At 41.2% G+C, this 63,463-nt stretch overlaps 1 long non-coding RNA gene across 6 annotated transcripts; it reads left to right on the plus strand.

The window, feature by feature from the left end:
- The first annotated feature begins 9,397 nt into the window (after positions 1-9,397).
- On the plus strand, positions 9,398-39,809 carry LOC125752745 (uncharacterized). Of its 6 annotated transcripts, XR_007402906.1 has the most exons (8): positions 9,401-9,485; positions 9,574-9,614; positions 28,415-28,507; positions 32,647-32,670; positions 33,730-33,889; positions 34,505-34,638; positions 35,468-35,679; positions 39,177-39,809. It is a non-coding gene; the product is annotated as an uncharacterized LOC125752745 (long non-coding RNA). The 6 variants fall into 6 exon arrangements; XR_007402905.1 differs by having other exon boundaries at positions 9,398-9,614; positions 34,425-34,638; XR_007402907.1 differs by lacking the exon at positions 39,177-39,809 and adding an exon at positions 36,203-36,665 and having other exon boundaries at positions 9,398-9,614.
- Positions 39,810-63,463: the final 23,654 nt, after the last annotated feature.

Raw genomic sequence — 63,463 nt, forward strand, 5'->3', positions numbered from 1 at the left:
TTTGTCCCAGGCTTGTGTTGGCAATATGATGATTTTTCTGTTGTTCTACTCAGTCTAAGTCTTAGGGAAGGACCCATGTACTTCAGCCTTAGATATGTGCTCCTCTATGCATTCCTTGCCCCTCCTCCTTACAACAGCCAAATTCTGCTTTATATTTGTGATTGATCTTGAGCAGGAGTTTTCTTCCCCTTCCCCACTGGTAGGAAACCTCTGCTTGATATTATTTTGGGATCTTGGGCCCAAGATGGTTTTGTGCTTCTCCCTAAGGAGAGTCTTTTTTTTATACTCTACTTTCTTCCCACAATACATCTTTTCCTGGGCCTTGGGCAACAGTCTTTGCTGCCAGTCCCCCAAAAGCTTGAATGTTAACACACATGACAAGAATCTAGGGAAATGCATGGTGTCTTCTGCCTGAACCCCATGCCTGCCAATTACCTCCTATACATGTGTTGCACCCCTACTCTCTTTCATGAGCATTCAGTAAAGGTTTAAGGATAAGAGCTTGTGAAAAGTTTGAACTCCCCTTGGTGGAGCCCTCACTCTTCTGGACTGACACACAGCTCCCACTCAGCCTTTGTCAATTCCTTAGAATTGTAGCTATTCCTCCCCTCGTGTTCCCTGGCCTACTCCTTTTTCTCATGTACCCTCCTGTAAGTGAGAGAGTTTGTCTTCTGCCTCTCTCTCTGTCTCTCTCTCTCTCTTTTTTTTTTTAAGATTTTATTTATTTATTCATGAGAGACACAGAGAGAAGGCAGAAACATAAGCAAGGGGAGAAGCAGGCTCCCCGCAGTGAGTCCGATGTGGGACTTGATCCTGAGACCCCAGGATCACACCCTAAGCCGAAGGCAGTTGCTCAACCCATGAGCCACCCAGGCGTCCCATCTTCTGACCCTCTTTAGAAGGACTTGACTGTCTTTGGAACTCAGGTTGTTCATCGTTTTGTGACCCCAGCTCTCGGAGACGTTCACTGAAATTTCCAATGTAGTTTTTCATCTGAATTTTTCTTTTTGTTAGGATGGGAACAACATCTTTGCAAGCTTTCCACATCCTAAGGGGAAGTGAAACTCTGTGTGTAATTTTAAAGACTCTTGGTTGTCATGATGGTATGGAACTCTCATCAGCTCCATCTAAAGGTAAAAGATACACTTAGGTTGAGTTTAATTGTTAAGTAGTTAACACTCTTGATAATTTTAAAGTTTTAGGTGAGTTCTTGTTGGATCTGCTTAGATCAGCATGTTTTTTATTGAAGTATAGCTGATGAGGCATTCATGTCTATAGTGGGGAGAGTGTCAGCTGCCATTTTCTCGTTGTTTGCTGGTGCCTGCATTATTAGTATAAAGTTTAATTTATGGCATCTTTCAATGAATTATTTTTAAGCCATTTGTCTCTTTGTGTGGGTTAATTTTCTTAAAGCTAGATAATATAATTGCAAACTCTCTTAACCAAGCACATTCAAAGTGCAATACATCACAGTACAGTGAGAGTGATTAAGTGGCAGAAGTCTCCATTGTGGGCCCCTGCAGGTTTGAGCACTCCCACTCTGCCCTGAGGGTGCTTTTATACCATACATGACACACAACTTTATGACCTAAACAGAACTGAAGGAACCAGGATCAGTTCTTGGGTTTTTTTTTTTTTAAGATTTTATTTATTTATTCATGAGAGACACAGAGAGAGAGAGAGAGAGAGAGAGAGGCAGAGACACAGGCAGAGGGAGAAGCAGGCTCCCTGCAAGGAGCCTGATGTGGGACTTGATCCCGGTCTCCAGGATCACACCCTGGGCTGCAGGCGGCGCTAAACCGCTGCGCCACCGGGGCTGCCCTCAGTTTACGTATTGTTTGTTGGTAAGGCTTGATGTCTTTCTTTAGATAAAACATCTGCTAGAATATTAGAGATAAAAATTAGACATAATGGAAATTCTAGTATTTTCCACCCTAGACCTCAGTAGATCTTCTAGTATACTCCCTGGCTTGCGTACCTCTCGGAGACAGTGAACTAGACTATGAGTTCCTTGTGGGGGTAGAACTTCTAGCACACTGTTTGTTTTGTCCCACCCCCTGCACCCCACCGCCTGCTCTAGGCCTCCTGGTTTGTAGGTAGACAACACGCTTTCTTGCTGAATAAGCAAACGTGTGATTCCCGGTTTCAGGAAGCCTTGTTTCTCACCAAATGGGTTGAGTCAGTTATGACAGCCAGATGAAAAAAACAGAAACCTACCTAAGATCATATGTATTAAGTAAGGTGTACCACACTGATGATAACATTCACTTGGTTTTAGAGAAAAAGCGTTACATACAAACTGAAGCATGTGTGGGTCTTGGTGAGGACATGATCACAGGAGTAGGAGCTGCGGTCCCTGTGGGTCAACCACACCAGCAGAGACTGTGGGGAGGGCTGAGGTACTTCATCAGGCAGAGAAGACACACTCGCTGGCCCTAACCTGAGGGCAATCTCTGCCCTCTAGTGCCTTCTAGCTGGTTCAGCAGGATCTGGTGCACTTGGGCAGCCACAGAACCATAGGGGCCAAAGTAGGATGTCTGTCGCCATGGCCTCTTCTCTCTACAGCTTGCCCTTCTGCTTTAATGCTTTGTCGGGGAAATCCCCCTACTTCATTTTCCAGAAATGATCCACATTCCTTTTCACAACTGCACAGAGCTTCATCTTGTGAGATCCTGTATTACTCAATCACCGTCATATGTATGGGCTTTTAGGTTGTTTCAGTATCTTATGATTATTAGCAATACTTATGCCTATATCTTAAGTAATGTCAACTTTTGAAAATAAAATGACATTTTCCTTTCATAGTTTTCTGCGTAGATTTGTCAGTCTTTAAGGTCCAGAGGGGGAAAGTATTTGTTTTCCTTAAAAAAAAAAAAAAAAGATTTTCTTTACTTATTCATGAGAGACACAGAGAGAGAGGCAGAGACACAGGCAGAGGGAGAAGCAGGCTCCCCCTGGGGAGCCCGATATGGGACTCAATGCCATGATCCTGGGATCACGACCTGAGCTGAAGGCAGACGCTCAACCATTGAGCTACCCAGGCACCTCTCTTTTTCTTTTTTATAACATTTTAAAAATTTAAATTCAATTTGCCAACATATAGTATAACACCGAGTGCTCATCCCATCAAGTGCCCTCCTTAGTGCCCATCACCCAGTTTCCCCACCTTGCTACCTTTCTCCCCTTCTGCCAGAGAGGGAAAGAAAGTGCACAGAGACATCAGGGAACGCCATGTAGCTCCAACCTAGTGATGGAAAACCTACAATGGGGGGGGGGGGGGAGGGGAGGTAATGAAAGGAAGAGCAGATGCAGGGAATATATTCTTGAAGTCAGTGGTCCCTAAAGAAGAGTGTATGTACCTCAAGGAAGGTGAATATTAATCCTTTGGGTTCCAGGAAGAAAAGATTTGAACTGTGTTTAAATTTTAGCTAAAATGAAATAAATATTATATTTATTTATATTTATTAACTCTGTTAATACACAGAGTGACAACACTGACCTCGCTGTACCAGTGCCTTGTGATTGGTCACCAGCCACATGCGCAGCCATAGAAACCCCCTGTGTTATTTCACTCTCCGTGGGACTGCCAGGCATTGTAGCCTAAGTGCTGATAGGGTAGCACTGGCCAGTTTCAGTAGAGCCAGACTTTTCAACCATCAGAGAACCTCTAGGATACGTTCTTTTTTTTTTTTTTTTTTTTTAAGATTTTATTTATGTATTCATGAGAGCCACAGAGAGAGAGGCAGAGACATAGGCAGAGGGAGAAGCAGGCTCCCTGTGGGGAAGCCAATAAGGGACTTGATCCCAGGACCCCAGAGATCACACCCTGAGCCAAAGGCAGACGCTCAACCACTGAGCCACTCGGGTGCCCCGAGAAATACTTTTGAAAGATGGAAATGTGACTCTGACGCCAGAAAAAAATGTGTCACCTCTAAAGAAACCTCATACTTACACCCTTAAAAACAATTTAGAAACCAATTAAAATTAAATTTTTCCAAAACAAGGGCTTTCCATGAGTTTCAGACCCAGATGTGGTAAATATTAAAGTGCACTGCCTTCTCATTAATTTGTAAGAAATGCTTTGCAGCAGGGACAAAAGGAGCTTCACTCGCACAATTTGAATGAAAACCACAGTGTGCAGGCAATGATATACCTCTTTCATTTCAGTTGCACATGTTGTGAGATATCTTCTTCACTATGGCAGTCTTTCAAACCAAAAATCAGGATATACAAGCTTGGAGACAGGACTTTGAATTTCTGAAACACAGAATTCAGCCAAGAGTTTTAAAAATTAAGTGTATCCAATAACATTGCTGTATGTATCATTTGTTAACATCCGTCTTAGTGATGTTAAAAAGGGCTTTCATATTGTTAATAAACAAAACATTTTTTAAAATATGATTTATTATTCATATATTCCCTCTTGGTATTTTAGTGCTAGAAGTGATTTATAAATAAACCAAGAAACATATGCTGGGGGAGTGTGTTCAAGCAATATTTTTTTACCAATTGTGATATGTGATCAAATGTTTGAAGAGTGTGCCTTCTATCTTTTTTTAAGATTTTATTTACTTATTCATGAGAGACACAGAGAGAGAGCAGAGACAGAAGAAGCAGGCTCCATGCAAGGAGCCCGATATGGGACTCGATCCCAGGACTCCCGGATCACGCCCTGAGCCGAAAGCAGAAGCTCAACCTGAGCCACCCAGGTGTCCCTAGAGAGTGGGCGCCTTCTAAAGAATATATTTAGCAAATGACCTTTTCACCATTAATACGTGTCTACTAGAATTTTGTTTATTATTTCTTTTTATCTCCCAATTTTCAGTTATGGCTGATAATTGAGTAGAATCTTATCTCCTTCTAAAGGTAACCAATGACACTTTATTTGCACTGCCTAAATGGATAGATAGATAGATAGATAGATAGATAGATAGATATAAATAGATAACTAGGGCAGCCCTGGTGGCGCAGGGGTTTAGCACCGCCTGCAGCCCAGGGTTTGATCCTGGGGTCCCTGGATCAAGTCCCACATAGGGCTCCCTGGGTGGAGCCTGCTTCTCCCTCTGCCTATGCCTCTGCGCCCCCCTCCCCGTGTGTGTCTCTGTGAATAAATTAATAGAATCTTTAAAAAAAAAGATAACTAGATGGATCTAGATTTAGATGGATACATAGGTGTATATAAATATGCATACATGCACTCACATCTTTCCTTTTTTAAAGATTTATTTATTTATTTGAGAGAGAGAGAGAGAGAGAGCAGGGGAAGGGCAGAGGGAGAGGGAGAGAATCCTCAAGCAGACTCTGCACTGAATGCAGAGCCCCACTAGTGGCTGAGATCATGACCTGAGCAGAAAATCAAGAGTTGGGTCAGTTAACCACCCCTAATCTTTCCTTTTTTAGCCATTGAGAATGAGGAGCAGGTTGTGTCCCTCTATTCCTAAATACTTCAGTGTATATTTCCTAAGAATAAGGACATAACCACATTATAGTTATCCAAATCAGGAAATTAACAGTGATGTTGACAGAATTTAAAGATTTAACTTAATCAGATAATAAACATAAAACCAATGAAGTCAAGAATAAATCAAATGCCTGTCTGAGTTGTCTCATCTGTAATATGAAAACTAATACTTGCCTTACATGTCACAATAATGCTTCAAACATTAAGAAAATGTTGAAAGCACTTTGAAAAATTTTTTAAAAGTCACATGTTAAAGATTGTCATAATTACTTCAATTTTATTTGTATTTGTATATGTAGTTGTTCTTAAGTCTAACTACTGTAAGCACTGTTTTATTTATTTTTTTTTTTTAAGAATTTATTCATGAGACACACACAGAGAGAGAGACAGAGACAGAGACACAGGCAGAGGGAGAAGCAGGCTCCATGCAGGGAGCCTGACGTGGGACTCGATCCCGGGCCTCCAGGATCAGGACCTGGGCTGAAAGCGGTGCTAAACCGCTGAGCCACCCGGGCTGCCCTGTAAGCGCTGTTTTAACATGCTCAGTTACCTTTGTTAAAAAATAAAAATCCAGGGGTGCCTGCATGGCATCTGCCTTCAGCTCAGGACATGATCAGGGTCCTGGGATCGAGCCCCGCGTCAGGCTCCCTGCTCAGTGGGGAGTCTGATTCTTCCTCTCTTCCCTCCCCACCACTTGTGCTTACTCTCTCTCTCTCTCTCTCTCTTTCAAATAAATAAATAAAATCTTTTAAAAAAGAAAAAAATCCACTAGTTATGCTTACCATTAGACTGAGAGGGAGAGTCTTAACACAGGATAATACAGTCTACAGTTATACCAAGGAGCCCAATAGCAAAACAGCCAACATATCAAGAGGTGGGGAGGTGTGCGTGAGTCATGGCCATGGTGGGTCTATGCGGATCAAGAGCTGCACTGCCACCTTTCTGTGTTCATGGCAAGGAATTGGACTTGATACATAGCTGGTGCAATTTATTAGATTATTGGGGGTTGGGTGGGAGGGGGAGAAACACAGCCATGTCAACTCAATGGCACTGCTACCAAGACTCCCCAAGAGGCCCGGACCTCAAAAGTAAACAGGAGCAGAAATTTATATAAAGAACTACAGAAGGTTCTTTTTTTTTCAACTTGACTCTCTAGAGTCTGCTTACTTGGTATCTCTCTGTCTGCCTCTCTCAGATGTGCTATAAATGCCATGCTCTCCCTATAAAAGGTAGAAAGGCTTGGAGGAAGCCCTTAGAGGAGAGAACAAAGGGTTCCTAGACTGGATGGCAGAAATAACCCAGCATGTAGTAAGAAGAGGAAATTTTTAAGAAGGCAGAGGAGTATTCCAGCAGGTATATGGCTTGGAGGGAAAAGACAAAAAAATAGAAACTTTCCATCTTGAAGCTCTCTTTTCCCCGGCCCCAAAGACCTTCCTGCTCACGATGAATCTAGATTCTGAGTGAAAAGCAGCATTCTGTGTCCTTCAGATTAATCGAGAGAACATCCAGACACGGACAGGTTTGAGAAATCCTGATCTGGACCTCAGGCAAAGAAAGGGCTAAAAGGTGAATTACTCCTACCTGAGATTGATAGAGAAACCCACCCTGAACTCACAAGGTAAATCAGGTTTTCTCATTTCTTCTTCCAGTTGAAGTTTGCAATTTTGGAAGAGAAGGCAGGGGAGGAGAGATGGCCAGCTGACTAAATAGGTGGTATCAAAAACTAGGATTTGGTTTTCTAAATCATGGCTGGAGATGCCAGAATAATGAGCTCCTGGCAAGAAGAAGAAGGCATCTTTTAAAACCAGGATAACATATTTGGCAAGAAGTCCTATGCTCTGATAAAGAGGACTTCAAAAGGAAATCTAGGGAAGGGAGCAGATAAAACCGTAAAGATACTGTGCTGTACATCTTCCAATCACCCGTCCCCGATCCCCTCTCTGCCCTCTTCCCTGCTGCTCTGTCCCTGGGGATCTGACCATATAGGCTGCATCCTTGGCCCCCATGCCTTCTATTTGGCTTGAGACAATGAGAGCCACCCTTTAGGAACCATCTCTGGGTTCAAATAACCACACCTTCCACCTGCCAGTCATGCCTCCCTACCATTACCACAGCCAGAGTGCTGCAGTATCCTGCCTCAGCTTCCCAGTTTCCCCAAATCATGCTCTCTCCTTCATAAATAATATCTCTTAATCGCTTCTCACCTTGCCTTTTTTGAGTATGGCAGTTTCTCCTTCCATGACTGTGACAGACAGTTATATATGTGGAGGATGATGGGTGTGAGGTAGGAAAGGGGAGTGTATGAGAAGAAGTGTTCACTGAGTTTCTACCAAAAAAAGTCAAAAGGAACAGACACAGCAGCCATGACAGTTGTGGCAGGAGCAGTGGTAGCTGAGGCTTAAGAAGACTGCATGGCAAAGAATGTATTTACATAATAAAACGAAGCAGTCTTCAATTCAGATTCTTAAATGCAAGCCAGGCAGTGAGGCAGTAGTTCCAAGGAAACTAACTGATGGATCCCAGGAGTTGAGGATTGCACTACCTACCAGAAAGGTGCACACCTGTGCTAACATGAATTTATTTCAGAGGGACTCAATGCAGGTTGCAAATTGGTAAAGAGAAAGAAGGGAAGCATGGCAATATGGTATTATCTATAGCAGTGATTCTCAACTGGGGGCACTTCTACTCTCCAGAGAACATTTGGCAATGTGTGGGGACATTTTTTATTATCTCTGAAGCAGAGGGAATTGTGCTTCTGGTATCTTATGGGTAGAGGCCAGGGATGCTTATATACATACTAATGCCCAGGACATCTCCTAAGACAGAATTATCTGCCCCAATGCCTGGCTGACTGGGTAGAAGCTGGAAATGGTGTAGCTCCTCCAGTGGTATAGAAGTTCAGTATCTAGAATTAGCTAGACCTGGATTTGAACCCCAGCTTCATTTCCTATCTGCTAGTGATCTGGCCTCTCCAAACTTTGGTTCTTTATCTTTAAGATAGGGGAGGTAATAAGACCCCTCCCATAGAGTTCCTGTGAGGATGAAAAGAGGCGATGCATACAAATTGTTTAGCACAGTGTTTGACACGTAGTTCAAGTTCTCAACAAGTGTTAGCTCCTGTTAGGATAATTGCCCTCTTCCAGCACAGATTATAACTCCATTAAAACTAATTTATGAGGAAGAGGGAAGTTTCAGCAGAGCTGTTAGTTTTCATGATTAGGTGACTATAGGCATGTGTTCACTTTGTGAAAATTTATTGAGCTCTACACTTGGGATTGGAGGTGTTTTCTGTATCTATGCTATAATCCAATGAAAAGTTTGCTTAAAATAATTAATGAAAGTCTCATTCTGTCCTCCTCCAAAAAAAAAGAAAAAAAGAACCCAAAACAAAACATACCCCCCCCCCCCCCCCCCCCCCCCGCCCACTGAAACATCTAATAAATTCTTGAGACATTGGGTGACTCAGTGGTTGAGAATCTGCCTTCTCAACTGCTCAGGTTGTGATTCTGGGGTCCCACACTGAGTTCCCCGTAGGGAGCCTGCTTCTCCCTCTGCCTACGTCTCTGCCTCTCTCTCTCCGTCTCTCGTGAATAAATACATAAAATCTTTTAAAAAAAGAGAGAGAGAGAGAAAACCCAGTGCCACCAGTCTAGATTCATCCCTTGGTGCTCCCTCAAAGCTCCCCAGAGAGCCTCATGTTAGCGTTTTTTCCCCCAAGGGTAAAAAATGTTTCTCTAGTATTTCCTGGTAATCCTAAATGTAAGAGTACATTCCTTGGGCTCAAAGGGGTGACTTGGTTGTTGGTGAGACACCGAGAAGGCATTCTGCCTTGGAAAATGCAAACTTCCCAGGGACTCGGATTTCTATGGCAAAGTTCTAGCACAAAGTTCCAACGCATCACAATGAAAATATATAGTACTGAGGATTTTACCAGGTGATTGCCCATTTATTTGATCACATCTGTTAGCATTTTCTGGTGCCAGGGCATGATGAAGACCTATTTATTCATAAGACTGTTGCCAGGGTACCTAAGTGCTTTAATCAGTTCTTGAAATAGTTCTTTGCCTCACAACTGAAAAGCAAATATTTTCCTGTTTCTCTTTTACATACAGTCTCAAGCTGTTGCTGGAGGAGCACAGGGATGTTCGATAAGGTTAGAACATTCTCCTCCTGAAAACTCTTGTTTGCTAGGTTGGTGGGATTATGGGTGATGTTCTTTTATCCTTTCAAAGGTGTTCTTTAATGTCGACATAAAATTCTTTGAAAAATAAGCATTTTTAAAAAGGTTACAGAAAGGTCTTTTTCAGGAGGTAAAACATTTTGGAGAGTTCTCAGCGTGGGGACATGGGAATAACTAACAAATGGATTAGGAAATGCCAATTTGACAAACAATTGAAACCTAAAAGGAGACAGCCTGCTAGCTAACTTCTGTGAACGAACAACCAAGCATATAAAAGATAAAATGTACACATAATTAATTAAATACTGCATCTTTTTCATCCAGACATTGTGTCCAGCAGATAAGGCCTCAAAACTAAAATAAAATAAAAGGCTCAAGGGGTGTTTCAGAGCCATTGTTCCCGTTAACCTAATGTACCTGAAGAAAGTGTTAATATTCATTCCTCAGACTAGGCCATCAGATTTGACCTGATTGGTGTCTTGTTTCTGCAGGGCCCTCCCTGAGTGACCAGGGTAAACTGATAACCTGATCTCTGTTGAGGTGATTGAACTAGTAATGCCTCATCACTTACCCTTCCCAGATATCTTGTTCTGTTGATGATGTCTCGATGTTTGAATCCAAAGGAGTTTGTGAATTCAGGTCCCTGGGAATTTCAAGTAACTGGATCTGGCTGGCGAAGGAGACACTTGGACCCGTAGGTTACGTAGGTGATGGCAGCTCAAGGATTTCTTCCGCGTTAGTGTGGGGATGGGGGTTGGGGGGGGGTGGCCGTGGGGATGGGGCGCAGAATGGGGGACTTTGACAGCTCTGGAGTCTGTGGCCAACTAAAAATTAGTCCACACCTCCACCCCAGGGTAACCATGTAAAATTTCTGGAACCTCTGAATGTTACTCTAAATGGCAAAAGGTGTGCTTAAGTCATGGGTCTTGATTAAGTTAAGGAGCATCTCCTAGTACAGCCCCATGGGTCTTGCATGCGATCACGTGTAACCTTGTAAGAGTGAGACAGAGGGAGCTTTCACAGAGAAGGTGATGTGAAGACGGAGCAGAGGCAAGGAGCCAGATGTCAAGGAACATGGACAGCCACCAGAAACTGGAAAGGCAAGGAAGGGGCTCTCCCCTAGAGACAGAGAAAGGAGTGGGATCTGCTGACGTCTTGACTTCAGGCTTCTGAAGCCTTCGGGACTATGAGAGAATACATTCCTGTTAGCCACCAACTTGTAGTAGTTACCACAGGCACAGACACTAGGACAGGGTCTGATACTGTTCTGGGTTCGGATTCTGGGTTCAGAGTGTTAACTGTCATCTTAGACGTAGTTTGTTCTGAACCTCTGTTTGCTCATATATAAGATGAGAGCAAATGCATGAGGTATCTCGTACATAGTGGTTGGTACCCACTCATACTACATGAACGTTGATTTTTGTGGAAAAAAACAACTCTGTGGTTAAAGCTTATATCGATATGTCCACAGACTCTGAGGTTACAGGGACATTCTGTGAGCACGTATGAAGAAAGCACATGTGCTGGTGGGTGTGAGGGTGTGGGCACGGAAGTGGGTGGTGGGCCAGTTAGAAGCGGGGGGGAGGTGATGGAATCAGTGGGGAGAGAGATTGTGTGGGAGGTCAGCGAAGGGATCATAGGATTCCTGTATGATTATAAAGCAGATGGATGAAGGCCCTCAGAATTTAATGGAAAAATTCCCCGGTTTCTTCTTGAAGGGCTTAGCTTTTTATATCCACATCCATATTTTAAACCTCATAACTGAAATCTAAGTACACTCTTCATTTGTAGCTTGTCAGCTGAGGGGAAATTACAGAATGGGTCACAGCAGCGGGAAGATTATGGGTTGCATCTGATAAATGGCTATTTATATGTACTGAGCCGGCTCTGGGGTATTCTCAGGGTATAATTTCATAGCAGAGTTAACATCATCACATAAAATATGACAACAGGTTTTACACTGCCGATCTGAAATGAAATTGCAGCCTTCTATAATGAGCAAGTGAGGCCCAGAGGCAGAATGCATTGAGCTTCACCAAGACCTGTCACCTCCAGTCATAGGCCCTTTGAGTGGAGAGAGGACAAACAGGCAGAGGTGACAGGACATTCCTGGCTTTCTTGTGACACCCGGCAACCCACTTTGGGAGGAATGGTTTCCTTCCTCCACATCACCGGGACCATTCCCCTCATTCCATGGACAGGCTTCCTAAAGTGGACTGGGTGTAAATCATAACCCCATCCCTCCCATTGACTCACAGCATCATTTCAGGGATGACGCACCTTCATTTCTATTGATCTTCAATTGGCAAAGACTCTGAACTCCCCATCACTGCACGCCCTCAGCCCAGTGCTTAATGATTTATGAAAAATCCAAATGCCCCAGAGGTGGTCCACACTTGAAGGTACTACCAAAGTAAATATTTTAAGTGGATCCTTTTTGAAATGAAAATAATCACAGCAGTGTTCATCTCCCTGGTCAGCTGGGATTTTTGCTTCCACTAATTGTGGGAGGGAGGGGCTGTGTGCCTGTTGTCTGGGGAGCACACCTGTACTTTCTAAGCTAATTTTCCTCAGTGAATGAGTTGGTCTCATTTTAAGTGAAAGTAGAGCTTACTCTGTTTCTAGCCTGGAGCCACCTGGGTTTCCTTGTAGTAAACTCCATTGCTTCAGAGAGTTCTGCCCTGGAGTCTGGGCACCTTTGAGAGAAGAAATGTGTATCAGGGTATTACATTCAATAATGAAGTTATTACTCAATTTTTTTGTACTCATGCTCTTATTCTCTTATAGCTGGCCAGCGCCACCTATTTTTTCCCCCTCTGAGTCCTCTCAGACATGCAGAACCTTTATCATATTTACAGAATACATTTGAATATAAATTCCCATTCCCACCATTTCCACCCCAAATAAAAGGCCAGCTGGAACTGTATGCAGGGAGGGTTAAGCAACCACAGGATTAGCTGAAACTCTGCCTCTATTGCTCTGGGCAAGATGGTGCTTGGACCCCAGCTGTTCCCCGTCACAGCATCTGCTCCATGGTTTCAAGTTACTTGTCAGCACCAACCATGAGTGAAAGAAATTCTTAAATTTTCCAATCAAACACCATTTCTCTAAGTCCTAAGGCCTACTTCAGACTCCTATTAATATCATGAGTTACACCCTCCTTTCCCCTAGTCCATAGTAGACCTGCAGACACAGAAAGTCCTAGAATAGATGAAATTGATTAGAATTCTGGGATGAAAACCAGACTCCTAGAAATCTCAAAAGTGACATTTTCACATTATGCACATAATTCCCTTTCAAAAGATCAAATTGTCTTTTTATTGTTAGAGATTATGGTGTACAGTAGAAATTCCATAAAAGTTTTCTTTAGTTTTAAAAATCATAGAGTAGAATTCGCATTTTGGTGCAGAGTGTGTAAATTTTTACACATGCATAGATTCTTTTTTTTTTTTTTAAGATTTTATTTATTCATGAGAGACACAGAGAGGCAGAGGGAGAAGCAGGCTATCATAGGAGCCCTATGTGGGACTCGATCCCTGGACAGAGGATCACGCCCTGAGCCAAAGACAGACATTCGACCACCAAGCCACCCTGGCGTCCCTACACATGCATAGATTCTTATAACCAGCTTTATAGCCAGGGCATAGAACAAGTGGACTATCCCAAAGAGTTCTCTCCTGCTACCTCTTTTAGCTAGACTCCTCTTCCCACTCATAATCCCTGGAAATCACTGATCCATCCTCTGTTCCAACACTGTCTTTTCCAGAATGTCCTATAAATTGAATCTTAACGTAATGTTACGTTTTGATACTGAGATCTTTTACTTAGCATAATTCATTTGAGTTCACCTCTGTTACTGTGTATATTCATAGTTCATTTTTATTGCTGAGTAGTACTCTATTGTATGCATAGACTATTGTTTGTTTATCCAGTCACCCACTGAACCTTTTGGTTGTTTCTAGTTTTTTTGGTGATTATGAATAATGCTGCTATAAACATTTGTGTAGTGTTTTTGTGTGAACCTAAGTTTTCATTGCTCTAGGATAAATGCCTGGAAGTGAGATTACTCGGTCATATGATAAATACGTATTTAACTTGATAAGAAACTCCCAAACAATTTTCCAGAGTGGCTGTACCATCTTACATTACCACCAGCAATGTAGGAGAGTTCCTGTTGATTTGCATCCTCACTGACACTTAGAATTGTCATTTAATCAGCATATCACTAATAAATTATATTGAAGCATCTTTTCATCCATGTTATTAATCTTATTAGTCTGAAGCATCTTACTTGCTATCCATATATCTTCTTTGGTGAAGTGTATGTCAAGTTTTTGTCCATTTTTAAATATGGTCTTTGTTTCTGGTCATTGAATCTTGAGTTCTTTATATATTCTGGATACAAATCCTTTGTCTTATAGGCGATCACAAATATTTTCTTCCAGCTCATGACCTATCTTTTCATAGGATCTTAACAATGTCCTTTGTAAAGTAAAGGCTTCTTTATTATGATAAAGTCAGCTTTAACCATGTTTTCTGTGTGGATGATCCTTCTTTCTTGTTTCTAAGAACTCTAATTCAAAGTCAAAGTTTTTTCCAGTTTTTTTTCCCATGAGTTCAAGTTACTTTTATATTTAGTTCTAATTTAATTGCTTTGTTTAAAAATAATTTTTAAAAAGATTTTATTCATTTATTCATGAGAGACACAGAGAGAGAGCGAGCAAGAGAGGCAGGGACACAGGCAGAAGGAGAAGCAGGTTCCATGCAAGGAGCCCAATGTGGGACTCGATCCTGGGACTCCAGGATCACGCCCTAGGCTGAAGGCGGACACCAAACCGCTGAGCCACCCAGGGATCCCCTAAAAATAATTTTATACTCAGTTCTGTGATCCATTTTGAATTAAACTTCGTCTATGTCATAACGTAGAGTTCTTTTCCACTCTGTTGAGTCTTTCTAATGAATTTTTCAATTCTAAAACTTCCATTTGCTCCTTTTGATAGCTTTTGTTGCATCTATCTTTCCACTTACATAAAAAATACATACCTTCTGGAAGCATAATTTATAATAACTATTTTAGGGTCTTTGTCTAGAAATTCCAATATTTAAGTCTTCTCAGTGTTAGCTGTGATGACTGCCTTTCCCTTTAGGTCTCCTTAGTCTTCTGTATGTGAAATTATTTGGGGTTGCATCTTGGATATTTTGAATATTATGTCATGAAACAGAGTCCTTTTTAAATCTAGAAAGTTTAGACTTTTATTTCTTCCTTTTTTTTTTTTTCCCAGTGAGGCAGGCAACCTGGTTAGATTCAGACTGTACAACCTGCTGTAATTTCTATGGTCTGTGAGTCCAATGTCCATTTAGATTTGAAAGCATCCTAAGTGCTCTTCTTTCCGCTCTGCCTGTATACCACCAAGCTGCCAGTCTGAAACCTGGGCTGTGGTCTACCCTATGGTTCAGTATTCAAAGTCTCCACTGTGTTGATTCTAGGTCATTTTATATATGCTCAGCTCAAGTGTGAGCCAGGAATTTCACATTGCGATATTAAAGGAGCAATTTCTCTAGTTCCTGGCTCATGACTCCCCACCCCACACTGTAGACTCTCTTTCCCAGGGTTTCCCCTTCCTAGTGTTGTGGTTGGAAAGCTGGGGTTTTAGCTTGCCCATGGGGTCAGCTGTGGTGGTAAGAAGGAGCTCTGCCTCTTAGCTAGGACTTGGCTGGTGTGGGGTGGGTAGGGTCAACAGGGCTCTGTCCCTTAGTTACCATTTTAGCTACCAGGGGAAATGTGTGTGAAAGGGTAACCAGTATTTGCTGGTGTTTTCCTGGAGAAGGGCTGGCAAGGTCAAAAAGGTTTGGTTCCATCAGGTCCTCCTTTTTCATACGCTCTGGCTTTCCCTGGGGTTTTTTTGTCTGCATCCACTGGCAGTTCCAGGCTTTAGGCTGTTTTCATATCTGGGTCAGGATATAGAAGAAGCTAAAAGGGGACCCCTCCACAAAAACCCTAAAAATCCTCAGACCTCACTACCAGGTCATCATCATGAGTGCAGTGATTCTAACCCACTGTGCCTTTCTGATCCACCTGTCAGAGCCTTCTGATTCGTTTAGGGTCTTTAGCTGTAGTTAATAGGAGAGATGAGGTTGAGTGTACTTCCTTGATCTTGCTTCAAGCCAAAAAAGTGAATATAAATTTTTCTGAATGAATGGGGCGGGGGGAGAAAAAAATTGTATCTCATTTTAGGAACTGCCTCATTTCTATTTCCAGATTTATGTATACCTAAAAATGTTGGCCTTTCTTGCCTCTTTAGGAAGAAAAAAATTTCTTTATAATTTAGGCTCCAAAGAGATTAATTTCAGTTTTTATTTAAATAACTAATATGACACTGCCAGCATTGCCACCACACTTATCAGTTGGCTGATGTGGACTGTAATGATGGGTACATGCATGGCAGTTTTAGCTTGGCCTCAAACATTCCATGGCTGTGTACCTTCAGAGAAGTTCTGTAGTTACTCAGGGCTCCAACCATAAAACCAGCAACTAGGACTACAGGGGTTTCTGAGTTCTCCTCCAGCCTTCGCTTTCCATTGCCCCAACACTTGGTAAGCCTCGTGTTACCACATCCTCCTTCCTCCAGTCTGGGACACACTCTGCTCATTTCCTCCTATATATTAGTCACCCCAAGAGCTTCAAGGTTTGTCCTCTGCTCCAGCTCTCTGCATCTACCATCATGTGTCCAACATACAGTCCTTGATTCTCTCTTTTTTGAACCACAAGCTCTGACCCTTCTTCTGGGAGGAATCTTGGTTTAATTTTCCTCACAGACTTAGTAATGACAAAAGGGGGTTTGGCCTAAGCAATCTTGGGCAATGACACCCACAACTCATGGATTAAGACTGCCGTGAGGTTGACTGTCAAAGACCATGTTCTTGAAGCTCGCAGAACTGTGCAGAACACTTTAGTTGATTTCTCCTGACACACTTGTCAGAGAATAGTCTAGAGTCAATAGAGCCATCCATCAATAGGTTCCCTGGGGTTGCCAAGCCGTTCCTTGGCCAAATATCATTCTTCTTATTAGCCACCTGCCCAGTGGTCCTCAACTGTAGATTTTGACACACTGGTGTTATGGTTTTCCTGGCAGGTTACCTATTACTAACTATATTTCTAAAACTCATGTTTATGAAAGATTTCCTTTTTTACAGTAGTTTTCCCTTATTTGTGGTTTTGCCTTCCATGGTTTGTTACCCATGGCCAGAGGTGGTATAGATGATCTTCCTTCTGATATATTGTCAGAAGGTCAATAGTAGCCTATGTTGCCTGGGTGGCTCAGTCAGTTAAGCGTCTGCCTTCAGTTGGGGTCATGATCCTAGGGTCCTGGAATCTAGCCCTGTATCAACAGGGAGCCTGCTTCTCCCTTTCTCTCTCCCTTTCTTTCTGCCCCTGCTTGTGTTCTCTCTGTCAAATAAATAAATAAAATATTTTTAAAATACAGTAGCCTAATGTTATGTCCCAATGCCTACATCCTTCACCTCGCTTCATCTCATCACATCATCCTAAGAAGGATGAGTATAGGACAAGATATTTTGAGAGAAATTGAGGAAAACGACATTCATATACCTTTTATTAGTTATTGTTAATCCCTCAGTGTGTGTAATTTATACTGTTGATCATACATATGTATGATCATATGATCATATGATTTATACATATGATCATACATATGGATAAGAAAAGACCTAGTACATACAGAGTTTGGTACTCTGCACAGTTTCAAGCAGCCCCTAAGGGTCTTTAACATACCTCACAGATCAGGGAGGACTACTGCATTTTTTAAACTTGTATTTATGATCATGTATGGACCCAGATTGTCTATACTATCCTGAAAAGAGTATTTCACCAAATATTAGCCCCACAGGTTGGAAGTCAGATTTCTTTGAAAATATGATGCCTCCATAATCACGTAAGTTTTAGAAATATTGAGCTAAGTAATGTTGATCTTTCTGGTACGACTTGACCTTGTATATAGTTATGTTGTCTTATGACTCTCCAGAGGTGCTAGGTAGTATACAACTGCTTTGAAAATTTATTTGAATGCAATACTTTTTGAAAGATACACTTGAAAGATTTGTGTTCAGGGGAACTCTCTAGCAAATGGTGGTCTCCACTATCCATCCTTCACATTAGCAGGATACAGCAGGGAACCCTAACTCCAGAGTTAAGGTCATTGCTGCTTTTTCACGTAAGCTCTGCCTCTCTGGTCTCCCATCCAGAGAGTCACGTAAAGGGCCTTTTGTCAAAGGCTTTTTGTTGCAGTAGAAAGACCAAGTTCTTAATATAACCTACAGCACAGCTTTGTCTTATACCCCTCTCCCTCTCCACCCCCACACTCTGGCCAAATTTTTTAGTTTTAAAAACTTAAGCCCCCCAAAAAAATAAAAAATAAAAACTTAAACCCTTCTACTCCAGCTTCTTTGGCCCTATATTTCACTTTGCCTAAAACCACTTTTTACTCCTAAACTTGATTTGTTCAATCCCTAGTTATTCTTTAGATATCAGCTCCAACATTATTTCTAGAAAGGTACCTCTGAATGCCCTGCATGCCCCTCCCTGCCCTTTTACTCCCCCTCCTTAGATCGGGTCCTATTGTTACATGTTTTCATAAAATGATGACCTTTGCCTTCAAAGTACATATATCAACTTTAATTATAGACTCATTTATGTGTTCGTTTAATGACAGTCCTCTCCTCTACCCTTGCACTTGTCTGAAAGCTCCATGAAAACAAGGACCATGTTAATAGTCATCATATATGCAATGTTTGCTAGATGTGAACAAATGGTATCTGTTGGTTCCTGAGTGATTAATTCAAAGTCAATAGAAGAAACTTATAGGCTTTAAAGAAGTCCAATAACTCTGTTCAGGATGGCCACAGGTCTCACGATGAAGTAGACCGGAGCCCTGTATCATGTACTTGCCATTGATGATCTTGTGGGTTTTCTTTTTGATCCAAAGAAATTTATTCTTCTGTCTCCTTCAAACACTTTTGTTATGCCACAGGAGATCTTTCACTTGGCTCTGTTAATATTTAGTGGCAGCAAAGAGCATGGAGCAATTGATCCACGTATCAGAAGTGGTTGCCCAGGAAACCCTTCCTTCCAGGTCTCTGACATCAGAAAGTACACGATTGAGGGTGCCCAGAAAACCCACTTGGGGGCCTCAGCTAGTAACCTGGGAATTGGCCCAGGAAAAGTCACTTTAGGAGCATTCCCTAGAAGTCATTTTTCATTCTTTGGTCCATTGATCCCTAGCGAATGTCTCAGTTACCTATCACAGACTGACCGGGTACTTCTAGGTGTTAGTGATATGAGCATGGAAAAGACATGGTCCTTCAGAGGCAGGGCAGACTGGTAGAAGAGGGATATGTACATAGACTGAACTGCCTTTCTGGTTCTTCCTGGGTATCCTATTAATGTATTTCAGCTGGCTCTGCAAATCTTCCAGAATTATAATAACTAACCCATAGATAGCACCAGACACATCACAGTCAACTAGATTGTTCACAAGTATTCTGCTTTCCTTCCTGCAGGAATGTGGTAGGCTCACAATTCCTTGTCCAGTTGAAGCAGTCACCTGCTTCAGTCCATGAATTGTGTGACCTATCAGAGAAGAAATTTTAAGACTGGTGCACATCCTATCGTGTCTCTTTCCCTTGCCAAAGCAATTGACAGTTCTGATAGTGGAAGCTCTGTCTACTTAGATCTTGCAATGAGGAGATACAGAACAGACCCTGAGCAACAGAAACCACATGGGGCTTAGTGGGCATTTCTTGGTGTTGGGTAGAGAAAGCCTTCTTCATTATATAGGGCTTAAAGACACTCCATTCCAAAGCTTATGCATGATGTTGCTTCCCTTGCGATACTTGGCCTTTTATGCCTGGAGAACACAACTTTTTTATGTTAAGACAGTAATATTTGGGAGTTTCCAATTACTATACCATAACCTAGTGCATTCAGCCTTCTTTTAAGCATTTTGGGTATAATGGGTTATTTAATTTTTATAACCACACTACTGAGAAAGCACCATTCTCCCTATTCTAGAAATGTAGAAATCAAGGCCCGAAGAGATTGGGTGACAAATGGGGAATGTGGTAATGCTGGGATTCAAACCTAGGGAGTTTGCCTTAGAGTTTGTGTTCCTGATCATTGTGCATAGTGCCTCTTGATAACCCTGTGGCCTATTTCTTTGCTGCCTCCCTACTCCCTTGGGCCTGACCCAGAGGCTAGGTCTATACTCCTAAAATTCTAAACTCCAGGCTCTAGTTTGTCTGAGAAGGAGATCACTAACCAGTCCTTGGAGAAAGCCCATGTACAGCAATGCTATTACCATTTAACTACTTTCTCTGCTCCTGTTTGAGCACCTGGACTTTGAACACACCATCTAAGAGATCCTAAATTGGGACATCTGGATTCCAGATTACCATATTGGGGAGATCCTAACAAACCTGTAATTTAATCTGTGATATTAGGGAATGTCTCAGTCACTAATAATTAGAGATAAACACATCAGAGCGTAGGAAAGGAGGCAATATATTAGGGTTTACAGTCACAGAATTACATTTTTTTAATTTTTTAGTTTTTATTTTTTTTCAGAATTACATTAATGACAATTCCTTTCTCATGAAACACTCTTGTTTTTGATCCATGCATGGCCCCTTTTGTTTCTATGCATGTCATATATATGTACTGACTCATTTTTCTTAAACAGAAGCAAAATGCATGAGCCCTCTATGAATGTGGGAACAAAACTATGGGCAACCGCTTACATCACAACGCTTATGTACTCCTCTTGGGTCCTATCTTTCTGTGCCCCCCCCCCAAACAGTGCTGATTCTTGTGTATGTCATTCCCCTGCTTTTTTTTTTAACATGTAGTTTTGTTTTAGTATTTTTACTTTTGTCTTTAACTATTGTTTATATCAAAGGATATCCTCCTGAATGCAATCTTCTTGGTTTCATTTCCCCACTCACTATTATTTTGCTAAGGCAACTGTGGTGACCGTGAGAATGTAAGTGTACTTGACCAAGGGCCCTCTTCTGTGCTTTCTGTTGTGAACATTGCTGGGCTGCACCAAGACCACGCCTCCCTCTGCTCCCTGGGACATTGCTCCCAGCTGGTGACTGAGTGTGGTTGAGACACTGAGGCAGCCCCAGTCCTGGGAGACGCAGGGCTCCTCTGACAGCTGACGCAAGCTTACGGACACCTGGGTGACCTTACTAAATGGTCTGTAGACCTAGTACAGTCTACACCTCTTCCATCCTGCCCTTTTTTCCTCCTCTGTCCCTTGGGGTCAGACCTGCATCTGGGCTATGACTCTCTCAGCCTTCCTCCTATTTTCTCCCACAAGCATCTCCTAAGAAGCACTTTCCATAGTTAATCCTACGTTGGCATCTTTCCTTAGAAGACCTGGTCAAACACAACATTCATGCTGTGGCATGTAACTGAAATGTATTCCTTCTATTGCTATATAGTGTTCAATTATAAGAATATACCAAGAGAATGGATAAATACATTATAGTATATTCAAATCATTGCATATCTTGGTTGTTTCCAGATTTCCAGATTCCATTATGATGAATCTGCTATAAACAGTCCTTATATGCTCAGTAATTTGTATATGTGTCTAGAAATTTCTGGGTCTTGGGGTAGGTACCTGGCCAACATTTAAACTAATGTCAAACTGCTTTCTAAAGAGTTTATACACATTTATATTCCTGCCTATAAAGTATAGAAGATCCTATGGATTTATAACCTCTCCAATACTTGGTATTGGAATTATTAATTTTTGCTACTTAAGTGAATATAAAATATCCCTGTGGATGTGATTGGCATTTCCCTTCAAGCTGAGCAACTTTCTATGTTACTTCCTTTCCTGAAACTTGTCTGTTTAAGTCTTTGCCATTTTGGGAAGCAAAGAGGGGGTGGGGTGTTTTCTGACTGAATTGAGGGAGCTCTTTATGTGCCCCCTGATAATCCATTGCTGGTTACATGTGTTGAAAATATCTCTTCCCAATCCGATTTGTAAGTTCTCACATTCTTTAAGGTCTGTTGATGAGCAGAAATTCTTAACTTCAATAAAACTTTTTAATTTCACAACTAGAATTAGTTTAAAACTTTCTTGCTATCCCAAGATTAGAAATATATTTCCCATATTTTCCCCTAAAAAGAAAAATATTGCTTTTGCCATTTAAGCCCTTGAATTATCAAGAGTTATTTTTGTATATGGTACAAACTTAGAACTAACTTTACTTTTCTCCCCCACCATATGGATATCCTTCCCCCCACCCTCAGGTTAATTTATTACATGGTCTTTTTTTCCCCTTTTGACCTTCCATGCCAGGTCTTTCAAATATCAAAGTTCCATATATTCAAGAGTCTATTTCTGAGATTTCTATTATGTTGGACAAATTGTCTCCACTAGAAACACAATCTTAATATAGCTTCTTACAAACTTGATATCTGGTGCTCTAAGTCTCTCTTCCTTATTCTTTGAAACATCTTGGCCAATCACGATTCTTTTATTCTTCAAAAAATAAGTCCTATATTCTTTAAAAGTTATTATTTTTAAGATCAGTTTTTCAACCTCTATGAAATATGTTGGCATTTTAATTTGCCTTGAATCTTTTTGCTCTTTTTGTGAGGAAAGATATCTACATTGTTCAGGCTTCCAACCTAGAAGCATGTTCTGTCTCTCCATTTATTGAGGTCTTCCTTATTTCTCATGGAGATACTGCAGATATTTTGTTCAATTTACTGCTGGGTACCCGATTTTGTGTGTAGTGTGGTGGTGGTCGTAAATGGTATCTTCTTTTCCACTGCACTTTCTAATTTGATTGTTATTGTCTGTGAATGCAATTGACTTCTGCAAGAGAAAAATGTTCTGGTGAAAATAATGATCATGACAGCAACTAGCATTCAGTATTTTTAGCTTTCATTTGCTAAGCACCTATTCCTTGCTGGCCATGATGCTAAGTACGAATATACATTTTCTCCTTTATTCTCAGCACAGCCCTATGAGTTTGAAAATAACTCTGATTATCAGATTAGAAAACCAAGGTGTAGAGAGATTGGAGCACTTACTTAAAGTCACACATCTAGACAAGTGAGCAAGTAGGGCTCAATCTTAAACTGTTCTGACTCTAAACTTACACTCCTGACACCAATCCAGCAGTCCTTGGTTTTAAGGGAAACAACAATAACAAAACTAACCACTCTATAATTTTTCTGCATTTCCTGCTTTCTCAGTAAGGGCTTCCATACAGGTGGTATCTCTACATTGCTCAAATTGACCATCCACAGAAAGTGTGGAAAACTGGTTTTCTAAGAGTATGGTCACCAGTGTCTTTAATACATGAGCCATTTCTTCCTTTACTAGCAAGAACATCTGTCCCTATTATTATAATCAAAATTCCTTGAGTTGAGGGAGGTTAAGGAAAGGGTTGTGGGATGAATGGATAAAGAAGACGTAATAAATATATAATAGAATACTACCTAGCCATGAAAAAACACACAAAATCTTCAAAATCTTGCCATTTTCAATGACATGGTTGGAACTAGAGGGTATTATGCTAAGTGAAATGAGTCAATAAGACAAAGACAATTATATGATCTCACTCATATGTGGAATTTAAGAAACAAAACAGAATCATAGGGGAAGAAAGGAAAAAATAAGACAAAATCAGGGAGACAAACCATAGAAGACTCTTAATCATAGGAGACAAACTGAGGGTCGTTGGAGGGGACGGGGGGTTGGGGTATGGGGTAACTGGGTGATGGACATTAAGGAGGGCATGTAACATAATGAGTACTGGGTATTATAGAAGACTGATGAATCACCTCTACCTCTGAAGCTAATACATTATATGTTAATTAAATGAACTTAAATTTGTTTTAAGTTTTAAAAAATTAACCTTTGAGCCATATAGAAAAAAAAAAAAGAGAGGGGGCTGTGGCTACCAGAATCTGATATCTTAGAAAGAGAGAGACACTTGTTCTGCTTTATTTTTATGTGGCTTTCCCAGTCAGGTGTTAACTATGGTGCACACCATTCTGCCTGGCGTGTGATGAGCAAGGAAATGCTTTCAGCTATGAACCTGATCTGTTCTCCACCCCAAAACCACACGGCAGAGGATGTACAAGATCATCCAAGACTTAAATCTGTACATCATAACAAGCTAGATATGCCTTTCACATTGCCTTGGGAATTAAGGTGGGTAGGTGCCACTGTGCCCACTATATAATGAAGAAGGCGAGACCCAGAGAAAGTGACTTGCCCAGGGTCACCATGCAGTTGAAAAAGAGAAGCTACAGCTTGCCCAATGGAGACCGACTTCTAGTCTGGTGCTCTCTAGCCCTCTTTATAGACCTAAACATCCCCTTTAAGTTCTAGTTCCCAAAACTGCCAGGGAAAGGCATGGCCTTGTCCCTCCATTTTCAGATGCTCTGCTCTAGAAGAGGGTTAATGTTCTACCAAATAGAGAAGCATCAGTGCTTGGCAGAGAGCCCTGACCATCATAGTCCAGATAACCACTGGCTTTAACCTTCTCTTCCTCACTTTAGATTCGCATTCCTGCTAAAGAGGCAGAATTCAGTCTGGCTCTTCTCCAAACAGAGCTCTTTCCAGCTTATTATTCAAGGGGAGAATCCTATAGGGATGCTGTTAGGACCTGTGACCCTGGAGAGAAATCTAGAAGAGCACTTCTTGTCCTTGAGTGATCCTAAGTACTTTGGATAGATTCATACATGTGGAATTCTTAAGGAATAAGACCATTTTTCTCCATCACTGGACCTCCCATACCCTATAGTGAGAAACAGACATCCTTCTGCATAACCATGGCAGTATATAATCAGTTTCCTATGTAGGCTGGAGTCCTAAACCAGGAACTCTAGCATGCTCTTGAGGCAGGATTCGGTAAATATGCATATTTTCTTCCAGTATTTTTCAATGTGTGTATTTTGTTTTACTGCATAATAAAATCACGATGTGGGATCCCTGGGTGGCACAGCGGTTTAGCGCCTGCCTTTGGCCCAGGGTGTGATCCTGGAGACTCGGGATCAAATCCCACGTCGGGCTCCCGGTGCATGGAGCCTGCTTCTCCCTCTGCCTATGTCTCTGCCTTTCTCTCTCTCTCTCTCTCTGTGTGACTATCATAAATAAATAAATAAAAAATAATAATAATAAAATAAAATAAAATAAAATCACGATGTATAAAGTTTTATATCCTTTTGCAATTAACATATTTGGGGTATCTTTGAGTGTCCAAATTTTTTAAGCTTTTTATAATTTTTATTTTTTATTTATTGACATATAGTAGACACACAATGTTACATTAGTTTCAGGTATACAACATAGTGACTTGACAATTTTACACACTATGCTACACTTGCCACGTTACCTACTATCTGTCACATATAACATTATCACAATACCATTGACTATATTCTCTATCCTGCATCTTTCATCCTGGTGATTTATTCATTCTGTGGCTGGAGGCCTGTACCTCCCACTTCCCTTCACCCATTTTGCCCATCTCCCCCACCCCTTTCCCTCTGGCAACTATCAATTTATTGTCTGTACTTATGGGTCTGTTTCTGCTTCTTGTTTGTTTTATTTCTTAGATTCCACATATAAGTAAAAGCATATAGCATTTGCCTTTGTCTGACTTCTTTCACTTAGTGTAATATCCTCTAGGTCATTATGTTTTTGCAAATGGCAAGATCTTTCTTTTTTAGGGCTGAGTATTAGTCCATTACATGTATGTACCTCATTTTCTTTATTCATTCATCTATTGATTGATACTTGGGTTGCTTTCATATCTTGGCTATTGTAAATAATGCTGCCATAAACATTGGAGTGCATATATCTTTTCGACGTAGTGTTTTAGTTTTCTTTGCATAAATACCCAATGGTGAAATCGCTGCATCATATGGTATTTCTAGTCTTCATTTTTTGAGGAAAATCCATACTGTTTTCCACTGTGGCTGCACCGATTTACATTCCCACCTTCAGTACACAAGGGTTCCCTTTTCTTCACATCTTAGCCAACATTCGTTCTTTCTTTTCTTTCTTTCTTTCTCTTTCTTTCTTTCTTTCTTTCTTTCTTTCTTTCTTTCTTTCTTTCTTTCTTTTCTTTCTTTCTTTTTTTTTTTTTCTAGCCGTTCTGCTAGATGTGATATTTCATTGTGGTTTTGGTTTGCATTTCCCTGATAAGTGATATTGAACATTTTTTCATGTGTCTGTTGGCCATCTGTATTTCTTTGGGAAAATGTCTATTTAGGTCCTCTGCCCATTTTTAATTGGATTTTTTTTTCAGTGTTGAGTTGTATAAGTTCTTTATACATTTTGAATATTAACCCCTTATTGGATATGTCATTTGAGGATATCTTCTCCCATCCAGTAGGTTGCCTTTTCATTTTATTGGTAGTTTCCTTTGCTGTGTAAAAACTTGGTCTTGTGTGTGTGTGTGTGTGTGTGTGTGTGTGTGTAATCCCAATAGTATATTTAAAATTGTTTTTTAAAAAACCGACTTTTAAAAGCCTGCAAAATATTCCATTATTTTGATATACAACAATTTGTTCAGTCCATTATCACATCCGTACTCACTTAGGTAGTTCTCCTTTTTTTTTTTTTAAGATATTATTTATTTATTCATGAGAATACACAGAGAGGAGAGAGAGAGGCGGAGACACAGGCAGAGGGAGAAGCAGGTTCCATGCAGGGAGCCTCACGTGGGACTTGATCCCAGATCTCCAGGATCAGGCCCTGGGCTGCAGGCGGCGCTAAACCACTGAGCCACCCGGGCTGCCTGGTAGTTCTCCTTTTTTGTTAAACATCTTTGTGTATAAAATGTGTTTGCCCTTCTGGTTGTTTAGGATAGATTCATACATGTGGAATTCTTAGGGGTAAGACCATTTTTAAGATTTTTGATACAAGGTTGCCTAACTGCTTTTCAGAAAGACTGCGCTAATTTATACTCCCTCCACAGTGGGGAAAAAAATGCTGATCTTACTGGATTTTGAGTGTTGTCATTTTTCAAACACTTTGTTATTTCAATAGATTTAAAAATGATATCTCAAGGTTATTTTATTTGTTTGGATACTCCTGAGGTGAACTTTTGTTTTTCTAAGTTAATCATTTATATTGTCTTTGCCTACTTTTATTTTTTATTGTAATGACAGTGTTTCTCTTTCCTTCTTTAGTTATTAAGGATATAAATCCTTTTTCTGAAATATTTGTAGAAAATGCTTTCTGCCAGACTGCTGTAAGGCTTTTAAAAATTGTAATGACTTATTGATGTACTTAAGTTTTGTATTTTCATTAAGGAATCTGTTTTGTTCTGACTCCCCTCTTAGTTATCTGTACAGGAAGTCCTTTCCTCACTCAGATCTCTGACAATATTCATCCAATATTTTCAAATTTTGGTTCCATTTTATAATTTTCTCCTATCCATCTGGATTTATTTTGATATATGGTATGTAAGGCAATAAATTTTCTCTTTGTTTGCAAATAGCCAGATTTTTCAACAGATTTGCAGAGATTGAATCTTGATGTTAAATTGGACCAAAAAAGGCAGAGAAGGGGGAGCAATTAGGAGGATTTGGTGATAGAGGGATTCACACCTGGGTTGTTGAGGATGCTGATGGATTGTTGGGTGAGCACCAGGAAAGGAAAACAGGAAAAACAAGTATTTGACAGCTACTGAGAGGATTCTAGATTGTTCTTCCTTTTCCCCTTCCCCACAAGTATGGGTTCTCCCTATACCTCAATGAATTGTCCTAGGTTCAAGTAGTCAAAAGTCAGGGCAGACCCCAAATTGTTTCCTGGTGTTAAGTCAGTCAACTACTGGAGAAGGAGATCCTCAGAGCAAGTTGACAAGGATGCCAGGAGGGGTAGAGAAGTGTCATTCTCATGTAGCTAGATCTCAGCTGGAAGACTTGTCCACAATCAAGCTGTTTATGCTCCTTCCATGTTCTCCCATCAAACTGTGCATGTCTCTAGCATTATACTTACAACATATTATAATTTTTCTTTGTGTTTTCTTCCCTCTTTTCCTGCTTCTGGGTTCTTTTTTTTTTAATATTTGCTTATGGGGGTATAATAACAGTAAAGTACAGATCTTAAATGTACCATTCAATGAGTTTTGATAAATGTAAAAACCCATTTAATATCCCAAATAAGACCTAAAACATTGCCATTATTCTAGAAAATCCCTTTGTGCACCTTACTAGTCCTCACCCCCTCCATCCAGAGGTAACCACTATCCTAATTTCTATCCCTACAGACTAGTTTTGGATGTTTGGAATTTCATATGATTTTTAAGTAGTATTCCTCTGCATCTGGTTTCTTTCAGACTATTACACGATATTTCTGAGGTTCATTCATGTTGTTTCAAGTATCCATAATATGTTTCTTTTGCTACTGAATAGATTCCAGCACAATTTGTTAAAGAGCCTGTCCCTGCCCCATTGATTTGCCTCAGCACCTCTGGCAAAGATCATTAGATAGTAATTGTGAGGTTTTTTTCTGCCCCATTGATCTATTTGTCTGTCTTTACACCAATAACTTACTGTCTCAGAAATTGACAAGTTAATACTAACATTTATATGGAAACATAAAAAAGCACAATAGTCTTTAAAAAATACCATAAAGCTTTACAGTGACACTTAAAATCAGGTTGTGTAAATCCCTCCAACTATTTTATTTTTATCAACTCATCAATTTCTACAGAAACCTTCCTGGGAACTTGAGTGGAATTGCATTTAATCTAGAAGTCAGTTTTGTGAGGAAACACCGACTTTACAATATTGGTTATACTACACTGTAAGTATGGTATATCTCTCCCTGTTTCTTAGTCTGTCTTAATTTTTCTCAATATTTTATAGTCTTATTTTTGTTTTAAAGATTTTATTTATTCATGAGAGATACAGAGAGAGGCAGAAACATAGGCAGAGGGAGAAGCAGGCTCCCCACAGAGAGTCCAATGCAGGACTGGATCCCACAGGATCACGACCTGAGCCAAAGGCAGGTGCTCAACCATTGAGCCACCCAGGCATCCCTATTTTATAGTTTTAAGTGTAAAGTCTTACGCATCTTTTTAAAAAGTGACTTGTAGTTATTTCATATTGATTCTATTGTAAATACTATTGACTTTTAATTTCCTTTTCGAGTTGTTTATTGATAATACATAGACAAATAATTACATTTTCTATATTGAGCTTGTATCCTGAAACCTCACTTAATGATTAGATTCAGTAGAATTTGGGGGTAGATTCCTTTGAATGTTCTATATGCAAAATCATGTCTTTGTAAATAAAGATAACTTTGTCTTATTTAAACTTTGTCTTTCCCAGTCTTCATGACTTTTATTTTTCTGCCTAATGGAAAGGAGTCACATCCAGTGTTGACTAGATACAGTGAGAGTGGACTTCCTTACCTTGTTTCTGAACTTAGAGGGAAAACGCTCCATACTTTCTCATCCACAGAGGGTCTTAGGTATAAGTTTTTGTAAATACCTTTTATCAGATTGAGGCAGTTCTTTTCTACTCTTAATTTGCCTAGAGATTTTATCTTGAAATGATGCTGAAGTTTGTCAAATTCCTTTCCGGGATCTGCTGAGATGTTCATAGGATTTCTTTCCCTTTATTAATTTTTTTTTTTAGTGGAATGGGTTACATTATTTTCTCACTTTAACCAACTTTACATTTATTTGTGATAAATCTCACTTGGCCATGATATGTTATCCCTTTTCTGCATTGATTTGCTGATGTTTTGCTGAGGATTTTTGCATCTCTATTCATGAGGAATATTGGCTCGTAGTTTTCTTGTGGTGCATTTGTCAGATTTTGGTATTAGGAATATGAGGGCTCTTAGAAAGGGTTGAGAGGTAACCCCTTCTCCTTTGGTTCTGTAAGAGATTAAGATCGGTATTATTTCTTAGGTGTTTGATAGAATTCACCATTAGCATTATCTGGGCCAGAAGCATTCTTCGTAGGGGGGGAAATTTAATGGTGAATTCAATTTCTTTAACAGATTTCAGATCATTTATTTCTTCTTGTGTCCATTTTGAAAATTTGTATTTTTCAAGGGATTATTCACTTCTTTCGCATTGTAAAACTTGTTGGCATAAAGTTATTCATAATATCCTCTTGTTTTAAGATCTGTAGGATTTGAGGGAATATCTTTCCTTTCATTCTTCATATTGGTCATTTGCATTTTCTTTTCCTTATTGAGTCTAACTAGAAATTTGTCAATATTATTGATCTTTTCAAAAACACTTTTTTGGCTGTTTATTTTCTCCATTGTTTTCTATTTCATGGATTCTTCACTCTTTATTATTTCCCATCTTCTATTTAATTTATTCCTTTATTAGCTTCTTAAGATAGAAGCTTAGATCAGTGATTTTTTTAAAAAAATAAGGTCTAAAGGAACTAGAAGTTAACTGAATACACCGCAAGGGGGTGGCAGGCAGGACAGCAGAGGAAGGGCTGTCTAGCTAGACCTTTCCTATTTTCTAATGGAAGCACTTTTTTGTTTTTTTTTAATTCATGAGAGACAAAGAGGCAGAGACACAGGCAGACAGAGAGGCAGGCTCCCTGCGTGGAGCCTGAAGAGAAACTCAATCCCTGGACCAAGATCATGACCTGAGCTAAAGGCAGACAAGACACTCAACCACTGAACTACACAGGTGCCCCTAATGGAAACATTTAAAACTCTGAATTTTACTCTTAGCATCACCTTAGTTGCATCCTAGAAATTTAGATATTGTGTGCTTTTATTATCTTCCACTTAAAAATATTATTTAATTTTCCTTGAGTTTTTTTCTTTTGTAGAGTTTTGGTTAACATCTAAATATTCTAACATTTTTGAGATCTCTTCTTGTTACTGGTTTATAATTAAATTCTGGTGTGGCCAGAAAATATGCTCTGTATTTTTATATTATCCAAATTTTTATATTATCCAAATTTTTCTTGGTGTTACCATGGGAATGAAGATGTGCTGCAATCTTTTACAAGCTAACCCGAAACAGAATTCTCCCCCCACTTAACTTAGTTGTTTCTTGAAGGCAGGAATTACACCTTAGTGTTTTTATATGTCGTGCTAGCCACATAACAGAAACTCATTAAATATACGAGTTAAGTTATGAAAAAAAAGAATTAAGTTATGAATGTTGAAGATGGAGGAAGTTGTGACTAAAGCATGGATTTATTGTCAAATAACTCATAGTATAACACGTAAGCACATGGTTCCATATAGGTTTTGAGAGAACTGTAGGAAGAGGATAGGATGGGTATGATCTCTAAAAATCTGAATATGGTTGAAATTGATCTAAAAATATTGTAGTACGATAATCATCATTTTCATTGTGCTTTTTTTTTTTTTTTTAGTGTGCTTTCCCTCATCGAAGGGAAGGCATCATCTAGAATAATTCATACGGCTTCTAGAGACCTTGCTATTGAGCTCAGAAATTTAGTAAACTTAAGAGAATAATACATGACCAAGAGCAAATCTAATAGAATCACAAGAATCTGTTAAAGCCCCTCCCTACCATGCTCTCACTCTCACATACACTCTCTCCCTCTAAAATAAATAATTCTTTATAAAATAAATAGAATCTATTAAGAAAATGGATACTAGGGGTGCCTGGGTGGCTCAGTGGTTGAGCATCTGCCTTTGGCTCAGGTTGTGACCCTGAGGTCCTGGGATCAAGTCCCACATCGAGCTCCCCGTAGGGAGCCTGCTTCTCTCTCTACCTGTCTCTGCCTCTCTCTGTGTGTCTCTCATGAATAAATAAATAAAATCTTTTAAAAAAATAAAAAGAAAATGGATACTAGAATAAATATAAAGTATAGAAGGCTGGTGCAAATGAGGCTGGTAATAACAGCCAACATTTACTGAACATTTGCTTTGTAATAGGCATGATGCTGAATGGTGTGTGCTCCCAACAATCCTATCTTATGGTATCCATCTTCTAGATGAGGGGACTGAGGCAGGAAACTGACTTGTCCAAGGTCATGTGGTTAAAATATGAAGAAGCCATGATTTGATCCCAAACACCGTAACCTTAATGAGATTGATGAAAAAGTTCTGAAGGCTGTTACTCCTTATTCCTTGGGGCTTGTCATAAATGGGGACCTTGGACGTCCACGTAGGGGATAGGATTTTGCACACATACTTGGTCTGTATTTCCAGAAGTAGAGTCAACAAGGGATTTTCAGTGTAAATGAGGTATTGTCAAAAGCCGATGGGAAGGGTGGAGTGGGAAGAAGCCAGTTTATGAAGGGTAAGTAGAAAATTAAAGCTTGAGACAGACCTAGCAAAGGCTGAGAAGAAGGGATAGACAGGGGACTGGAGACAAGAGTAGAACCAAATGTGGCAAGAAGAAGGCAGAGACCAGAAGGTAATAGTGGACTACCACTATTCAACCCCACACAGGCCAGGCACTGTACATAGCACTTGTAAGGCCATTATATCCTATGATCTTCATAGCCACTCTGAGGTAATTACTGTAAGGTAAGGTGTTCCTCCCTGACACAGATTGGCCCCAGGCCACATATATAGTATGTGTTGGCATTTGATGAACTTAGAATTCCAAGATCTTAAACACTTTCTCTGTAGTGTTAGTGGGGGGTTTTGGACCAGAATCTGAGGGTGGGAGAATGAGACAGGGGACAGTCAGAAACCCAGGGACTGGGACAGATCCCTCTCCTGGTAGCTATTGCTTACCTTGTGGTAAGCCATCTTCCCACAATGGCTAGTGGTGAGCCATCTAGTTTTTTGTTGCAACTGCTCCCCAGACCGCTAAAAGACACCCAAATTCTTCAAACCAAGTTATTGTTTTTGTCTTCTGGCAAACATAACTATGTCCATTGCTTGATCAATATTGTTATTGGCACAATGTGGGAACAGATGATGAAACAGACCTGTTTAGCATTTATATTCTTTCCATATTTTCTATCCAGGAAAGTAACTTCAAGCTGGAAGAGGTAAGGTTCCCACAGATGTTGGTGACAAAAAATGGAAGCCCAGGCAAGAAAAAAGGTTCTAAAGGCCCCCTTGGGATCCTGGGGCCCAGCCAGCTAAGTTCAGCTCTAGGTGGTTCACTGTCTGCTTTGGGGACTGAAGCTTTGAGGAAGGATGATCTCTCGACCCTGAGGTCATGATCTAAATAGAAACCAAGAGTTGGATGCTTAACCAACTGTGCCATCCAAGCATCCCTGTGACCTTTAATATATAATATGGGCAGGCAGTTTGGACCTTTGGCAGGTGAGCTGGATGTGGTCTTCCAGTGAGAGGTAAGGAGTCCCTGCATTTTCCCAGACTTACCATGTTTCTGAGAGTTACTAGACTGGTTTTTGGGTATTGTGCAAACAATGCATTTGGGTTGCAGTGGTACATTTGGCAGATAAAGTCCCTGCCCTTGAATATGAGATGCACTTCTGGGCGGGAGCTGAAGGTAGCCAGGTCAGGTAGATGAGTAACTGATTGAATGTAGAGTACTAATTAATAGATTGATGACGATCTGGAGAAAGGATCTTTCACACCACAGGTTTCTGGCCTCCGTCTTGCCTTGTTAACTATTTTTATTAATGATTTGGATGAAGACATTGATGGCCTGGTGATAAAATTTGTGGGTGACACAAAGCTGGAAGAGCTAGCTAATGTGTTGGACCGTGGAATTGGGATGCAAAAAAGATCTGACAGACTGAAACAATGGACCAGATCTAATAAGATTATGTTTAATGGGGATAAATGTAAAGTCCTGCACTTGGTTAAAATAAACAAGCAAATAAGAGGGAATAAGCAGCAGATGTGCTTTGATGGTAGCCTATGTGAACATGATAGAGATGTTTCAGTTGGTGATCAGCTCAAAATGAACCACCCTTTCACTGTAAACTTAGATTGTAATGGGAGGGCAGGTCAAATATGAGGGAGGCAGTTACCTTTCTTCCTCCAAAACGATGACTTACATTTGTGAAGTGTTTGCTATCTGGTAAACCTCTTTATATAGATCCCCTCATCGAGTCTATTATCCCATTTTACAGATAAGGAAACAGAAGCTTAGGGAGATTATGTGACTTTGAACAAATTACTTACAAGAGCTTGGATATGAACATGATGTTCTGACTGCACTTGTGCTAATTCACCACTCAAGACTGCCTTTGGGCCATTCAGTTGATACCTAAAGAACTGTGCTAGGTTTCGGTATGTCAGTTCACCTTATAAAAATGATCTCTCTAAGCAGAGTTGAGGACTTGAAATCATAGATGTATAGAACGAGAAAGGATTGGGGCTGGGCCATGGTGGGAGGGATGCAGAGGAGGAGGCAGGTGTTAGGATCCCTGTCCTCATATGTGTAACAGGCTTAGATTGCTCCTTCCTGGGGCCCTGGACGGTGGAGCCATGGCCAAGTGGGTAAAAATACAGAGGCATATTTAGATCGCAGCAAGCACGAACTTTCTAATAATTTGACCACTCTGACAATGGACTGGCCCCATCTCACAGGGGAATGTCATTAGATGGCATCCAGCATGGGCCAACTAATCACTTGGCAGGAACTGATGCTGGACCAGGTGACCTTCGAGTTCTCTTCCTATTGAGTTTCTCTTCTGTGCTTATAGATGGATCCTAACACTGGATGAGAGAGTCCAGGCATTTTTAGGGGCAGAGGAACGTCCCGGGGTTTTCAATTCATTGCATGCATTTCAACAATGAACACTGATAATTTGTTGCCCTCCAGGGAGCTGCTTTATTGTTTTTGAACTTCTATTCTTTGGGGATTTTTGAAGTATGTGCTATTCTTTATTCATATAACAAAAGCTGCCAGACCACTGCTTCAGACCCACTGTGGGAGGACTTCAGAGCAAATAAGTTAACAAACACCTAAAGTGTTCTCTGCTTCAGTGTGGTATTCGTGCCTTCTCATTTCATGATCATGGTATCTCCCCTGCCAGGTAAGTATTGCCTTCTCATTTCACATCCACTTATCAGCACCTTTCCATACGGTCAGAATTTTATATATACCTAGCTGCCTCTCCATCTTTGCTATCCCAAAGTTGGCCCTTCTAAATTCTCTCTATTCTGCTGTGGCCTAGTGAAAGAACTATTACATTAGTAGTTAGAATTTCAAATAGGAAGTGAACAAATAGGTTCAGAGCAAGGAACTGAAGGACCTGTTCAATTAGTAAATCGCCCCATCCGTTCTATATGTAATACATGGACTTTGATACATTGATTTGATTTCAGCCTTCCTTCTCCCCCACTTCCAAAAGTCTAGAGTATTTTGTATCTTTGTTAAAGATTAGGAAAAATTAGGACATGTGGACTCGTGGCCCCGAATATAAAATGTTTTTAAAGTACACCTTCCCATATCAAGAGAAGAAACAGTGGCCCAGCAGTGAGGCCGCCACCCCGTCCTGCACCAGCCAGCTAATGCATCAGAGCAGCTAGTCTGGCTCCCCCATGGCGGGAGAGCTGCGGCTGCCCAGTGTTAGGAGACCATGTCCAGCCTTGTAGGCAAGAATGCTTGGGCCTGCCCTCCACAGTCTCATGCTGCAGTTGTGTGTTCTAGGAAACCCACACCATCTTAATCATGCCTGCCAGGGAAGAAATTCTTTCTCTTTTTTTTTCCCCAAGACCTATTTCCCCAGTATCGTTTAAACATATTAAATCACTGTTAGTACGCAGAGTGGGCATCATGTTAGCATAAGATCTAATCAGAGCGAGTCTGCTGGTCTCCAAAGGCTTTATTCTTTTTGTCTCTTTCCTCTGTTTTCTTGTTAGACTGAAGAGCCTTTTCTGACATCCTCATTTGTTCTGCTGTGTAATAGCATGGGATCTTTCAGAGCTGTTGACATCTGCTCCACTCTAGAGAGCTGCAGAACCGAGCCAGCAAAGCAATAATAATTATGCCCGAATGGACTGCAAAGGATGTAAGAGATAAGAAGGAACACAAGAAAGAAAATACATTCGATGCCATGTTGTTCCAGCCTGGAGTGAGTGTGTGTGTAAATGTACATGTGCTCAGGCCATACACTTATACGTGCATTGTAGACACAAATCATTTTCCTGAGAGCAGTGAACTGGGAATCACTCTGGCTCAGAGTTCTCCAAATTCCCAGTCCCTGCTCCTTCCCCCAGAAGGCCACATGCAATGTGGGCGCTGTTTCCTACATTGCAATAGTGGTTTGTAGGACACTGGACAGAGGAACCTGTTTCCTTCTGCCCCCACCCTCGTACACAGCTGTTTCTTCTTCCCAAGACACTACTCTGGGGATAAATTTTTGTTGAGAAGATGCTGTAGGTGTTCCTGATTGTCAAGACAGTAGTTATTAAACTGACCTACTGGCCTCATACTAATATTAAAAATTGTACTTGGCATCTATTAAATGCTTAGTATTTGCCAGATACTCAGTAAGCACTTCATGTGCAGAATCATTCTTCCTTAAAGAACTCTACAAGGCCAGGGTGCTTGGGTGGCTCAGTGGATTAAGCATCCAACTCTTGATTTTTGCTCAGGTCATGATCTCAGGGTTATGGGATTGAGCCCTGCGTGGAGCCCTACATCAGATTCCATGCTCAGCACAGAGTCTACTTGTCCCTCTCCCTCTGCTCCTCTCCCTGCACATGCTCTTTCTCTAAAAAAATCTTTAAAAGAAAACTCTCTACAAGGTTGGTGTTACTATTATCTGCATTTGCAGATGAAAAGAGCATTGAGTGGTCCCACAGCTAACAAAGAGGGACTGCAAAAATTGACCCTAGGCATCTGCATTCTTAGGTACTAGGCCATATTCCCAGAGGCCTTGCTTGTGCATTGAAAGAGACTGGGTTTTTTTGCGGCTGTTGTTACACAAGAACAAAAGAACTGTCATGTCATTCATTTGTGATTCTTCAGCAAAGCAGCCAGGTTGCTCAGTGACGCACTTGGTCAGTTCCATGAACAACCAGTCAGTTTAACAAAGAACTAAAATAAACTCTCCAACCAGAGAGCCCAGTTTTGTTTTGTTTTGTTTTTCCATTGGATTAGCTGATTATTTTGTAGAATCCAGGAATCCTACTGAGGCTAGTTGTCTTGAGGTCAATTAGGACCCAGCATGAGCAAGCCCTGCACCTAGTTTCAGGGCCCTGCTTCATCCAGAAGCCAATGCAGCTGGGATGGACCAACCCTTAGCAACAGTTGGAGACAGAAGGGGCTCATCAGTTGAGAACATATTCTTCGTATCTGTGCCTCCCGCCTCCCTCAACCTTTTTCCATATGACCCTGCCATTCCCACTCTGAACTTACACCATAATCTTCTGACATTTTTTTGCTTCTTCAGAAACCTCCTTAGAAGGCCCAAATGACTCATTTATGCTGAAGCGACCCCACTTAGAAAGATTCATTTTAACTAGAGGAAATGGCTTAATTAGGCCAAAGGATTATGTCTCCAGTAGTGGCCTCAGAGGCTTCTGGTTCCCCTAACAAGGGAACTGGTACCTGGGGTAGGGGGAGCCTCCATGTCATTTTTATTGTCCTACTCCATGGGAAGAACATTTCTCCATCTACTTCTATGGCTGGATGAAGATGGAGCAGAGACAAGGGTACAGAACCTAACACAAAGGCCCTGCTCAGGACCTGGGAGTCATGAAGGTCTTCATGGAAAAGCATTTCACAAAGTTAACATCATAAAATATGAAATTCAACACTCAATGACATTTTAGAGAAAAAGACTGACCTAAAAATTAGAAGTTTGGGCAGAGAAAAAGGGCAAATGGGGATTATTCTGGGAAGGGAAGGAGAGAATAAACCTTGAGTGAGAGGAAAATAAAAACATCCTGTGCATCCTGTGCATCACATCTGTCTACAGCTGTGCTGCTGAAAGTCCTCCACCAGGAAGAGTGGGCAGCCAGCAGGCTGGACATTGCTAGAGCAGCCAAGGGTCCAGGAGGGCAAAGGCTGGTTGGGGCTAGGGATGAAACTAGAACACATCGGGAACCAAGAAATAACAAGGCTCCCCTCTGTGTGTGCCCGGCATCGGCACATGTATTGTCAGGCCCAGCCTGGGCCAGCATTTGCATCAACAGCCCAGTGATAGTAAGGCTCACACCGTATGTATAGATGGTAGCTCCTAGAACCAAAAGCTATCAGCAGGTGAAACGTACCCAGCCTACCAAGGTTCGACTTCTAACACATCACATTGTCTTTCTGGCTTTTGAGTTTCAGTGTGATCATTCTTCCACCTCCGTTACAACTTGTAAGCCATACAGGAACTCCAGTGATGACTTAGGAATTCGTAGGGTAACTGGAAGGTTCTGTATTGCCTTCCTGAGTCCCTGAGTTCAGTCATTTGGATCTATAGTTGGTCTTTCCTGGGTGAATTGCAGCAATGTGTCTGGATTCCCCCCAGTGAGGGAGCTCTGAGAGCCCAGCGAGGCCAATGGATGCAGGGTTCTTGTAGCCCTTTCTGGAAGGGTGACAGATGTGAGGGAGAGCTGACCCCAGAGAGCATCTGTGCAGCCAAAGGCCGCTGCCTGGCTCAGGTCCATCTAGATCAGCAAATCTGCATATTGTAGTTCAGTAGGGACTGCTGCTCTTGATTTAATTAATAGTTTGCATAATTTTCCTTAGGAAGAACTGTTAGCACATCAAAAGGACATTGAAAGTATCCGTGATGATAATAAATACAAACCTAGTTCATCACTTGGTCAGTTTCCACAAATACCACTCTGTTGCACTAAGCTTGCCCATTGAGGTGCCCTAGTTAAGTCCACAGCCAGCCAAGTGGGAAAAGTGAACAGAGGCTCAGTCTGTGACCTGGTTGATGGTGAAAAGCCAAAATCATTTTTAAAAGGATATATTTTCTTTGAATTCCCAAATACCTGAAAAATGCCAGAGGCACGTGTATGACTCTTCCCTTCCCTCCTCCCACTTAAACAGTTTCATGGAGAACCTGCTGTGCTGCTAGCACTTTTCTTTGCATCTCAAGGGAGCACTTTGTAAAAATGTTTTTAGAACACTAATTTTTATAACACCCCAGAGGAAGAAGAAAAGGTGGGTCATTTACATAAAATTAAAGAATCCTGTACAGCCCATTTCTGTCCCACCCCCAAAGAAGAGAGAGAGGGAGAGGACAGCAAATGTCCTTCAAACATCAGTAGCCATGTGAGGTTTGACTCAATAAAGAAAATGCCTCTGAAGGGAGAAGGTAGAGAACCAGAGAATCTGACCAAGCCCCCCAGTGGCTCAGGATCTGCCAAAGCATAGGTGAAACCAAACCACCCAGTTATGTGCACCTCTGGGCAGAATTCTAAGGAAGCTTGGTTCTGTGTGGTAAGTATACTCCATAAAATCCCTCCAGCCTCTCCATGGAAACTTTGGCAGTTAAAGCCTGTGGACTATTTTCAAAAACGAAAATTCAACTGATTTGGCTAAAAAAAGAAGTACTTTAGTCATGTATGTACCACACCCAGCCTCATTTTCATACTGAACACAATGAATTTTTTTTTTTCATAGTCATCATCTGGCAGGTCTGAGCCTGGTCTTACTAACTGGAAACTGGAGAAGTACGTTCAGAAATGAACAAGATGTCCCCGAGGCAACCAGAATGCCATCCAAAGTGGCAGGGCAGTGTTGGCCTCTGTCCTCTGTTCCTGTTCCTCCTTGCTGCTCGAACTCTGGCTCCCGCTGGCATTTCTCTTTCTGCCACAGAGCTCTCCGGCCTCCAGGGACGTGGATCCAACCCCAGTTCCCGCCTCCACTCGACCCAGGGGTTGGATCTGATGTGGTCAGGGGTCATCTCAACCCACTGCCAGTGATTGGTTCAGAAATGGGTGTGTAATCATTTTGGCCGATGAACAAAAGGAGAGATTTTTCAGAGACTGCCTTGGGAAGAGTTTCTCTGAACATCACCATTCCTGGATGGGAGGTCCCTCTGCGACAGATGTCTTGCTGCCAGGTTGAGGATGAAGGTGCAAGCACAAGTGGGCAGAGCTAAGAGAAGAGTGGGAGAAAGGGGCAGGAGCCACAGGACCCCACCCACCCCAAAGCCTCAAACCTCTAGACTTTGGTTTTGGGGGCTGTACTTTATTTTAGCTTATAAGCCAGTTTGAGTTTTCTATTGCTTGCAATAAAGAAATCTTAATACAAGTTGTCAAAAACTAAAAACTTCTAAGTACTAATGAGAAAAACAAAGCATGTGGCCTATGTAAAGAAAGAATGTAATATTGACCAATGGATAAAAGGAAGAGAAACTGCAAGGTAATAGAACTAAGATAAGATGGCTTCCTTCCAGTGCAAAGGGTTAAACTATCAAATAATTTAGTGCCAAACCTAAAGCACTGTCCTCACGCAGGATGGCTTGAATATGACCCTCTTGGCCATCAACCATGGCTGTACTCAACCTCAGCATAAGACCTGTTGTAGAGCATGAAATAGATGCAACCTAGCATACTATTTAAAGTGGCCCTCAAGGGGCACATGGGTGGCTCAGTGGTTGAACGTCTCCTTCAGCTTAGGGTGTGATCCTGGGTCCGGGGATCGAGTCCCGCATTGGGCTCCCCCCAGGGAACTTGCTTCTCCCTCTGCCTATGTCTCTGCCCCTCTTTCTGTGTCTCTCATGAATAAGTCAATAAAGTCTTTTAAAAAAAGGAAAAAAAAAACATAAAATGGGCCTCAAGATGCCTGGGTTGAGATACCAGAGATTGTTCTGGAGGCTCTGACAATAATAATACAGTTCCCGATGGAAGGGCATGGGCCGGAGGAAAGACATTTAAATTCGTGGAAGCGAAGGTCAGTTTTGTGCATAAGTGAAAATGGAAGGCTTTAAGGAAATGGAAAAGTGTTCCCCCCCCATCTGAAATACATCCCCCAAATCCCTGCTGTTTGCAATTGTTACCTTAGGAGTGAGGACAGATAAAGGACCTCAAATGAAAATTTCTATGAGAGCACTAATATATTGTACTAAAAACTTGGCCATTCGAAAATCTGTTTCACTGACTCTAGAAAGTAAGCTTTGCAAGGCCAGAGATATTTGTCTTGTTCATCACTTTATCCCTTCTAACCAAAAGGATGTTTAAGCCACAATACATGCAAAAGAAACATTTATGACTAAATGAATGACCTATATCTGAGTCTCACCAAGGGCAAACCTTTATAGGAGAGAAGAAAGTCTCCAGAGGCGGATTTATCACGCAGCTGGTGAAAGGTAAGCATTAGTGCCCCTCAGTCTGCTAGGAGGAACCCTACCAGTGCATTCCCTTGTCACATATTTTTGCAAATTTGTAAAAGTCAGTTAGTTTAGTCTGGACAGATCAGACTTCTGTCTGTTTCCATTCCTTTTTTAAGATTTTATTTATTCATGAGAGACACAGAGAGAGAGGCAGAGACAAAAGAAGAGGGAGAAACAGGCTCCCCACAAGGAACCTGATGTGGCACTTGATCCCAGACCCCAGGATCACATCCTGAGCCAAAGGCAGATGCTCAACCGCTGAGCCACCCAGGTGTCCCTGTCTCCATTCCAACGGCTCTCCTACCCGGTCGCTGTGGGCATTTGGTAGTGGTGGGGGGAGGCAGCTGAGGCAAGCGGATTCAGAAATACATTAGTTTTGGTGTAGCGTGATATATTTATGTGATTCCCAGTCACTTGTAAATGTGATATTTCTAGCCTTCCTCCGGTGGGAGTGGATTTCAGGAAAACTGTGGAAACGCATCTGATGTCCTAACAACGTAAAGTGGCAGATCTAAATGTTGTATCACAATATGAATATGTCCTATGACCTTAGTGGAGGAAAAGAAATATTTGAAATGGAGCCCAGGAGCTAGTCTGTGGAAAATTCTCTCCAATCAATTGTAAACAAAGCGGTTTTCATTGACACCTAGTCAAAATGAAGTTTTCTCTTCTTGGGAAGGCACAGGAAGATGTAGGGTATACTTTTGTGTTTTGGTACCATATAATAAAATCATTTTTCATGTATTTGCAAATGATGGTAGTAGAAATCATTCTGACATCTAGACACGTGAATTGTAACAAAAAAAAAAAAGATGATTCCAAGAGTAGTAAATCATTAAGAGGAAGAGATAAATTGCTAATAGAAATAATAAATAGGCTCCTAGATTATTTAATGATCCAATTAACGAAGAAGAGTGAGTTCCGAGAACATTTTTGAAAAATATTTAAATTTCTTTATGATTTGACAAGAATTTCATATTGAGAAAGATAATGTAACTAATGATACATCACTACAGTGAAGATATTGACGACAAATTTGTTCACAGTGAGCCCCAACTCAAAACATTTATGATTTGGCACCAAACACCAAAACCTGGAAATGCTCTGAAATCTTATAACTCATATATGACAAAATGTTTCCCCAGATAGACTATAATCCTGAACATTTCTGTGATGGTACCAATAATGAGATAAGGAGCTCACAAACTTTTCAAAATTACCAATGAAAGACACATTTGATCAACCATGTACAGGAAAGATTGATTTATACTTTCTAGGTAACAAATATACAAAATATTTGCCATATGAAGAGGTAATCCATACAGAGTTAAACAAAAAGAATGAAAAATCATACAGGGGTTTTAGATAGTCAAGTAACAAATATATCATAGTAGAATAGTATATGTGTATTGAGGATGGAATTCAGGAGCCCTCCTAGACTTTCTAAAGTAGAAGAAAGAATGAGGGTCACTGCCCTGAGCAATGGTATCTAGAGGAAAGAAAACCGACTTTAGACTTCATGTGTCTTGGGTTGAAATCCCAGTCCCTCCACTTTAATAGTTGTGTGACTATGGGCCTTGATTTCTACATTTGCAAAAATAGGCAGAATTTTAAGTGCCTTTTAGAGCTTTTGTGAAAATTAAATGCTACTACTGAAATTAAATGAAGCTATAAAAATTAAATGAATAGGGCTATCCTAAAGTCAATGTGCTCAGTAAAAGGTGTTCTGTAAATGTTAGCTTCCTTCTGAAATACATAGAGCAGGATGTCAACTTATGCAAAGGATGTAAATTTGTTCTGGTCATAAATGTCAATGCATTTTCTGACAATACTGGTGAATTTGTACAGACTATATGGATTATGTTTCACCTTTTTGCCTTATCCTGAAGCTAATACCGAATAGGGCAATGACATGTATGGACAATTTATGAAGAAAGAAATAAGAATATCTGGTAATATAGCAAGAATTGTTTGACATACCTGGTCGTCAAACATGGTGTAAACAATCAAATACCATTTAATCACTCAGATTGACAAAGAGTAAGAAGAATGAAAAAGACTGCCCCCAGATGGTAGGGGTGTGAGGGAGAAGCGTTCTCAAACCACTGGCTGCCTGGAGTTCAAATTGGGACAACTGTTTGGAGGCCAATTTAAAAATACAGTTGAGGGCGTCTGGGTGGCTCAGTCAGTTAAGCATCTCAGGACATGATCCCAGGGTCCTCTGCCTGCAGCTCCCCCTGCTTGTGCTCTGTCAAATAAATCAAATATTTTAAAAAATAAATAAAAAATAAAAATATAGTTGACCCTAGAATGATGTGGGGCTTAGGGGCTCCAAGGCCCCACTTCCCGCACAGGTGAAAATTGTGTATGACTTTTGACTGCCCAAAAACCTAATTTCTGGTAGCCTACTCTTGACCAGAAGCCTCACCAAGAACCTGTGGAGTGGATTCGTGCATCTTTCATATGTTATGTATCATATATTGTATTCTTACAATAAAATGAGCTAGAGAAAAGAAATTTTGTTAAAATTGTAAGGAAAATACATTCATAGTGCTATACTGCAAAAAATCTGTGTAAGTGGGCCCATGCCGTTCAAGCCTGTGTTGTTCGAGGGTCAAGTGTAGACCAAAACAGCAACAAACAAAACCCTTTAAAAAATGTTTACCCTGGGGCAGCCCAGGTGGCTCAGCGGTTTAGCGCCACCTCCAGTCCAGGGTGTGATCCCAGAGAGCCAGGATTGAGTCCCGGGTCAGGCTCCCTGCATGGAGCCTGCTTCTCCCTCTGCCTGTGTCTCTGTCTCTGTCTCTCTCTCTCTCTCCCTGTGTGTGTGTGTCTCTCATGAATAAATAAAATCTTTTTTAAAAAAATGTTTACCCTGCATTTAAAGCTAAACATGCCTACCCCATGACCTACTCATTCCACTTCTAGTTTGCTTCAAAATAATATGTACATATGTCCTTCAAATGGTCTGTACTGAAATGTTCATGGCAACTTTATTCCTAATGATCTAAGTGTCTCTCAACAGTAAAATGAATCAAAGTGTAGTATAGTCAAAAAATAAAATACTGTGCAGCAATATAAAGGGTGAATCACTGTTACCACGACAGCATGGATGAGTATCACAGACATCATGCTGACTCAAAGAAGCCAGAAACAAAAGAAGTATGCACCCTGGATCGTTCCATTTATATGAAGATCAAGAAGATGGGGGTAGGTACCAATTAGGAAGGGGCCTATAGGGAAAGTCTGGGGAGCTGCAAATGCTTAATACATTGAACCTAGGTAATGGTTATACAGTTGTGCACACATATGTAAAATTCAACTAGCTATATACTTAAGATTTATTCACTTGATGTATATATGTTATATTTCAACTAAAAAGTTTTCTGAAAACATACCCTTTCATTTAGCAATTGTGTTTTCATCCTAAAGGAAAAATCAGAGGAACAGAAAAAAGGTTTACATGGAAGAATGATCACCACAGCGTTTTTATGATAGCAAACCCCTAGAAATCAGTTAATAAGGGAGTAGTTAAGTAAATCATGGTACCTTCAAACTGTAGAGTGCTATGTAGTCATTAAATAAGATGAAATAGGACACCTGGATGGCTCAGTCGGCTAAGCATCTACTTTTGGCTCAGGTCATGATCCCAGGATCCTGGAAGGGAACCCCACGTTGGGCTCCTTGCTCAGTGGGAAGCCTGCTTCTCCCTCTCCCCCACTGCTTGTGTGCTCTCTCTCTCTCTCTCTCCCTCTCTCTCTCTCTCTCTCACGTTCTCTCTCAAATAAATAAAGATGAAATAGAATAAAAATTTGGAAAGATGTTCATAACATATTGTTGGAAAAGGGATGATTAACCAAATGGTATTTAAGGTTTAATACTACATTTGGTTAAAATGTACTATATTCCTATGGAAATGTATATACTCGTAGAAAATGTGTAGTATATAACCTACATGCTTATCTCTAATGGGATTTTTTTTTAATTTCTCTTGCTTTAAATCATTTTCTACATTGAACATGTCTTAATTTTTATAATCTGCAACTATTTAAAAATTCAGAAAAGGAAAGAAAAAATCAAGAGTAAGCACACCATTACCTCTCCTCTTACAAGTAAACTGTTATATACATTCTGCATTCTAGGTGTGCCCTTAATGAAGGTGAGTTAACCTCTCCAAATTCAGTTTCTAGCTGTAACATGTAGATAATAACAGCACTTTTTTTAAAGATTTTATTTATTCATTTATTTGAGAGAGAGAGAGAGAGAGAACACAAGCAGGGAGGAGGGGCAGAGGGAGAGGGAGAAGCAGACTCCCTGCTGAGCAGGGAGCCCGATGGGGGGCTGGATCCCAGGACCCCAGGATTGTGACCTGAGCTGAAGGCAGAGGCTTCACTGACTGAGCCACCCAGGCGCTTGGCATCTGTCTTACAGCATTGCTATCTGATTACATTAAATAATCTGTATCAGCACCATGTGACAGCCACAGCATCATAAGCACATTATAAATACTAGCCATGGTGTTGCTCTGGGACGTGGGCTAAGACACTGAGTTACCAGCACTGATTTAACCGTTCTGTTTGCCTTGGGTATCTGCTGACCTAGTTATCACTTGCTCCTTTCAAGGGTGAAGCAGAGCACTGCCGGGGAGGAGGTGGCAGGTCCTGTCGCATCTGGCCATCTGAAGGGCCCTGGGGACACCCACCCCGGTGTGATCAGGGGCCCTGTGTTCTGACAGCCAGCCCTCAGCATTCTTGGACAGATGCACCAGATCCCAACTGATAGCAGAGCCAGGAGCCCACGCTCTTGAGTGCCCTCAGCAAGGCGTGGGGCCCAGTCCCCCAGCGTTCTGAGGCCTGCAAACACCAACAGCAAGTTAGGAAAGCACTGATTGCTTTCTCTCGGGTTTTCCCCCCAGCCCCCAACCCCAATCAGGAACACATATTGCATGATCAGGTTTAATTTCATTTTTTCTTTGTGTGTCCTCTTTCTCTTACTCCTGCTCTCCTTGTTTTCTGTTTCTATTTCTACTTTTTTTTTTTTCTAAAACATTCATTTCCCAGAGCTGCTCCTGAGCTTTCTTTTCTCCACACCAATCCGCCCCCACCCCGCCTCCTTTCTCCCCTCCTTCCTTCTCTTTCTGTCTCTTCCTTTGCGTCTCTCTTGAGACAGGTCTAGTGGCCTGGTTGCCATCTGCTGCCTTTTTTTTTTTATGAGGTTGAGATCAGATGGCATCTAATCGATCGTCATGGTCTCCATGGTTACCAGGGTGACAGAGCACTTGGGAGAGACACATTCTCCAGCCTGGGGCTGTCAGACCATTCCTGTGAGGGGGAAAGAAAATAAAACCTCTTCCATCATATTCACACATTTACATCTTTCTCCGAGGCACCAAAACACAGACCCTGTTTATGTTTTACACAGCTACCCAGTGGCTTGAGGCCAGGGAAAGCAGAGTGACTTTTTTCTGTCAAAAAAAAAAAAAGAACAGAACAAACAAACAAAAAATAACACACTCAAGCACAAGGACTTCACTTCTCGCAAAGATCTTTTTTTGGGGGGGGACCCCAGAAGACCCCCTCACCCAAACCTCCGTATACACAGAGTATCACTTTGTTTTCTTTCCCCTTTCAAAGTTTGGACATTAAGTAATTCTAATGAGTTGTTATTCTTCCAGCAAATCACAGAGTAGTTGTACAACTAATAATTGACAACTATTTGCTTTAGAGAAAAGGAACAGGTACCCCTAGGACTACCCACACTTACTTGAACCTTTGATCAGGATCGGTGGTAATGTTTTTGTGACTTGTCCTTTGGCCAAGAATCATTGTAAGACAGGAAGCCATTGTTCCCATGCAGAGCGGGGCACATATGATGAAATGTAAACAAAAAGAACCATTCCTGATGCAAAAAGGTGCCAGGGCATGTCTGCATCTATAATGCTTTAGTGCACAAGGGTGTCCAGTAGGGCAGAGATGTACCCGGCCCTTATAATAGAATACGGTGGCGTCGACAGCCCAGATCTGGTTGAAAAAGACAGGAGACATGTCTTGATAACAAGGATATAAATATAACTAATGGAACATGTGCTAGATTTGGGGAGAAACTCAGAGAAAAGAAAACAAGCAATCTGCATATCATTAAGTAAGGGTAAACCCGCAAATAGAATCCTTTGATTTATTCACACACCTTTAATGTCAGGCACGGATGACTTGGGGCTATAGGCTGTTTTACTTCCTCTCCTGGTAATATTTCATGCTTTGTAATGATTATTAGAAATCCTGTTCTTTTTGCCTTTGTCAGGCAAAGAACCAAGCTTAAAATTATGGCACAGGTAGAGGGCTTAGAAGTAAGTGATTCTTTTTCATTTAAGAAAGCGTGTCACCCCAAAGATGGGCAGTACCTCTTTCTGCTTTCCTTCCTTTGTCTCTGACGTTCCCTCAGACCTCCTCCACCACCTTCTGTACAGTATCTTAGTAAGATTCAGATATATTCATCCGCAGTGCCTTTGGCCGTTGAGCAAATATCACACTGATATTTGAAATAGAAATGATGCCATCAATTGGAGGAGAGACTTTAATATAAAGGGAGAATAATTTCTCATGAACATGAACCCTCTTATTCACTTTGCACCTCTGCATCTTCGCTAATACCCGTCTCTCTCCTCCCTCCAGGCACCCCCTCCCACCCTCCCCTCTTTCCTGAAGATCTGCGGAGCAGGGCCAGGGAACCGCTTTGACTGCAAGTCCCACCTCCTCAGAAAAGCTCCCCCACCCCTCACTCCCCATTACACAGAGCCCCCCTCCCCCCCAGCCTAATGGTCGAATGGTCTACACTCTTTCAGGTCTTAGCTGTGCTGCTGCACCCTTGCTGATATATTTGTTATGTGTGTCTCCTGCCTCTCATTTCAGTGCAAGCTCCAGAGGGGAGAGACTGTGTCCCCTACATCCAGGCTTGTCCCTAACTTTCCATCCACCTAGTCAGCCCTCACTGAATGTTTAAGAAAGGTGGGAGCAGCCTGCGGTGCCTACAGTAGCTGGCTTTTCCTTCTTCAGGAGTTGGTTCTTTGCAGGTCTGGACCTGCAGTGATGCTACTTTGTGTCTCCCCTACTCTTGTACCCAAGCGCGCTTTGCAGAGAAGGTGGGTTCCACCTTGGAATGAAATGAGTCATTTGTTCCCATCAGGACAACTGCCACAGCATGGTGTCAACTCACTCTTGCCTTTGGTAAATTGAGTTTGTCAGTGCTCAGCCACACAGCTGAGTGAAGTGTTGTGTGATGCGGGCTGTCTCCTGGGAGAGACAAACTGGCATAAACCACATCCTAATGGGATCCAGAAACAAAGAAGCGTGAATGAAGTGTTAATTGCATTCATAAAGACATTAACAAAGGAATTAAAATGGCAGGAGCTTCCGTCCCCCAACTCAAGATTCAGAGAAAAACATGTTATCCAAAGAATGTTTTAACAATAATCATCAAAGTTTATTGCTTGCCCACTACAGAGAGAACTCTCAATAAATATTAACTTCTCAAAGGACAAACATTTTTTTTTGTTCATTATCTTGAGTACATTAACGAGCAGACAGTTTATTCTAGCCCACCTCCAGTTCTTTTCTGGGTCCTTGCTGCCTTTGTATGATTTACGTTTCCGGAGAATCAAGAGGCATTTTCAATGCTGCTTCATTAACCATAAGGATGTCTGTTAACAGTTTGAACCTAATCAATCCTACAGTTCTTGTTGGAGCAAAATACTCATTATCTGGAAGCTCTTTTGCTTTCTGAAGTAAAATTACAAGAGTAGGGGTTTATTCACAGTCCTTCTCAAATATTCTTGAGATATTCTGCAATGTTGGCGACCTGGTGCTGCCGCCCCCTGCCCTTGGCAGGGCCCCCAGCTGCAGACCAGAGGGCTAAGCTGGCAAAAGGTCAGAGGGGGGATCCCTGGGTGGCGCAGTGGTTTGGCGCCTGCCTTTGGCCCAGGGCACGATCCTGGAGACTCAGGATCGAATCCCACGTCGGGCTCCCTGCGTGGAGCCTGCTTCTCCCTCTGCCTGTGTCTCTGCCTCTCTCTCTCTCTGTAACTATCATAAATAAATAAAAATTTAAAAAAAAAAAAGGTCAGAGGGCTGCGTTCGACTGAAGATGGGTCACATTGATGAATATCGCGCCTGCCTGATGAAGTCAAGGCCACGGATTTGGGGTGTTGATGGTTCTTCTCATTTCACTCAATTTCACCTTCACAGACGGCTCCGCTAATCCCAGCCAATCACTTTGCATCTATGTGCAACCAGTGACCGAGGGACAAGGTAAGAATCAATGACTGTCATCTGGAAAACAGTGACCGGAAATCTCTATACAGAATGGGAATGACGGAGTGTGCTCCCCGAGAGTGCCTCCTGGAATTCACGCGGCAACTGCATGGGACACACGGAGCAGACACTCCCACCCTCATTCTGCAGATAAGAAAATGAAAACTCAAATTCACTCAAACCCCGGGATTAGGATCCAGGTGTTTTTGATCATCAGACTGCTCTTTCTATACTGCAGGCGTCTAACTCTCCCGGGAGGTCATTTGATTCTTGCAAGAATCCTGTGAAGTAAGGCAGGCTGTATAAACAAGTGGGTTGATTTGCCAGGAGCCATAGCCATGCAACCAGAGGAGCAGGTGCTCTCAAGCTCATGCCCGGAATTTGGCGGAAGCCACTGGTTCCCTAAAAAAACTGCACTTTTTTTCAGTTTTGTCTAAACCATATTCATGGATAGCAGTAGGTTTAAAAGTGACAAAATGTTAGTGTGTTGTGTGTGGAGGGCTGACTGACATGGCTCAGTCCCAGGAGGGGGACTCAGAGGTGCAGGTGGCCCCTCAGGAGTGCTTACGTCCTGTCTTCATGATCAGACCCACTGAGTCTCCGGTGGCTTCTACTTCTGCTGCAGATGTTGGGAGCATTTTTTTCCCAGACACGATGTGCATTATATTTAGAGATATCATAAAACCTAAAATAAAAATTTTTTGATTCAATGCTGCTTTGTCTTTAGCTGTGCCTAGTGTCCTACTGATCACCATACACTCAAGAGGTGGTTGTCTTTACTTCTCATTAGAACACATCGTCTCTGTACTTGATTCTCTAATTTTCAAGTAATGGCAGATTTAGCTTCAGGGTAGATGTGTTACCACGTTGTTTAAGAGTCTGCTCCAAACAGCACTTAGAGTTAATTAGCTAGAGGTTTTATTAATATTACTTGTATTTACTATGTATCTATTTTCATAGTTTTTTGGTCCTGGTTGGAGGACCTTAATGTTGCTTCTAAGATGGGAGACTAGTGGGGTGCCTGGGTGGCTCAGTAGGTTAAGCACTGGCGTTCGGCTCAGGTTATGATCCCAGGGTCCTAGGGTAGAGCCCTAGATGGAGCTCCCTGCTCAGTGGGATCCTACTTCTCCCCCTCCCTCTGCCTGCTGCCCCCCTGCTGTGTTCTCTCTGTGTCAAATAAATGAATAAAAATCTTTAAAAAAAATAAGATGAGAGACTAGTAAATTGCAGTCTTACTTGTCCGTGGCTGGGAGTGGGAGGCAAAGATGGCAAAGATGCACAACGGGAAAAAAAATCAAAGCTTCTAGTTGGTCAGTTACATATTCAATCTAGATAGCTGAGGTTAAAGCTTTACTTTTTTTATCCATAGCAGAAAGGCTGAATAGTTTTCCTCTGAATTCCCTTGATCAGAATACATAACTTTCAATTGCCTACAAATGCTGACCAGGGACATGAAGAAGTCTGATGCTATAATTATCTACTGATATTCCAAACACCTAGGTAACCATGAGATAAAAAATCTAGTCTCCTAAATTATCTTCTTTTTATCTTGACATTTGGGTATTGAGACATAGCCCGAGATGCCACCTGAATACTGGGGACAAAAAAAATCTTTCAGACACTAGTTCATTCTATTTATGTAAAAAATAAGAGAATTAGTTCACATTCCTAAGTCAAAATTGTGTCATTGTCATAGGGTGATCATTTATTCACTTCTACTCATGGCAACCCAAGTGGATGAAGTCCTCTTAGAGGGCTGTACTGGCCATTATGGTAGTTACTAGCCATAGCTGGCTATTTCAATTAAAATTAATTAAAAATAAATAAAATTAAGAGGCGCCTGGGTGGCTCAATTGATGAAGCATCTGCCTTCGGCTCAAATTATGACCCTGGGGTCCTGGGATCGAGTTCTGCATTAGGCTCTCTGCTCAGCAGAGTCTGCTTCTCCCTCTATCCCTCCACACTGCTCGTGATCTCTCTCCCTCTCTCTCATTCTCTCTCTCTCAAATAAATAAAAATCTTAAAAAAAAAAAAGAAACCAGACCTTTAAAAATAAATAAAATTAAGAATTCAGTTCCACTTTCCAAGCACTCCATAGCCACAAGTGGTTAGTGGCTACTGTATCAGAGACTGCAGATTTATAGGTTTGCCATTTTTGCCACTGCAGAAAGTTCCATTGAACAGAGCTATTCTAGGACGAACGATCTGAATTCACACAGACCACAGAGATACGTCCTATATCTAATCATATAGTTATTTGTAAAACAATAAAGTTTCAGTGGCAGTGACTTGTGAGACCAGGCTGCTGGTGCCTGGGCATCAGGGAGGGGGTGGCCTGCAGCCTTCTTTCTGAGTGCAAACGGGCCTTGTGTGTCATGGGAGATGATGAGCCAAATCTCTGGAGAAAGGGCAGGTGCAGATGAGCCATTTCCATTTTCCACTCCTGCACTCCCAGAACCTCGAGTCCAGACCTGCCGCCAAGTCACACTTGCACGGAAGCCCAAACCAAAGCTCGTTTTAGATTAATTTTCTGGCGGTTATTTCCTTGCAAAATCTATCTTGTGCCTTTGATTAAGGGCTTTCTTTCTTTTTGCCATGAATTTCAATGCATCTGAACCTAGCAGTGTTTTCCGCCAGCCACGATATTTAGCATAGGCACTGACCAAAAGAAATAAGGCTTTGGACAAGCCAGAATTATAACAGAGACTGAATTATACAATTCAGAGCTCCTGGACTGGCCGTCTTTAGGTGAATGCCATTCGTGGGCTGATCATCATTGCTAGTCGGCAAGTAAACATATCCATCAACTGGAGAAAAGTCTCTTCCTAAGATGGAGAAAGTGAGAACAATCTCTAGTGTTCACTGCCTTAGCCACTTTAAACTTAAAAGTACTGGGGCACCTGGGGGTGTCTGCCTTTGGCTCAGGTCATGACCCCAGGGTCCTGGGATTGAGTCCCTCTTGGGGGAGGGGGGGGTCCCTGCTCAGTGGGGAGCCTGCTTCTCCCTCTCCCTCTGCCTGCCACTTTCCCTGCTTGTGCTCTCCCTCTCTCCCTTCCTCCTCTCTCTCCTCACCCCATCAGACAAACAAAATCTTAAAAACAAAAACAAACTTGAAAGTACTAAATCACCAAAGATATCCTTGTCTCCTGTGTATCTCTCTCTCTCTCTCTGCTATACATATTCAGAGATCAAGTCATGGTGTTTCTATAAGATTGTTCAGTCATGGGATCCCTGGGTGGCTCAGCGGTTTAGCACCGCCTTCAGCCCAGGTGTGATCCTGGAGACCTGGGATCGAGTCCTGCATTGGGCTCCCTGCATGGAGCCTGCTTCTCCCTCTGCCTGTGTCTGCCTCTCTCCGTGTCTCTCATGAATAGATAAATAAAGTATTCTTGAAAAAAGATTGTTCAGTCATTTGCAGCAAGCACATGAGAAATACATCATTATTTTATCACATAATTCATCTTATTCAGGCTTATTGGGAACAGGTTTTATTTTCTCAATAGACTGTAAGCTCCCTGAGGCTGCCGATCATACACATTTGCATCCCATAAGCCCCTGATATGGTAGGAGGTGCTCAGCACCTAGGTTCAAACCCATCAGTAAGTAACTGTTGAACAAATTAATGAATAAGTGAGATTCCTGGTAACAAATTTGTCCTGCCTGCATTAGGGTAACCTTCTGCTGACAGCTATAGAAAAGGGGGTAGGGTACCTGGGTGGCTCAGTCAGTGAAGCATCCAACCCTTGATCTCAAGCTCAGCGCTTGATCTCAATGTTCTGAGTTCAAGCCCCACAATGGGCTCCATGCTGGGCATGGAGCCTGCTTTAAAAAAAGCGGGGTGGGGTTTCAGGAAGCAGAGATGCAAAACTTGAGGAGAAACGCAGATTGTGAGCTGATTGAAAGTGTATCACTTCAAAGCTTCCTTTGAATCTCCATAGGGTTGTTGTGGGACAGAAAACATCTTTTTAAGGGCAACTATGTGTTTCAGTTGTGCATTATTTCTTCTCCGACATTCCATCCGAAAGAAGGGAACCTAAAGGTATCCTGTTAACTTGTATTGTATTGTTTTGTATTAACAGCTGAACGGCACAATCACGGAGCTAGCAGACGCTGAAGATGATTGACACCGTTGAGCCCAAACCCATGCACCTCCAGAAAAATGGAAGGAAAATTAATCCTAAAACGGAAGTGACCACAGGAAAATCTTGTAATCCACCTCCGTATTTCAAATCATCCCTGAAAATCCAGGTCCAACTCAATCTTCAACATTTCCAGGAAAAGAGAATCTGAGTAGTATGTGCAAGGCTATCAAGGGGAGTTTTAAAAGATGTACGTTAAAACCTCTTTCGGGTTCTAACAATGCCGGTTGCTAACAAATTTTGTGATGTAGCTTTTTAGGTCATGCATCTTTAAATCACTGCGACTCCTATTTGTCTCTTGTTCCAACTGTTTCCTGGTGTCTCTCTTGCCGAAATGGTTTCAATTAGAGCCTGGAAAGGCTTGATATCGAACTCTTGCATGGTGCTTGCCAACATGGGAATTGGTTTTAAACATTGCTGTTTTTCATCCAAAAAAAAATCCCCCCTTCTTGCTTTTGAGTTAGAAGAGATTATTCTCAGACAGGCGTTTAGCTGATTTTTAATGTCAAAGAAACTTAATTTGCAAACTCGTTAGAAACTCTTTAGTAAAAGCTGCCTAGTAAAACAGATGATTAATACTGGTAAGCTCTTCATTTGCATATTAATTAGTCTCCATACTCAACTAATTAAAACTGCACTGCCTGTTGGAGGACTTTTCTCTAGACTGGTGGTCTTGTTTCTATGTACAAGCTTGTCTTTTAAATAAAGGTACTAATTATGTCTGTCCTTTCCTAATGTACTCATTTACCCTCTGTGGCACTTAGGACTCCTTGGGAGGTCATAGAACCTTCTGAATCAGCCATTTCATTGGCCCAACAATGACTTATGTCCTAGAATGTGTGTATTTCTTTAGGTTTTGATGGGAAGAAAACAGTTGGATTATCCATGAATGGTAATAATTGAAGATAAGTAAGAAAGGCACTAAATTGTGTCTCAATATTTGTTTTCTTAAATCCTGCTCTGTAAAGGTAGCTGTCCAGTCTTTTTTTTTTATATTTAATCTTAGCTACCCTAATAATTTATTCTACTTTTTAATTTTTAATAAAGAATTATTGGGTGGGGGGGTCACCTGGGTGCCTCAGTTGATTAAGGGTCTGACACTGGCTCAGGTCATGATCTCAAGGTCTCGGGATGAAGTCCCGCATTGGTTGGGATCCCCGTTCAGAGTTCAGAGGGGAGTTTGCTTGTTCCTCTCCTTCTGCCCCTCTCTCAACTCATGCTCTCTCTCTCTCCCTCCCTCTCTCTCTCTCTCAAATAAGTAAAAAGAAATAGTCATAAAAAAAAGAATTATTGGATGGGTAAATAGGCTAATCTGTTTTAGAAAATTATGCCTGTAGAAAGCTCAGTTATTGGAAACACAAGACCCTTGTTCTTATTGGAAAGAATGTATTTCCATTGTAGGCAAAACAAAACCAACTATACAAACAAAATACCTATGTAAGTAAACAACCTTTGAGTAGAATGCCCTCAAATGAGAGTCAGGAGAAATTATATTAGTCCCAATAATCAAGAGACATTGGTCAAATAGCTGAACTTCTCTCTCATCTACAACAACCAAAAACTAAATACTCATCGAATGTCTACATCAGGCATTGTCCTGTGACATTCTGTCCCCAAATTGAGTTATGTGTCACTCCTAGGTTCTTCCATAGCACCCAGACTTTATCTTTTGGATAGCCCATATCTGGCAGTACTATAATCAGATCTTTATGTTTTCAAATTCCTTACTGGATGTTTCTCTACTCTACAGCAAGGCCTTTGTCTTGTTCATTATTATATCTCCCTGTGCTTATCACAGAGTCTATGCTATAGCATGTGGTAATTAAATCATTGCTGAATAAATGAATAAACAAGTAATACATAGCTACAATAATAAATAAGTTATGCTTCAGTATCTATTATTACATAACAAACAGCCTCAGGACTTAGAGACTAAAAACAATAATTTATTATTTCTTATGACTCTGTGAGTTGACTGGAAAGTTCTTCTGCTCTTTTACATGGGCCCAATCATGAGTTGGGGGTCCCTAAGGGCTGGGCTTGGCAGGGATAGCAGAGAGTCTAGAATTTTCTCTCACTCTCAAATTTTGGCTCCTTGGACTTTCTAATATGGTGGTAGCAGTGTTCCCATTAACAAATCATTACTGAGCTTGCATCAAGTGTGCAGACATCTCATTGGCCAAAGAAAATCATGTGGCCAAGGCTAGAGTCCGGTGTGGGAGGGGATTGCACAAGGGCATGAGTACTTGGGAGGCCCTGAATGTAATGATCAACCACTGACATGTCTCTACCTTAAGGGAGCTCCTAATCAAGGTAAATGATTGAGTATGTAACTTACCCAATGTGGTAAATGATGTACCAGAGATATCAACATACTGTTAAGGACATAAGTACGGACAGCATTAGGGACAGAAGATCTTAATTTGAATCTTTTCCCTTTTATGAACTGGTACACAACCTCCCTTAGGTAAGCTATTTACCTCCTAAAAGATCGGTTTTATAAAAATGGTTATTGGCCTTCTTGACATTTGTTGCAACCACCTTACAATATGGCCTCCTCATCTGCAAAATCTTAAAAAGCACAAAACTATATTCATTAGACTCCTTGCAGCTGAAGATCTTTATGTGACTTGGCTGCAACCAATCAGATTCACACCATGCAAGCCCATGTTGGGAATTGTGGGAAAATAGGGTTGAAGGGCATCCACTGTTGACTGCCATGATCTAGCAGCTCCAGCATAGCTGTGGGGCCAACAGTCCTCATTGGAGTCATGTCCTGGCTGCACGGCTTTGATGGAAGGCTCTCAAAGTCTACAGCGGGGTGGGGTGGGGGCAATGTCCAGAATCCTAGTACAGTCGAGGGTGCAGTTCCCATGGCAGCTTGGTTCCATGGTGGTGTTTGGGGCGCCATTATTCTTGAGGTCTTGTCTGAAGCTTGCTCACTGAAGCCTTTCAGTACTTTTGTAGGTACCAGATTCCCTTTCTGTTTAAAATAGCCCAAGTAGTTTTTGTTTTCTTCACTGAACCCTGATGGATGTATCTCCTTCCAGGATTATTATGGAGTTTATGCAAGATATTTTATATGAAAGTGGATGGCACTTAGTGTGTACTTAGTAAATACTAATTTTGCTTCTCATAATTTGTATACAAAAAAGCACAGATGAATCATCCAGATGTTTGAAAGATTCTGATCACTCTCTCTTTCTCTTAGCTTTTTAGATGACATGAAACACAATCTTTAACCAAAACCTAGTGTCGGAGCACCTGGGGGGCGTCTGACTTTTGATTTGAGCTTGGGTCATGATCTCAGGGTCATAGGATTAAGCCCCATGCATCTGGCTCTGCCCTCAGTATGGAGTCTGTTTGAGATTCTCTCTCTCTCTGCCCCTCCCCCCAATCCCCCCAGCCTCTCTCTCAAATAAATAAATAAAATCTTAAAAAAAAAAAAAACCTAGAGTCACACCAATACACAAACATAAAAATAGAAATGCAAACTATATCATTCTTTTATTCATTCTTCTAACCAAGTCTAATGGACTATGTATTAAAATTAAGTACCTGATCTTAACCTTGAGCAAATCATTTTATCTTCCTAGGCCTCAGTTTCCTCACTTAAAAAAATGAAAGATTTAGAATGTATAATTTCTAATGTTTCTTCCTTCCTTGCTTTAAAATCATATATTCTTTATATTAGTAAACAATCAACTCCCAATTCTGAGCTATACACATGCAGCTCCAGTTTGTGTCAGGACAAAAGCCTTCTATGGAGATTTGAGATTGGGTGAGAAGAATTGATATGTTTTTATCTACACGTTATGTCTCAGATCAACTAGGACTGCTCCCTTATCAATAATAATATGTTTTCTTGACCAAATGGATCATGAATCTGACCTTTCTAAACACAATTCCTCCCTGTCTTCCGCTTTTAAGAAAGCACTACTATCATTATCATCATTGATAACATTTGTTCAACAATTACTATTCATCAGGCACTTTATATTTTCTTATACACATGATTTATTGACCATGTAACATCCACTGTGCTTTAGGTATTTTTTTGATATCATGAAACTGAGGCTAACAGTATTTAAACAAGTTGCCTGGAATCACGGAACTAGTAAGTGGCAGATTTAGACTTGACCAGGTTTATTTGAACTGAAACATTCTTTCTTAACCACTGCATTAGATGGCCTTTCAGTAATAATAATAATAGTAGTAGTAGTAATCACAATAGCAGTAGTAGTGGTTTTGAAAATAGTGTTATTTTTGCTCAACTTTTTTGAATAATTATTATATGCCAAGTACTCTACTCTTTTATTCATATTCTGAATTCTCGTAATTTGCAACCAAAATTTTTTATAACCTAAATAATTTACAATCCTATCATAACCCTCATTTTATAAATGAAGAAAGGAGGCTTATTAATTTCAATTGTCTTGACTAAAGTTTTTCAACTTGTCCTTGGTGTAGCTTAGCTGAGAGCTTAGGGAGTATGGAACCAGAGTGTTTTTATGTGTCATGCCTTATTGCCTCCTGTTTCCTCTTGTGATGGTATTCAGGAAAAAAACCTTGACTCTACCTTAATTTAGGGAAAACGTAAATTGTCTACATATTTAAAAGCCTTATAAGTACATACTTGTATTTATAGGCATCAAGTAAATGTGATGCTCCCCATAACTGACTCTGCCCAAAAGCATGCATAGACACCATGATGCCATAGCTGGGAAACACAAATAGTGAGACTTGTTGGAGGGAATGAACAGCACAGATGGAGGGAATGAATCAGTGATCTATATATGTGAAAAGAGCTGTAGTCTGGATACATTCTCCTTTTTCTCACATTGGTATGAAGAACTATAACAACCCTCTTCATTATCCTCCCAGAGCTGGAGTTTCTATCAAGGTGGTGGTGATTATATTTCTGTTTGATTTTTTTAAAAGATTTTATTTATTTACTTGAGATAGAGAGCTAGAGAGTAAGAGAGAAGGAGAGCATGAGTGGGGGCAGAGGGAGAGGGAGAAGCAAGCTCCCCACCAAGCAGGGAGCCTGATATAGGGCTTAATTCCAGACCCCGAGGATCATGACCTGAGCCGAAGGTAAACGTTTAACTGACTGAGCCACCCAGGTGCCCCTATATTCTGTTTTAAACATAATTTCTAATGTTATATAGATTGTGTGTTTAAAACTCTTTTAGGGCAGGAGGGAAGGCATGGTCATTTTAAAATTCGAATCAATCTTTCAAGTGCCTACTAGATTTAATAAGGAGAAAAACTGTAAATCCAGGTAATTAATTATTAAACACCTAACAGACAAATATAGTACCTGTGGGCAGAGAGGTCCTCTCCTTTGAGGAGGTAAAAACTAATTGCAAAAACAGAGTTGCTGAGAAGTCACACTGGGAAGCATGGGGTGCACATAGCAGTTGTCGCTTTTTGTGTGTTGAGCCACATTAAAAGAAAGGTGGAGATCTAAGAAAAAATATTTAAAACCCCTTGGCGAATTTATTCAATAACTACACATGAAAAAGAATAGGTGATAATGAGAGCCAATGAGAAAAGCAGTAAGAGGATGTCTATTCTGGGTTGCAGGGAGCTCTGTGAGTCGTGAAGTTTTCAATCCCTGAAAGATCAGAGGTCTGGCACTTAGTACATCCTCAAAAATAAAATTAAAATAACCAGCTAGAGGATCCTTGGGTGGCTTAGCAGTTTAGCGTCTGCCTTTGGCCCAGAGAGTGATGCTGGAGTTACCGGATCGAGTCCCACATCGGGCTCCCTGCATAGAGCCTACTTCTCCCTCTGCCAGTGTCTCTGCCTCTCTCTCTCTCTCTCTCTCTCTCTCTCTGTGTGTGTGTGTGTGTCTCATGAATACATAAACAAAATCTTTTTAAAAAATAAAAAAAATAAAATGAAATAACCAGCTAATCAATGATGGATGGATGACTTTCCCCCCAAGTTTGAGAAAAGAGAAATAATGTTTATATTCTTAAACATTATTGACAATTGTGCCTGTTATGTTTATGTCTCCTGCCCCCAGAATCACATGTTGAGGCCCTAACCCCCAAAGTCATGGTATTTGAAGATGTGACCTTCAGGAGGTCATCGGGGTTAAAAGAGGTCATGAGCATGGGACCCTGGTCTGATGGGATTAGTGCTCTTGTAAGAAGAGACACCAGAGAGCTTGGGCTCTCTTGCTGGCTGCACAAATAAGAAGTCAGGTGAGGACATAGCCAGAAGTGGGTCATCCGCAAGCCAGGACAAGTGCTCTCATCAGGAGCCAGAAAGGTTATCACCTTGATTTTGGACTTAGCCTCTGAATTGTTAGAAAATGTTGTTTAAACACTTAGTCTGTGATATTTTGTTATGGGAACTCAGCACTTAACACCCAAGTCCTTAGATATCTTTAAGTCTTGCTCTACTTGGGAACACATATAATTAAACCATAGTGTGTATATAAACACGTAGATCTATTCATCTATCAATGTATAGACATACCTATGTATGTCTATATAGATATATTTATATATATATACACACATATATACACTATATATTGTAAACTGTGTATACACATAATATAGAGTGTATTTATATTATATATACATTTATATATAAATATTGGTCATTTTAATGTTTTATTTTTTAATAAGTAGTTAACTTTCAATGTAAAATAACTTCCTAATTGAATGAAAATCACACTATTTTCTGACTTGGGGTCCACGTCTGAGGAGAAGTTGGCATTTAAGTCACAGGGCCATAACCAGGCCCTACAGTCAATGTGGTTGTACAATACCCAACATGTAAGCAGCATATCAAGTAAGAAATTCAAATTTCTATAATACGGGTGAGGCACAAATCCACACATTACAGCTCACTTTTTTCTTGTTTTCTCTCTTTTTTTTCTCTCACTTTTTCTTTTATCTTTGTATTGGGCCTTTGGGATATATAATAGATAGAAAAAACAAAACCCACAGACCAGGTGGTCCCAAGATGGGATGTGCTGAATGCACTATGGGGCCGCCATAGCAAGAGCTTGCAGAGGAGGCTCAAAGCCCTTGAGCCTGCTTCCCGAGGTTAAGTTTCTGAGACTAGAGAGCATCAGAAGATGTAATTCTCTCTCTCAGTGTCAGTGTTCCTCACAATGAATACAAACCACTTCTGAATGTCACATAGAGTACCAACAAACCCCCAGGTAGGAGAGCTCTCCCTTCACCTGCAGAAGCAGCCCGTTCCTTGGGTATACATAGCCAAGAGTTGAGAGATTTTTCTAAAATTTGTTGTACAAATGAGTACCTGGGAGCATGGAAAATGGAAAAAAGATTAGCAGATTCTGGAGACTAGGGTCCGTTCTCATCTGTAATTATCACCTGTGATCCTGAGTACATTTCTTGATCCTTCTTAGACATTCTTCTCTGTAAAATGGGGCAAATCATTTCTTCTCTACCTACTTCAGTGAGTTGACCTGAGAAACAAGTGAGGTATGTTTGGGTATATGAAATCCTTTTGTGAAAATATAACATCCTACACTGGGGGAGGCAACCACTGGCCCACAAGCCAAATCCATCCCACTGTATGTTTTTGTATGACCTGCAAACTAAGAGTGGTCTTTACATTTTTAAATGGCTGAGAAAGAGAATAACATTTTATGACATGAAAATTATATATAATTCAAATTTCAGTGTCCATACAAATGAGTGTAAATGCATATTATCTGTGGCTACTTTAACACTATCATGTCAAAGTGGAGTATGACCCACAAATCCAAAATATTGATTCTCTGGCCCTTGACAGGAAACCTTTGCCAGCCCCTGCTGTATACAATTCAAGGGATTATTCTCCTTTTATGAAATGGGTACACTTTTATTTACAAGGTTTTCCCAAACAACCTGGCCTGCCCATCATTGAAAGGTGAGCGCTGACCCTTCTCTAGCCATAAAGTTGGGCATGCCCAGCAGTTTCATAACATCAGGAGAAGTGGTGCAGTAGGGCACCATCAGGAGAAGTGGTGTACAGGGCAGGCTGAAAGACCCTAAAGATACCATAGTCACAGGAGCAGAACCTTCTCCATGGCAGGTCTTTATCAATCCATAACTGTGGTCTTGGATGATGGGGGGAAGAAGATGTTGAGAGATGGCTCTGCATGATACAATGACATCAGTGAAAATGGATGGCACAGCATCATAGCCCTACTCAGGGTGGTCCTGAAGGATAATCAGGAAAGAAAATCACTCCAGAAGGCAGAATTTCAAGAGGGACACCAGTGCATTTTTCTCAGAAGGAGACGTGGCCTGAGGTCAGGATCTATTCTGTTTCATAAACAGTAGCCAGTGATGCTATGGTTGGATGGTCTGGGACTAAGAAAGTACAAGATTGGAGGACTGATTGCAAGAAAGTTTGGAGGAGTGGATGGTAGATCCCTGAGAATGGTCCAGAAATGTGAGACTATCAGTGTTCCATGTAAATGTTTACCCAAAAGTCCCTTCCAAAGTGGAAGATTCTAATCAGGTGGCTGAAATTATTTATTTGCTCTGCAAGTTAGTCACCCTCCTCCCCCAGGTACGCTAGGGCAGGATTCTGAACCACCATCACTGGCTATGATGGTAGAATCAGAAATATTCCTAGGGATAACATCATGAACTGTCCTTCCCTCCTGCCATTGGCTCTTGCCACTTCTGAGTGCCAAACTTGCTCTCAGGTCTGCCAACATGGGAATATGATGTGGTGCCATATTCCTTAGAAGCCCATCTGATATATCCCTGTTCCCCACTGGTAACATTGAACTCCAGCCTTCAAGTAGGGAGTCAGAAATCTGTCCTCTCCGGAGTAGATCTATGCTCTGAATTCAGAATTATTTTCCCTGTCCACCATGATTCTGCCCCCTTTGTTAGACAGAAAGATGCCTGATGTATCGCCATGGCATCCCACAGAGCATTGGTTCTGAGCAAGGAATTTGCTATTCTCTGAAAGAAATAAAGCAATGAGACTCGCAGGATTTATTTCCCATTACCCAGAAGCAGCTGGCCTTATAGAATAGTAATGACAGCTAACATTTACAGATCTTCCTTGACTTAGAGTGGGGTTATGTCCCAATAAATGTATCGTAAGTCGAAAATATCGTAAGTCAAAAATGCATTCAATACACCTACCCTTTCAAACACCATAGCTTAGCCTCGCCTACCCGAGGCATGCTCAGAACACTTATATTAGTGTACCCCTGAGCAAAAGCAGCTAACACACAGCCTATTTCATAGTTAAGTGTTGTCTATCTCATGTAATTTATTGACTACTGAAAGTGAGAAACAGAAGCGCCGCGTGGGACAGAATGGTTGTCAGTGTACCAGTTGTTCACCTTCATGATCACGAGGATGACTGGGAGCTGCTGTTGCCCAGCATCACGAGAGGGGACCATACTGCATGTCCTTAGCCCAGAAAAAGATCAAAACTCAAATTTCAGAGTATGGTCTCTACCAAACGCATATAGCTTTTGCACCATTATAAAGTCTAAAAATTGTTCAGTAGAAGCATCATAAATCAGAGACCATCGGTATATTCCAGGGAATGTTCTAAGAACCTCACATGTGCCAAGTCATCTAACCCTTATAACAGCCCTGTGTAGCAATTACATCATTATAACAATTTCTCAGAATGGTCAATAAATTGCTTCTGGTCACCCAGTTAGTAAGGGGAGACTGAGATTTGAATCCAGACAGTGCAGCTACAGAGCCTGTGCTCATAAACACTACTATATACAGCCTACAACAGAGGAGTGGAAGGGTACATCAAAGGCCCAGTTATGGAACCTCAGTAGAAACTGCAGCAGGTGAGGTTGCAGTGTGGCCTTGGGAGACAAAGTTTATTTTCTGAACCAGCAGCCGATATATGGTGCCATTTCAGCCCTGGAGGAGATGACCCTACCTGGGAATCAGGAGGGTAGAAGCAAGAGTTATGCCTCACTACTACTTGTAAAATTCCACTTATGCTCCCCATAACTCAGCGCCCCACTGATGTAGAGAACTTAGAATCCAAAGAAGGAACAGTCCTGGGGGAGCAAGCAATAGTCCCACTGAATCAGAAGCTGAGACTGTCTCCAGGCCATTGTAAGCTCCTCATGATGATGGTGAACAGTCAAAA

Source organism: Canis lupus, chromosome 17, assembly GCF_003254725.2.
Source record: "Canis lupus dingo isolate Sandy chromosome 17, ASM325472v2, whole genome shotgun sequence".
NCBI lineage: Eukaryota > Metazoa > Chordata > Mammalia > Carnivora > Canidae > Canis > Canis lupus.